The sequence below is a fragment of the Pinus tabuliformis genome, chromosome X, assembly GCF_031772625.1.
Source record: "Pinus tabuliformis cultivar Carrire ecotype Pingquan chromosome X, CPIR1, whole genome shotgun sequence".
Taxonomy (NCBI): Eukaryota; Viridiplantae; Streptophyta; class Pinopsida; order Pinales; family Pinaceae; genus Pinus; species Pinus tabuliformis.
Window position 1 is genome coordinate 1079157187 of NC_142308.1, and position 72089 is coordinate 1079229275.

General features: G+C 38.9%; 2 protein-coding genes across 4 annotated transcripts in view; both read left to right on the plus strand.

Moving 5' to 3' along the window:
* The first annotated feature begins 6747 nt into the window (after nucleotides 1-6747).
* Nucleotides 6748-38075, plus strand: LOC149143563 (uncharacterized). The gene is made up of 5 exons (XM_089451877.1): nucleotides 6748-6776; nucleotides 6924-7314; nucleotides 36114-36208; nucleotides 36479-36777; nucleotides 36843-38075. Exons 1-5 carry the CDS (start codon nucleotides 6748-6750, stop codon nucleotides 38030-38032), a joined length of 2004 nt encoding a protein of 667 aa, XP_089308003.1. The 3' UTR covers nucleotides 38033-38075.
* An 18778-nt stretch (nucleotides 38076-56853) lies between these two features.
* Nucleotides 56854-72089, plus strand: part of LOC149143564 (uncharacterized) — a 25424-nt gene continuing 10188 nt past the window's right edge. The window contains exons 1-7 of one of the 3 annotated variants that reach the window (XM_089446701.1): nucleotides 56854-57428; nucleotides 61688-61758; nucleotides 61961-62275; nucleotides 62503-62628; nucleotides 62717-62817; nucleotides 62902-62977; nucleotides 67239-68751. In XM_089446701.1, the coding sequence (XP_089302827.1) occupies nucleotides 57224-57428; nucleotides 61688-61758; nucleotides 61961-62275; nucleotides 62503-62628; nucleotides 62717-62791 (792 nt within the window). In that variant the 5' untranslated portion in view covers nucleotides 56854-57223 and the 3' untranslated portion in view covers nucleotides 62792-62817; nucleotides 62902-62977; nucleotides 67239-68751. Of the gene's footprint in view, nucleotides 57429-61572; nucleotides 61759-61960; nucleotides 62276-62502; nucleotides 62629-62716; nucleotides 62818-62901; nucleotides 62978-67238; nucleotides 68752-72089 lie in introns of those variants that run through there. The other 2 variants (XM_089446700.1, XM_089446702.1) reach the window with 2 other exon arrangements.

The window sequence follows — 72089 nt, forward strand, 5'->3', positions numbered from 1 at the left end:
AGATTATTCAAATGAACTTAATCACCCTTCAGTTGTCGATTTCCTTTCGAATTCTGTTTTCATAGATACAGTAGATTCTGAGCGAAACCTGTCAAATATCGAAGAAACTATTTCTATCAATATTTTGACCAAACCTAACATTGTAGAAAACATTCATGTTGGAAAATATTGTTCTCCATCAGAACTTGATATTTATCGTGCTCTTTTTCATGAGTTTCGAGATATATTTGCATGATCATACGAGGAGATGCCAGGAGTTGACTCTAGTATAACTGAAAATGAAATCAAAATATATCCTAACATCAAACCAGTGCGACAACACCTCCGTCCTGTTCATCCAAAGAAGGCTGCTACTATTAAAATAGAAGTTGAAAAACTTTTGCATGCTGGTTTCATTTACCCTGTTCCTCTTACTGACTGGGTTTCCAATATTGTTCTTGTCATGAAGAAATAAGGGGCAATACGGGTGTGCGTCGATTATAGGGATGTTAATCAGGACAATATTATCCTACTCCCTTTATCGACCAGATTATTGATGAATGTGTCAGATGTGAAATATTCTCATTTATGGATGGTTTTTCTGGCTATAATCATATCAATATCTGCCCGGAGGATCAATCTAAAACTAATTTTATTTGTCCATGGGGAACATTCGCTTATAGGAAACTCCCTTTTGGTTTGAAGAATGCAGGGGAAACATTTCATAGGGCAATGAACTATGCCTTCTATGACATCAAGCATATTGTTCAACCATACCTTGACGATTTACCTACTCATTCACAAAAGCAATCTGATCACCCACAGCATTTGAGAGCTATATTTTTACCGTGTCGACACTACAAAATACGATTCAATCCTGTTAGGCAGTGGATCCCCCACGTAACGGTTTTGGGGCTTAAAGCCCACAATTTTGGGTAAATTGTATTGTAAAGGCTCCGCAAAGTGCACGGAGCGCGAATTGTAAGGAGTCGAGTCAAAGGGTTGTCCACCCTAAAATAATTTAATGTAATGTAAAGTGAGTCGGCCTGCCCATGGTCTGTGGACCATGGGAATGTATAAATAGAGAAAAAGCTCTAAGATGAAAAGTAGGCTTTTAGCGATGAAGAGTCTTTATGAATGATTAAGCAATAAAGTGTCTGTAAGTCCATGTCTGAGGTAGGAGAGTAGATAGAGGCTTCGCAGCTATGTGCGCGGACCCTTGCAGCTGTGTGCATAGGGTAGGAGTTGGATTGTAAGCAAGAAGAAAGGATATAAATAAAGATAAGTTGGTTTCGAAATATCGTGTATCTGTTTCTGTATTTCTGTTTATGCATCTGTTACAGTTTATGGTTGCGTGCATATCTTTTTATGTTGAATGGTAATTGAAAGTATTGGGCCCACTTAATTAATTCAAGATCTATAATAATAAGCATATGAAAGAGGTAAACATTCACACTCTTCATTTAAGCCACACGAAGGTATTTGCACTAGACAGACAGCTGCGCGGAAGTAGCGCAGTGCGCAGAGTTGGATTGTGAGCCTTCCAAGACCCATCAAGACATTCCAAGGGTGCAAAAACTTGGTTCCAGCACCCTCCCATACTACTTCGGGTGAGACCTCAGTCTGTGCTGCACGGACTGTTGCCAAAAGGGTCGATAGTCTAGGGATTTGTTTGGCTAACTCAAGACTAAACCTGGGTCAGGCCCCATCAAGCCAACAAATGGTTCCGTTGTCGGGACCAGGATCTTCCTAAGGGATGTCTGATGTCAGAACGTTGGAATCCAACGAAGAAAGAAGTTGAAGACTGGTTGATTAACAAGATCCACGAGTTCGCGACACAGGAGAACAGGGACTCGTGAATATCTAGGGAACAGTGGTTAGATCGTTACCTATATACAGAAGTGCATGAAATTTTCTTCGCGTCTTTCCCGGTCGAGCTGTATGAGTGGATCGCGAAGTTAGTAGACAACCAAGGAAGGTGTAGATTGGATAAGCCAATAGTGTGGACTCTAGAGTTAGTGTGCAGACTAGAAGCATCAAAGGATAAGATCACGTGTGTCGTAGATCATTGGCTGGATCAAATTATAGGCAGATTCATTACTGAGTTCGCGATCGATACAACTGTCAGTTACAGCGAGGCAGAGCGAAGATTTCTTAAGGGTCCGCGAGGTAAGTATATTAGATCTCTAAGTACTTAGATTAAAATGTTGTTGTGTGAGAAACGGGTCATGCGAGTAAATTGATGTTGGGGACTACGCGAAGTGGAAAACCATTTAGAAGTGAAGAGCTACGGGATAGTCCTTTGATTTCATCGCGAAAGGAAAGCGCGGAGGAGCTCACGACAGTTTTGCCGAGGAGCGCGGTAAGTTTGATAAGAGTGGGAATCCCGCGATTGCCATCACCACCCACACCGCCACCCGCCTCACCGTTCTCCCCAACATCTCCACCCACTCCACCTCTGCGACCATCACCGTTCAGTATGGCAAGTGAAATTAAGCTACCAGTGTTCAAGGGCGTAGGAAACGAAGATCCCGATCAATTCTGGTTTGTGGTACACGCAGTATGGGAAGCGCATGGTGTAACAGATGATAACATTAAGAAGGCGACCCTGGTGAGCACGCTGCAAGACCACGCATTGACATGGTACATTAAATATTCTAATGATCACCCGAACGCTGGGATCGCAGAAGTGTATGTTGCACTGAATAGGGAGTTTAGCAAACCAAAGTCAGAAACTCAGTTGATTATCGGACTCAAGGAAAGCGCAATTCTCCTGGGAAAGACTCCCTGGGACTTGGATCAGAGATTAAAGAGCATGATTCGCGAGACGAATATGACATTGTCTGATGCACAACATCACGCTTGGTTCATAGCCTCGTTATCACCATATTTGAGAACAACGCTGACACAACAGAAGTTGACCACGCAAGGCGAAGTGTTGGAGATGGCAATGAGGCTGCATGAGACACCAATTCAAGATTCGGTGTTGGGGGTTCAATAGATTCACGCGTAGTTGCAGAATCTATGTCTGGAAATGAAGAGCCTGAAGCAAGAAATAACTGCACAACCTGAAGTACACGAAGAGGTATGGTGCATTAAGTGTAAGGGAGAAGGCCATGACAAGGATCATTGCCCTATGTTCGCGAATTACTTGGCAGCGGGAGGACCGATGCCGCTGAGGCCAGAGGCACAGTTAGGGCCCAGCGCGGTTCCTACCTTGTGGTGCGTGATATGCCAAATAGGAGGAAAGCACAATACCAACAACTGTCATTTATTGTAGAAGTACACGCAGATGTCGCAACAACTTTTTTGTAACTTTTGTAGATCGATAGGGCATGATGAGCATACTATCTAAGTTATGAATTAATGATGGATCGAACACTTGCCTATAGAATGCAGACCGAGACGCGAGGTCAGGATCCAGCTGAAGCGATAATGCATAGAGGATTCCAAGGACATGGATGAGGGCAAGGAGGAATGGGACCTGGAAGATGGCGCGAACAAGTGATCTGTTATAACTGTGGAGGACCTGGGCACTACATGCGTGACTGTACGAATCCGACAAGAATATGTTGTACGTACTGCTCTCAGTTTGATCATGAAGTGGTAGATTGTCCTATACTGATTGCACAGATGCATGATAAAGGGGTCCTTCAGACACCACCTACTCAGAATGTGAAAATGATGAGATCGGAACCACAGGAAGAAGGACCGACCGTGAATATGATGCTTAGAAGTGGCAACGCGACAGGAGAAGATAAGGGGAAACAACCTGAAGAAGATCACTGGGTGCGAAAGGCTCCTATGAAAGAGCCCGAATTCGATTTGGAGAGCGCAAAAAGAACCTTTATGGAAGCTAAGAAGAGCTTCGCGGAAGCCTCCACATCAAGTAGTCAGGATCAAACAGAGGCAGGAATGGATCCTTCTATGCTTACTACCTTTTTGGAGACCTGTATGAAGTTTCTACGCAACAGTAGAGAGGTAAAGGGGCTACAGGAACTTATTACTAGGTGCGCGGGATCTGGAGAACCACGGAGGGTCTGGAAAGTAGGGAAACATGCCTCACGCATAGGAAGAGAGATGAGGTTGATTACGCAGATAGGAGAATACAAGATGGATCAAGTCATTTTGAAGTTGGGGTCAGATGCCAATGTACTGCCGAAACAGACCTGGGAGCGAATGGGGAAGCCCACACTATAGTGTTCTCCCATTCAGTTACGGATGGCAAACCAGTAGAAAATTATACCGATGGGAAGAATGCAAGGGGTCGTTGTTGATATTGAAGGCGCAAGCGCATTAGCTAACTTTGAGGTAATAGAGATTGTGGACGATAGAAATCCCTATCCTGCATTGTTGGGCATCAATTGGGCTACAGATATGAATGGGATTATTAATTTAAAGAAGTGCGAGATGATTTTCGAAAAGAAATCATTACGTGTGGTCGTACCCCTAGATCCTGCTGAAGGTAAGTGATATACTGAGCCGATGCGCAATGACGACAGTGATGACGAGCTATATTGCATTTACCAGATCACTGCGCACGAGCAAGATTCGGTGAATCCAATGGCGGATGGACGAATTTCATGGGAGTGCGACATCTCCTGTACCTTAGATTCGGATGAAGAAATCGAAAGATGGCAGAATCGTTTGCACGAAGTAACGACACTTAATTGCAATACGTTGATAAGATCACTGCGCTGTGTGACTACAGAGGTGCGCGACTTGCCAATATATGATGGGGTATCCGCAGTAGAAGGATTCCTGGAAGAATTTGAGAATGCAGTGCCCGAGCAACAGAGGTTCGATGCATTGAATTGGGTGCTGCGCGCTATACCCATGGAATGGTGGAAGACGTATCAAGGAACTTTGGGAAGTTGGAGCGAATGTCGTAGGATGCTACGCGTACATTTTGGAAGACCCCAACTAAGGTGGATTGAGGGGAAAATACAGAACAGCTTGCAAGCACACTTGTGTCGATGGGTACATACGTATACCGAACAAATTGTTCCAGCACATAGCAGTATCAAAATAGAAGGCCAGAACAGGGCGCATTCGCGGAAAAAATGATCGCACTACCAAGGATGAGAAAGGAAGTGTTTGCCAAGGTATGTGAAGTCATGAATAGGGGACAGAGGACACAATGTACAAAATGGGACCTGTGCATCCTAGCGGTCAGATGGGTGTATACGACACTATGCAAGAACCTGGCCGCGAAGTCAAGTCCGAGGTTGCAGAATGGTATACGAACTAATGTCCCTAAAGAACCTCCACAGGAGGCCGTGGATGTAGTAATGTCGGTGAAGAGAATAGCACGTGAAGTCTGGACTGAAGAGATCACAAGACTGCGCGAAGAGGAGTATGAATGGATTGAGGAAGCCATTGGGCAAGGGAATGCACAACTTCGCGAACTTGAGGGAAACAGGGTACTGTTGAGGAACAAAAGCATGGCGCTGGACGCAGAGGTCAAGCAGTTGGAAAGGGAGCTAAAGAAATACTTTCTAAATGAAAAACCTGGAAAGTTGCAGCCGGATGCACGCCAACGTAGGGATGGATTGGAAGAGTATCATCGTGAGCTAGTTGGTCGAATGTCGTGGTTAAGGCCACACCTCACTCTCGATGGAAATCAAGGGAGTTCGCTGCATCTAGCAGCACGTGTAGCGACGACAATAGAGACCGTGTTGCAGCTTGTTCGACAAGACGTGATAGGGGTACACCAGGGGGGTGCGACCACCTGACTAGCCGAGGAAGAGGTAGTCTCACCACTCCAGACAATTGAAAGAGAGCGCGGGACTCTAAAACAGTCTGTTTGGGAGCTACGCAACGCCAGGGATGCGCGCAGAGTTAGCATGGCACAAGGGTCGCGGTCGCGCAGAGGGTGCTGCGCTGCTGCGCGAGTAGGTAACGAAGTGACCATTAGTGTCACTGTTCATGACAAGATGTACAAGTTAAGGTGAAAAGGAGCGGGCGTCGGGCATTTAAGATATGAATTAAGTGCCAGATTCGAAACAATCTACTGTAAAAATCACATTAATGAGCCGCATAAGGAGGGGATGGTTAAATTTGAATTCCACCAGGCCCATAAATCAGTGACGGGCATCCACCGAACAACCCTTGATAACTTGAGAATTCAGTTGTTGCAGTTGTGTATGGATATTGCGAATTTCCAAGCTTTAAAAGAGAGTGCAGTATTTGAAACCTTATCGAAAGAAACACAGGACCTTCTGAACCGCATAATGTCAACAGCTGAGGAAGTCGCGCAGAACCCAATGTCGCCAGTAGGAGAGGCACCAGAGATTCCGCGATCGCCCCAGATGTCGAGGCCCAAAAAGGACCCTCAGGTAGCAGGACCAGTCCAGTTGTCATTGCGAAACCCGTGTTTTGGTAAGCTATCTATGGAAGATAAGGGCACGACGGTGAATCTTGAGGTAGAAGACGAAATTCCGTTTAAAGGTTCGTCTCTGGGCCGCATGCCCACAATGGAACTTGAAGATTGGGACCTCAAGGACAGCAACAACCCTCTTGAAAAACTGCAACACAAGCTTCAACAGAAATTGAATATATTGAACCAGAGATTGCAAGCTTTCTAGTTTATGCATTTGACATCTCAGCTAGAGCTAAAATCCTATGATTTGTCACTTTTTGTTAACCTAGTAGAGCAGAATGAGCATCATAAGTTAAGCGAATTAATAGGGGCAATGGAGCAGGAGCTTGAAGAAGCGTTGCAGAGGCAATGACAGAGCAACATATTGTATTGTGTCACTCACAGGTATGGCGGACCGCGAAGCATTGGAAAAAAGGTTAGCATAATTAGAAGAACTAGAGGAAGAACGATTCTTGGATGGATTTCATCAGCAGGTATAGAAGCAACGGGAAAAAGCCTGGCACAATCGTCACATCAAGTTGCCCACTTTCAAAGTCAATGATTTGGTGTTGCTCTATGACAGTAAGGTGGAAAAATTTCCGGGGAAACTCAAAATGCATTGGCTTGGACCATATGTGGTTCGCGAAATCACAGATGGAGGGGCAATCCAGCTTGGCAAATTAAATGGAGAACCATTCCCTGGAAGAGTAAATGGCAGCTACTTAAATCTCTATACGGGTAGTTCTGCTACCTTACTCCACGACATTAGCCCCAGTCCTCGCACTCCTGGGAACCGGTCGATAGCGCGGGACTATAAATGTAGGCCGGAGCTAATGTACGAAGATGTTTTGAAAATCAGACGAAGGGGAGAAAAGGTACAACGTGATGCAGATGCGCAAGCTACACAGGGTTTGCTAGAGGGACCTCATGCAACGAACGTCATGCCACGCGGTGACTCAAGGGCGAGTCACGATGTTTGTGATGGGGGCTTGTTGGGCAGCGGATCCCCCGCGTAACGGTTTTGGGGCTTAAAGCCCACAATTTTGGGTAAATTGTATTGTAAATGCTCCGCGAAGTGCGCGGAGCGCAAATTGTAAAGAGTCGAGTCAAAGGGTTGTCTGCCCTAAAATAATGTAATGTAATGTAAAGTGAGTCGGCCTGCCCATGGTCCGCGCACCATGGGAATGTATAAATAGAGCAAAAGCTCTAAGATGAAAAGTAAGCTTTTAGAGATGAAGAGTCTTTATGAATTATTAAGCAAGAAAGCATCTGTGAGTCTGAGTCTGAGGTAAGAGAGTAGATAGAGGCTCTGCAGCTGTGTGCGCGGAGGCCTAGTAGAGTCCGCAGCTGTGTGCGCAGACCCCTGCAGCTGTGTGCGCGGAGGCCCAGTAGAGTCTGCAGCTGTGTGCGCAGACCCCTGCAGCTGTGTGCGCAGGGTAGGAGTGGGATTGTAAGCAAGAAGAAAGGATATTAATAAAGATAAGTTGGTCTCGGAATACCGCGTATCTGTTTCTATATTTCTGTTTATGCATCTGTTACAGTTTATGGTTGCATGCATATCTTTTTATGTTGAATGGTAATTGAAAGTATTGGTCCCACTTAAGTTAATTCAAGATCTATAATAATAAGCATAGGAAAGAGGTAAAGAACATTTTCGCTCTTCATTTAAGTCGCACGAAGGTAGTTTCACTTAACAAACAGCTGTGCAGAAGTAGCGCAGTGCGCAGAGTTGGATCGCAAGCCTTCCAAGACCCATCAAGACATCCCAAGGGTGCGGAACCCTGGTTCCAACACCCTCCCATACTACCTTGGGTGAGACCTCAGTCCGCGCTCCGCAGACTATTGCCGAAAGGGCTGGTAGTCTAGGGATTTGTTTGGCTAACTCACGATTAAACCTGGCTCGTGCCCCATCAAGCCAACAAATCCACACAAATGTGTGTTTTGTGTTGGTTCTGGTCATTTTCTTGGATTCGTAGTGTCTAAGGAGGGAATTCAACTCGATCCACTTAAGGTTCAGGCAATCCTTGATTTTCCTCCACCTTCCAATCTACTACAGTTACAGAGACTCCAAGGGAAGGCTAACTTTATGAGGAGGTTCATTCCCAATTACATTGAAATGGCTAAAGGATTTACTCGTTTATTGAAAAAGGGGATACCCTTCCATTGGGACTAGGTTTCGCAAGCTTCCTTTTATGCTCTTAAAGATACCTTGATTAGAGCCTCATTAATGTATTCCCCGAATTATCAAAACGACTACTTCTTGTATCTTGCTGCTGCAGATACAACCATTAGAATGGTTTTAGTCCAAGAAGAATATGGAATTGAACATTCAATATATTATTTGAGCCGCAATCTCAATGATACAGAAGTTAAGTACTCTTATGTCGAAAAGCTAGCTTTGGTTGTTGTTCAAGTTTTACAGAGATTTCGCCACTACATCCTGCTTTGAAAGACCATTGTCATTTCGGATTGCAACCATATGACATATATTTTGTCACGTCAATTGCTGGGGGGAAAATACTCAAAATGGTTCGTAATTTTGTAAGAGTTTTATTTGGAATTCATTAAATCCAAATCAAAGAAATATCTAGTCTTCGTCGAGCTTCTTTGTGACCTTCCCTCGAATACCATTGATTCAATATCAGAACCATCAAATCTTGACGAGTCTCTATTCTTGATTTCGTCATTTGACGCGTAGTATGGAGATATATTGATTTATCTCCAGACCCAAACTTTCCAACCAGATACCTCTCGCTCGCAACAACGACGTATCCGATACCAAGCCAAATATTATCTAATTGTTGGCGACACTCTTTACCGTCATGGTATCAATATGATTTTATGAAGATGCCTCACTCATGAGGAAGCCAAGAAAGTTTTGAATGATTGCCATTCAGATGCTTGTGGTGGGCACTTATCTGGTTATGCTACCGCGCAGAGAATTCTTCGTGTTGGTTACCTCTGGCCTACTATATTCAAAGATTGCATAATTACCATTAGAAGTTGTCACGCATGCCAGATCTATGACCGTAAAGCTAGATTACCACCTACACCATTGCATCCCATCATTGTTGTTGGACCATTCACCAAATGGGGCATTGACCTTGTTAGAGTCGGTCTAGTAGCCCTCCACCAGAGATCAAAGCTCTGTGCATTTCATGATTGGGTGTCCCATCAGTGTGATCATGTTGCATTCCGTTAGGCATGCCATAATCCTGGTGGAGGGAGTTTGTGTCGATATTCCCCTTTTGTTTGGCACTGCTGGTTCCGGTTTGTTCAAGTAAATAAAATCCTCAAAGGGTCATTCATCTTGCTTTAAGTTTTAAGGTCTTAGGTCTAGGGTTGAGTCCATTTTTATCTTGAGAGGTCATAAAGGACCAGCAGGCCAGAGGGATGTCCTTCATTAAACATTATTTCAAAAATTCTCATCATTGTACAGCTAAATTTTCACCTTGTTCTCAAAAACTCTGTTTTTGAAAACAAAGGTCATTATCCCATTTTTGTAAAAATTCTCAAAATTTCAAATTCTTCAAATGTCGAAGTGCAGCCTTGGTCTCCTTTGCCAAAGCATCCTAGAAGCTATCCCTGCAAAAATTTTCAGAAGAAATCATCATTTCAACCAAGTTTTCAAAGAAAAGAAATCAAAGGTCAGATCCAATTAGTTCAAAAAGTGTCAACACTCAAAACATTACAAAGTGGGTTTTGGGCAAGTAAAAATCAAAAGGAAACCTATAAAAGCACATCACTCCTCATTTGCAACTCATTTTCCTCTTACAAGCTAAGTGAATCCTTGCAAAGTCGATTTTAGGAGTTCTTGAGCAAGTTGAGCAGTTTCAGAGGCGCGCTACGCGTCAGGAGAGGCGCGCTACGCGTCAGGGAGATTTTTTCAGTGTTATTTTGCACGTGCGCTACGCGTCAGAGGGGCGCTACGCGTTGGGCAGGGCGCGCTACGCGTTGGGGTTTCAGCTCAACAAACTGCCAGCAAGTCATCAAATCGATTTTTCTCTCAGGCAAAGTGCAGGTAGGCTTCTCCTCTATGCCTAGATTTGGTTTTGCAAGATGAAAAAGAGAATTAATATGTTCAAATGCTATGTAAATGATAAATCAAAACCCTCCCTTGTTGTGAAAAATTTAAAGTTTCAATGGTACTAGGGTTTCAAATTTCTCTTGCTGTCCAAGGTTGCCCATTTATAAATCCCTTTTTCCCTCATTTTCATCACCTTTCTCCCTCAAATTTTCCCTTGAAATTTCATCATTCTCCTCTCTAAAATTCCTAAAAGCATACTTAATTCCTAAACCCTACTTCACTTTAAAATCCCACAATTTTGTAATTTCCCATGCTTGTCTTCCCTAAATTCCTTCTTTGTGTTTATTCTCCCTAATTCCCACATGTTCCCCTATCCCTAACAATTCCCTTGTATTTATGTCCCCTTGGTGACAGCATTTGAAAAAGTCAAAAAGCAGTTAATTGGGTGCCAAGTCAGCAATATATTTCAGTCATCTTGCCTTCATAACCATGTCAGAAACCGAATCAGATTATGAGCAGAGCTATGACAGTGATTCAACACCAGAGGTAGAAGTGCCAAGGAGGCATCACAAGGGTGGTAAGGGTGGTCGGCATGTCAGAGAGGAGCCCACTTCATTGGCTCATTTGCAAGCTTGTCCACTTGCAATGTCATGTTTTCAGTATCAATCATGCTTTGGATATTGTGAGAGGATCTCACAAATTCAACACCATAGAGAGCTGGTCCGCTTGTTTGTCCTACATTTGCACAATGGCCATGTGAACCTTGCAGGAGTGGATTTCACCTTATCACCTGAAATGGTTGCTCAAGCCACCGGGATACCAAATGTTGGGGAAGAGTGGACCAAGCGCAAGCTGCTAGATAAATTTCATTATCAACCATACATCAAACCCGGATGCATGAGGCACCTTACTGTTGTTTTTCCTTTCAGATTCCTAAGGGATGAGTATGCACCCTTGATGAGGCTCATTATGCGTTATTTCACTTGTGAGGGCAGATTTTCACGTTTATATTCGTACCATATCCGTTTGTTGATGCATTTCACCCGGGTACGAATGATGAACATTCCATTTTTCATGTGCCGAAATATAGAGAAGATGGTGCCCGTAGTGCAAAGGAAGAATCCCGCACAGCAGCTCAAAAGTATATATCATTATGCACTGATCGAGATCATAGTGATGCATCAGTTGGCACAGCAGGGTATTGCTTGGGAGGATTTCATTTCTCGCGACTTCTTCATGGTGCCACAGCCACCTCCCGAGGTTGTCCATGATGAGGGAGGGCCTTCACAGCAGTTTGATATTCCTGAGGCAGAGCATGTCAGTGCTCCTCCAGCATATGTTACATATCAGAGAGGCCACAGGGTCTTATTTGCATCTGCACGGCGAGTATTATCTCCACACCAGGTGGAAGGGGTCTCGCCTTCTTCATCAGCACAGCGAGTGTTATCTCCACACCAGGTGGAAGGGGCCTCGCTTTCGACAGCAGCACAGGTACAAGAGAGAGGCAAGCAGCCCAAGATTGATGAGGGGCCATCAGGTGATCCAGACATAGATGTTGTTGACCTTGATATCAGCTCTCCTAGCTTAGAGTCAAAGGAGATCATTCAACAACTTAGGGCGGAAAATGACTTGTTGCAGCAAAAGTTGGAAATGGCAAATTGGACAATCACATACTTAGAGCAGCGCAACAAGCAATTGGAGGATGAACACACTCTTGATGAGTTGCGGAGGATCCGAGAAGACCGGAACTTGGCTCGCAAGAGACCCGGTGATTTGACACCTATTGAGCAAGGGTCTATGCTCATTCGAGTGAACTCTCATTTAGAAACGTTGATAGCCAAGGCAAATAGGGACAAATACATGCTCCGCCACATGAAGAACCATTATTGGGCCCGCATGCATGTGTGCAAAGCAAAAATGAAGGTACTTAAAGCACGCTTGGCCAAGGCACTAAAACGGAGGAAAAGGTCCGATCCGCTTCAAATTTTGGCTGAAGCCACCTTGAGGGAGCATGGTGCTCAATGATACACCTCCAGCTCAAAATTCAGGAAATTTGGAGCAATTTTGGTCAATTTTGAATTTTTTGTGCCAAAAACAGGTTTTTGCCCTCAACGCGTAGCGCGCCGCGCGCTACCCTTAAGTTGGGGAGGTCCATTTCAGGAAAACTCAGCATTTTTGGATTTTTCATGACAAAATACACTTTCTCAGCCACTTCCAAGAATTTTCATGGAGATTTGAGCCCCCAAAAGGTCAAAAAACAAGCAAAAAATGACCTTCTGCCACTTTTTGGACACACAGGAAGCAGTCTTGGGAGATTGCAATTTTGGAGGGGCAAATGGCCACCAAATTGAGAAATTCCACTTGGGCTAGAGAGTAGACATCTAGACCTTTCCAACAAGCCCACTTATGCCTCATTTGGATTCCGGGAAGTGCCTCAAATGTGGGCTGAAAGGCGCGCTACGTGTTGAGAAATGGCGCGCTACGCGTTGGGAAAATTTGCCAGTTTTGCATCTTCAGCACAGGAAAACGCAACAGTGACTAGTTTTGACTTTTTGGTTGGATTTTTCATCCTCCTTGATGTATTTGATGTAATTTCATGATTGACATGACACTTTTTACCTATTCTAGAAGATTCATTCATAAAATGGCAAAAAATTAATGAATGAATTGGTTTCCTAGCTTATAGAGGCAAGTTGTTTTGATTGCCTAGATTGTAGTGCTCAGTTTAGAATTGGTTGAAACAGCTCCTAGGATGATGAGCTCGACCCCTAGAGGCAAGGAAGTGTGTTAGCTTGCCTATATTATGTACTTTCTTAGTCATTTTCATGGTTGGACTCTTGAGGGATAAGCTTAGACTGTTTTATACTTTGTATCTCTGCAATTTTGGCAAAGGAAAGACCAGGGTTTTGCAGCACTATTTGGGATTCCTGTGGTTATTTGTGTTGATGGTGTGTTTCTCTCATGTACTTGTAAGTTTGTTATGTGCATCATTTTCCTACTCTTCTCTTCTGCAAATTAAGTAAATGAAGTGTTAAGGTAGAATTCATGGTTTCTATGCTCTGCCTTTAAGTTTGCTTAATATCAATGTTTTCATCTGTTTAAGGAGAACTCTCGATGGTTTCTTGCTCTCCTTGACTCCTCACCGGTCATATCTATCCATTCACTTATTTCAAAGGCATCAAGACAATCTCCTACCTTGCCCCAAAAAGACCTCTGCAAAAACTGTGTCTCATCCCCGCACCCAAAATTGTCGTGCTCAGTTTTCCAACAAAACCCTAAAAATTTAAAATCAAACTTTCCCTATCAGTTTACTAGCCTAAAATCAGTGTTCTTTATTGGTCATCTCCGCCCTTTGAAGACCTTTTGCCAAGATAGACCCGGAGAGAGCCCTCTCCTGTCCTCGTAGGGCTAGCTACGAGGCTAAGTGGTTTGATGTTGCCTTGGATTTTGTCTTCTTCAGCCTGAGGCAGATTCAAGCGCTAACAGACTTCATGAAATGCAACCCCACCTCAGTCGGGGGGCATGGGTACATTATAGGCATTGTTGATTATTTTACCAAATGGGCCGAGGTGATGTCAACATTAAACAACAATGACGAGATGGTTGCTCTTTTCTTTTTCAACCACGTGGTTGTCCGGTTTGGTGTACCACAGGCTATAGTTACAGATCATGGGTCACATTTTCGCAATCACATGATGGCTGAGTTGACTACCAAGTTAGGACTTTCACATGATAGTTCTACTCCTTATTATCCGCAAGTGAATGGAAAAGTTGAGGCATTCAACAAAGTCCTTAAGAGAATGCTTCAAAGAATGATAGGGGTTCATAAATGAAACTAGAATTTAATCTTGTACTCTGCCTTGTGGGCATATCGGACCTCGGTGAGAAATACAACAGGATTCACACCCTTTCAATTGGTGTATGGTTTGGAGGCAATCTTGCCGATACAATGTAAAATTATCCATAAGCAAATAATTTCCCTCCCATCATTCAGATCAGTACCATTAGGGCTCATCAAACCCTAATTCAGTCGTTACATGCCCCACACAAGTCATCATTTTGAATGCCTCCTTCCCTAAGAGTTTTTTGGCCTGAAGCCCTCCGGAAATGCCTCCTTAATGGACCAGCGCAACCTTGGACAAGGGAAAGTGCGCTTTAGTGCAGGTAGGCCCATGTCAGGGTACTTTGAAAAGCCCCTAGGCCCACTTTGACATGCTCTGGGCAAGATTGAGTGAAATTCACATAGGGTTCTGGGAATATTCTTATCTTTTGGATCCATCTAGCATAATTCCCACACTTATCATCTCCTAAGAGCTCGAAATTGGATAGGGAATGGGTTAAGTAACCTCCTATCCTCTCATCCTTTCCTCCATGGAAACTAACTCTAAGTTTGGAAGGCCATTCAATACCCTCATTTATGACAAAAATTCCTCCATTTGCCTATAAATTGACCTCTCATTTAAGTGATCAGTAGCTGGACTTTCAAAATTTGTAAGGAGATAATGTTGGTGAGAGAATTGAGATTGTAAGTGAGTAGTGTTATTATGCCGAAGTTTTGTGCTATTGATGTGATGTTGGTTGGAACCCAAGCTAGAAGAGTGATAATGGATCGGACTTCATGCTTGTAATTCTTCCTTCTACTTAATAAAGTTGTTTACACCCTTTTTCCATATCCTTATCTTGATATATGATGTTTATATGTGTGAATTTATCTGATTCCATTTACTTGTATTCGATAGATATCTTGCTTTGATTGGTTCTCTGTCTTTTGTTTATGCTTGCAGGTACTTTTTGAGTGAGTTAAGTTCGAGAATGTTGGGTTGTGTTATATTCTTTCCACGTAGTTAATAGGGGATTTGAAGGGCACCCGTAACCCCACTTTATGGGGTCCGGGGCAGCGCCCCGGAAAATTTTGGTTTTGGACCATATGTTAGGTTGGGCAGACCCACCTATGGTTTTGTGCATGATTTTTCACACATGTTTTTTGGACGCGATGGTTTTCGGTCCATGGTATTGGATGCTTTGGCATGTATAAATATGTATTGTAACATTGAAAGGAACATAATGAAAAAATCAAGCTGGTAGTCCCGGTTTTGGGATCCAGGAAAAAAATCTCTGTGCATATGTGTTTTATGGGTTATGCTCTCGCATTGTTTATTTTCTTTGTTTAAGAATTCGTATGCAGGTAATTTCTATACAGGGTTAAAACCTACATTTGGTATCAGAGCTGTTTTGGCTTCAAGGGGATGCCTTTGTTGCTAAGGGGTTTCGCTCGGGCCTGTGGTAGACCCTGTTCAGTGGGAGATCTGCGAGATCGATTCTGGTAGTGAAAGAAGATGGCGAGCAGTGGAAAGATAGAGATTGAGAAGTTCAATGGTCAGAGTTTTGAGTTGTGGAAACTCAAGATGGAGGATCTGTTGGTGGATAAAGATCAGTGGATCGCGGTAGATCCGGGTACTAAACCATCGGGAGTGACCGATGAAGAATGGAAGAAGTTGGATCGGAAGGCAAAGAGCACAATACGATTGTGTGTCTCAGATTCAGTATTGTTGAATGTATCAGGGGAAGCTACGGCAAAGGCTTTGTGGGTCAAGTTAGGGACTTTGTACCAATCTAAGTCTCTGGTGAATAAATTGTTCCTGCGGAAAAAGCTATATAACCTGAGGATGAAAGATGGAGACTCGGTGACAGAGCATCTGAATGCGTTTAATACTATGGTAAGTCAGTTATTATCTGTTGATATTAAAATTTCAGATGAAGATAAGTGCATCAGTCTGTTGTGTTCTCTACCAGATTCGTGGGATAGTCTGGTTATTGCAATAGGTAGCAATGCAACTGCTTTGCAGTTTGATGAAATAGTCTCAGCCTTGCTGACGGAGGAGATGAGACGGAAAAATATGGACAACCAGAATGGTGATGCCTTGTCTGTACGAGGATGGTCCCAGAACAGAAACAAAAATAAGTCATCGAGTGGGAGATATAAATCTAGAGGGAGATCTAAATCTCCAGGAAAACCTACAAAGGTGGTGTGCTGGAAATGCGGAAAGGAAGGGCACTTCAGAAGGGATTGTAAATCTAAAGCTCCTGATAAAGGAAAGGGATCTGATGACGCTCCTTCTGCAGAGGCGAAAACCACCTCAGATGAAGGTGGGGATGTGTACTTGGCTTCTTCAAGTACACATGTAGATCATGAGGCATGGTTGATTGACTCAGGTGCATCCTTTCACTTCACTCCCCATAGAGAGTGGTTCTGCGAGTATGAGAAATACGATGGTGTTGATGTCTTCTTAGGAGATGATAGGAAGGCTAGAATCATTGGTCGGGGAAAAGTAAAGTTGAAGTTGCAAGGTGGAAGGGTTAGAACACTTCCGAGTGTTCTACATATTCCTGCATTGGCCAGAAATCTGATTTCTGTAAGCAAGTTGGATGATGCAGGTGTAAAGACAGTGTTCAAGAAAGATACCTGCAAGATGGTTCGAGGAGCACTGATATTGATGTAGGGAGTTCGAATTGGAACTCTGTACAAGCTGCAAGGTAGCACTGTTGTTGATGGGTGCAATAGTTCTATGGTTCCTGAAAATGGAGTAGAAAATCTAGTGGTCTCTGGAGAGAAGACGATGTTGTGGCATCAAAGGCTTGGACATATTGGAGAGAAGGGCCTTCGAATAATTCATGGTAAAGGTATGGTAGAAGGTATGAATGATAGCTCTCTGGATTTTGATTTCTGTGAAAATTGTGTGTATGGGAAGCAAAATTGGGTGAGTTTCCCCTCTGGTGGTAAGAGGACGAAACATATATCAGAGCTTGTGCACAGTGATGTGTTTGGACCTGTGAAGGTTCCATCACTGGGTAAGTCTGTGTACTATGTATCATTTATAGATGACTTCTCAAGGAATACATGGATATATTTCCTTAAGAATAAATCTGAAGTCTTTGACAGGTTTAAAGAATTTAAGGTTCTGGTGGAAAATCAGACAGAGAAGAAGATAAAGGTGTTGAGGACAGATAATGGTGGAGAATTTTGCAGCAAGGAATTTGAAGAATTCTGTAAGAAGTGTGGTATAGCACGGCAGAAGACTACTCCATATACACCTCAGCAAAATGGAGTCGCAGAAAGAATGAACAAGACGTTGATGGAAAGGGCAAGAAGCATGCTCAGTGGTGCTGGGTTAGGACAGGAACTCTGGGCAGAGGCGGTGGATACTGCATGTTACCTGGTCAACAGGTCACCTTCATCAGCGTTGGAGGATAAGACTCCACAAGAAGTATGGACTGGTAAGAAACCCTCTCTTTCACATCTAAGGGTATTTGGATGTGATGCATATGTACATGTTCCAAAGGAGAAACGAACCAAGTTGGATAGTAAATCTGAAAAGTGCATCTTTATTGGGTATAAGGATGGTTTAAAGGGTTATAAGCTTTGGAACCCAGTCACACGGAAGGTTGTGTACAGCCGAGATGTGTTGTTCAGAGAGGTAAAAGATGTTATTCAACATGAAGTCCAACCAAAGGAACCTGAGAAGATAGAGTTTGAGCCAAAGGAGGAAGAATCAGACTCTGCAGCAGAGGAGGAATCAGAAGATGAAGAGCCACAAAATCCGGCTGTGAGAAGATCAGTTCGAGAAAGAAGGCAGCCAGAAAGGTATAGTCCATCTGCTTTCAGTTCAAATTTTGCTTTGTCTGTTATTGATGATGATCCCAGAACTGTGAAGCAAGCAGTGGATTCAGAGGATGGAAAACTCTGGAAAGAGGCCATGGTCGATGAAATGGCATCTTTGCACAAAAATGAGGCTTGGGATCTGGTGGAGTTGCCGGCTGGAAGGAAACCCATTGGCAGCGAATGGGTGTTCAAGAAGAAGACAAATGCAGAAGGAAAGGTGGAGAAATACAAAGCTCGGTTGGTAGCAAAAGGTTATTCCCAGGTGCCGGGAATTGATTTTGGTGATATTTTTTCTCCTGTTGCCAAGGTAACTTCTATTAGATTACTTTTATCTGTTGCTGCTGCTTTTGATTTTGAGGTAGAATAGATGGATGTGAAGACAACATTTCTTCACGGGGATTTGGAAGAGGAAATCTACATGAAGCAACTTGAAGGCTTTGCGGTGAAGGGTAAGAAAGAACTGGTATGCAAGTTAAAGAAGTCTCTGTATGGGTTAAAACAGTCACCAAGGATGTGGTATCATAAATTTGATACATTTATACGGGGACTTGGCTTCACCAGAAGCAAAGCAGATCATTGTGTGTATTTTAAATTAATTGGTGACCGTGTTATTTATCTGGTCTTGTATGTGGATGATATGTTGCTGGTTGGAAATGACAAAGAAATTATCTGGGATTTGAAGACCCAATTGTCCTCCAAATTCGACATGAAATATCTTGGTGCTACAAACTATATTTTGGGCATGGAAATTAAAAGAGATCGGTCAAAGAGGAAGCTCTGGTTAAACCAGAGGAAGTATGTCGAGACAATACTACAGAGGTTTAATATGCAGGATAGTAAACTGGTGAAGGTTCCTATTCCTGTAGGTGTGAGGTTATCTGCTGAACAGTGTCCCAAGACACAAGAAGAGGAAGAGGACATGTCTCGTGTTCCATATGCAAGTGCAGTGGGTAGCCTGATGTATGCAATGGTCTGTACTAGACCAGACATTGCACATGCAGTGGGAGTATTGAGCAGGTTTATGTCAAAACCTGGGAAGGAGCACTGGACAGCAGTGAAGCAGGTTTTCAGGTATTTGCGTGGAACTAGTGATTATGGTTTGTGCTACCAAGGAAGACCAGGATTGGACAGAGTGTTGGATATTCATGGCTTTGTTGATGCAGACTGGGTTGGAGATCTGGATCAGAGAAGATCTACAAGTGGGTATGTGTTTAACCTATTTGGAGGTGCAGTCAGTTGGATGAGTAAGAAACAATCTGTAGTGGCACTATCAACTACAGAGGCAGAATACATGGCAGCCACTCATGCAAGCAAGGAAGCAGTTTGGTTGCAGAGATTGTGTTCAAGTATGGGGTTAGTACAGGGAGCTATAAGAATAGACTGTGACAGCCAAAGTGCAATTTTCTTGGCAAAGAACCCTGCTTATCATTCAAAGACAAAGCACATTGATGTGCAGTATCACTTTGTGAGGGATATGATAGAAGAAAGAAAGGTGTTGCTGGTAAAGGTGGACACTTTGAAGAATACTGCAGATGCATTGACAAAATCTGTAAGCTCTGAGAAGTTCTCTTGGTGTAGAGAAGCAATGGGAATCTCAGGGCTGAAAAATTGACTAAGCTCTCCTGTGGCCCCCTGTGGAAAGAAAACAACAAGTGGGAGATTGTTGGGTTGTGTTACATTCTTTCCACGTAGTTAATAGGGGGTTTGAAGGGCACCCGTAACCCCACTTTATGGGGTCCGGGGCAGCGCCCTGGAAAATTTTGGTTTTGGACCATATGTTAGGTTGGGCGGACCCACCTATGGTTTTGTGCATGATTTTTCACACATGTTTTTTGGACGCGATGGTTTTCGGTCCATGGTATTGGACGCGATGGTTTTCGGTCCATGGTATTGGATGCTTCGGCATGTATAAATATGTATTGTAACATTGAAAGGAACATAATGAAAAAATCAAGCTGGTAGTCCCGGTTTTGGGATCCAGGAAAAAAATCTCTGTGCATATGTGTTTTATGGGTTATGCTCTCGCATTGTTTATTTTCTTTGTTTAAGAATTCGTATGCAGGTAGTTTCTGTACAGGGTTAAAACCTACAGAGAAGGAGCGACGGGAGTCAAACAAAGGAGACAAAAGGAAAGCGAAAGAACAAGTAGGTCCTTTGATTCCTTTGTCTTATTTATCATTTATAGAAAAAAGGATAAGTGCTTTAAATATGTTGTTCTAGGTATAGCTACCTACCTAGGGAATTAGTATTTATCCATAGATACCAAATTCCTCATAACAATTGTCTAATTAAAATTTCTAATTTAGAAAGTTACTAGAATTAGTTATAAAATCTTGAGAAAAGAATAGATGTACCAACAAAGAGATAGGTTAATAAGGAAACATATCATTAGAATAAAGAAACAAGCATATGAAAAAATGGAGCATGGATCACAAGTGAGGAAATATCCAAACAAAAAGACACGACAAAGGAACTAACATCATCATGAAAGGAGAGAATGACCACAAAGGGAATTCAAACATCATCACAGAGAAACCGAATCGATTAGATGAAATAAAACTCAAATCATAAGTTGGATCGACCAACCGACCGACTTGACTAAAAGGATTATAGATAAAGTTGACAATATCGACCATAGGAAGTCACTCGACTCGAACAATGGAAAATAAGAAAGACAAAAAAATTAAAAGTAAAAAGAATCAAATGAATACATTCAACCATCATTCCTTGTTTAACAGGACAATTAAGTGACATTTAAAATCATGTGGTGTCTCATTAAAGCCTAAATATGAATTGAACGCCAAATATAAAAAAGTAATTGAGCCACATGCCTCGCACAAATTTATATATATGCAAAATTCGAGCATTTGGCACTGCCCAATAGTTTTCTTAAATTTTCACTAGATAGAGTGGTTAAGATTTCAGAAATCCCAGATCTATCAATCCTGGTTATCTCTGATCCCGAATTGCTTGAGTGTCTAAGAATCAAAGAGTTTCAAGAATATTTCAAAATGGGTAGGAAGAGAGTGCATTTTAAGGAACCAGATGTCATAGTAGAACAGATGAAAATATATCAGTTTGACCAGGTGACTACAATAGAGTTGTAGGTCCAAATTAATAATATTAGATAGACAAAAGTCGATAAACCCTCTTGGGAGAAGCACACTGAATCATTCATGAAGTGGGCTAAAGTTAATAACAAATGGATTGAGCAGACACTGATGTTACATGTAGCGGGAATCCAAGACATTCTCAACAAGACATTAGTTGCATATTTGCATGGGTTGAAGGAAGGAGTTTCCTAGTATATTATTATTCAGGACCACAATGGTGTTCCGTGGTTAGAAAAACCACTATCTATTTTGGTGAGTACAATTTATAACCTCACTAGTCTACCACATAGAGGAGATAAAATCCCAAAGACAATCAATCTGACTATGTGGATTAGAAAATTTATAGGTGGGATGACAACAAATAATTCTAAAGGTTTCATCATTGGCCAAGATCAGGATGTGGCTAGATCTCCGAACATAGATCAAATATACAAGAAATAGAGGTCAAAGGATATTGGTTGCCAGCAGAAAGAGAAGAAGAGGAATTTAAATATTAAAGCCATTAGATGTAGGTCTGGAAGCATCAATGGATTAGTTGACCACAACTACAAGGTAGATATCTCAATAAATGACAATGTTGTAGCCTTCTCCCTCAGTGGTTCCATGAGAATATACTCTCTTCTTTTCTATCTATTGTATCAAATTTTATAAAAAAAAATGTAAGTCTCCAAATATCCCCCTTCTTTGAGACAAAAAAGGCATTGAGGGCAGGAGAGATGTTGGAGGGGCTAGTTGACTCAGTCGATTAGCCCAGTCGAGTCAAGATAAGAAATATGTATTGTAAAGTTGGTGGACTTTCTAGTCAGTTCAACTCCCTAAGTCGATTATAAATAGTCAGTTCCAATAGTTAAACCGTTGTAACTATAGACACATGGTATACAAACACACACATGCACACACACAAAAATATGTATGAATTTATGCACATCAATGTAATAGTTTGAATTGCTCATTAAGAGACTATAATATAAAGTGTTGCTTCGCTAGTTCTATTCTACTTTGTGTCTCGTATGCTATTCTTATGTTCCATATGATTATGTGAGTTCTTACTATCCTTGTTATTTGTAATTAATGCACGCTATCTACTAGACTACAACACTCTGCAAGAGAAGAGAAAGGAACAAAAAAGGAATATGTTAGAAGAACTCAAAACGGACAAATAACTTGTTGATTCCAAGGAAAGAGTAAAAAAAATAAGCTAAAAAAGAAAAGACATAAACATTGAATTTAAATCTAAAGATGATGATAAAGTCAAGAGTAAGAAATAATTTGATATCAAGGACAAAGAGGAAGTAGAAGCACAATGGAATTAATAATTAGATGATAAGGATAATCACGACACATATATTAATATATAAAAGGAAAAATTTGAAGTAAGAACACAAGATAAAATTGAAGCCAAAAAATAAGAAAATGGGGGTAATCTACAAAGGAATATAAAGCCAAAGCATAAAAGTAAATAGGAATAGAGAAATCTCAAGATGAGGTTGAGGAAAATAAGAAAACACAAGGAAAAGAAGAAAAGAAATAAAATATTAAGATGAATGAAGGAAATATTGAAATACAATACCAACAACTTATGGTGGAAGTCTACACTCTCTAGACATCTTTTAGTTGCTTTGCTCCAAATGGTCATCACAAGAGAGGACCAATTTGTACACAAATTCATGAAATGGACAAAATAGAAATGCTTACATTTTGTAGGAAAATGAAGTAGGTGGTAAGACAAACTCATAAACATCGAAAATTTATCACTAATCAAGAAATGGCACCCACCTAAGATGGATTGGATCAATATCTTATTTTTCATACATATTGATGCCTTTATGAATGGAAAATTTGTAGGAATTAGCTTGTAGGATCATTTTTACCTGTGGTCCCACAGTAAAAAAAATTAGGATCCATTTTAAGGCATTAAATGGGATTTTTTTTATGGTAACAACCTTACTATGGACATAGATTCCATAATCTACACATTAATATATTTCCAACAACACAAGGATTTCCTCAATTAGATCGTGTATGAGAAAGTTACACCTCTTGAAATATTACCTATCAAAATTGAACACCATAATTCAAGAGGATGTCATGTCAACCCCTATCCTCATGGAAAAGAGGCTAGCCATATGGTAACTATGAATAATAATCTATAAGGTTCAATTTTTAACTCATATTAAGAGTTCAAGGAGTCAAAATCAACCACTAATGGGCTATCAAAATGTGTTATAACCATGCCACTAGGATGAAAGGGGGTTACATTATATTCGAGTGCATTTTGTTCCATAGATGAGTGGCATAGTTAGGAGTAAATAGAGAGGGTTTGTGTACTATGGATTCCACGGGCCATAGTTTCATTACTCTTACTTGCATTTATTTCCATTCAAAGAAAGAGAGAGTAGAGGAGCCTCACTTTCCAATTGGGTTTTCTCCTGCAATGGTTTCATATATCATATATTATGTTTTTATGGTTGTGAGTGATTATGTTTGTTTCATGTCCCTTATTTTCCAATTTTTACATATTGTATGCATGAAAATAAAAACTTAATAAATCCATAAGTCTAAGGAAAATAGCCCTAATAGTGTAGATTTCAGATTATAAACATTTTCAACATCAACCAATTGCCCACAACCATGATTCACTACCAAAATAATCTAAACACACATGCATAAGGTTACTTGTAAACAAAGGCACACTAGTCCTTCAACAACAACAAAAACAAACAAATCCTAAGTTTTACATCAATGCCAACCAAAAAATCAATGTTTCCAACAATTCACTATTTGTTCTTAAATCCTAGCTAGTTGTTTAGTTTTATATTTTATATATTTTTTTTTAGAATTAGGATTGGATTTAGGATTTATAGTTTGATTAACTTGATGCTAAATCCATATATTTGTAGTAAAACTAACATGTTGGAGGAGCTTTCTACCTTAACAAAGAGAACACAAATTAGGTCTTAGGTTTGAGAAATATCCCTTAGTTTGACAATGGATATTGGTCCGTATCAACATGCTATAATGAGGAATTACAAAAGATACACAACTAATGAATTTAAATGGAACAAAAAAAGCTTACAGAAAACAAATGTATTCGCTAGTAAACTATTCCAAAGGACCCTTACTGAAAGAGAGCTAATGAACTCCTATAATTATATCTAACCCAACTTTGCAATAGTAATTATTTTTTTAATAGAAGTATTATGAAGATTACAACAATACTCTTCAAGCAAAAATTCTTAACCTAAATCAAGAGAATACTACCAAAATTGAGATGAAAATAGTACATATATAATAGGGATTTCTTGGATTCCACAACAAAATTTCTAGGGAACTCCAAGACTACTTCCAAATTATTCATCACAATCACACCCCTACCAACACGCCCACTATTACACCCCCCTCCCCCCCACAACTCCTGCCTACCATCAATTCTTAGTTTCTTCATGGTAATTAATTATCATGCAAGTAAATTGCTAAAGGAATGAATTCTTAGGAACATCATTCTTTTTATTTGGTAGAACTAGTGTCCTACTAGAGACATAAATTCTCAATCTCATTTAATTCCTTCTTGGTTGAGCTATTGATGTGTTAAGTCATCCTTATTACCTAGGAAATGGATACCACTTAGCTTATGAAATTTAATATTTTTTTTTATCATACAAGAATCATGGATTCTAAGATTCTATGACTTATTTGTTTATTGAAATAAGAAAAATTAATAATGTTCATACATATCTTTCTTTGTACATGATTAAATAAATGACTAACCATTTTGCAGTAGATATAAATCTCATAACAAGAAAAATACAATGATTCATGGTTCATCCTCAAGAATATACTAAAACATACTCATCAACCATATATGAAACTAAAATGATTCACTACAAAATTTCATAATGCAATGCCAAACCAATTAGTTACAAGTAATTTATTAAAAAATTGTATTGGTTACAAAATTTGATAATGTAGTAGATTCATTCACTAAAGGTTGGTAGCGTGTAAGATTTTCATTAGATAAATTTCCATTGAAAGATATTAAAATAGGTTAATATCATTCATAGCCCAAGCCCCAAATATAGGCAAAATTACTCTAGAAGGTGCTATAATGGAAATATACTTATTTGGAAATGATGGATAACTAGTTGAGATATGTAGATATAAAAAATGATCTATGTATATCACAAATTTGAATTAGAAAGATGTGGATATGGATTAGATGCATTCATTAGTAGTGCATTTCAACTATATCAACAGACTATTGAAGAAAGGTGAAACTACAATTCAAAGGAATTACACTTCTCATGACTATAAGTTCTAGTGCTTGCAATAAATGGAAATGCACCAAGAAAAAATATTAACATAGTGTAATTTATTTCACAATTTGGTTCGTTAGATGATGTATATGAGTACATTGGCTCAACTGTATCCAAGTCCAATTTTACAAGCCTAATAATTTAGGCATAGGTCATTGGTTATGTTTGTAGAATTATCTCTTGGTCCATTAAATATTATAACTCAAGTCCATGCAAAAGGTTACCAAACAATTGAACATATGGAACCACAAGGGTTTCTCCTTGAGACTTCTTAAGGAAATGCCATCTCGGAAATACTAACTTGTTGACTTCTCATACTCTAGTTTTGAGAAGTGAATCCCATGAAGTACCTCATGCTTGGATTTAGAGAAAAGTAGATAGTGAAGGCCCTCTAAACCCAAAACATATAGGGATGACACCGAAGGGAACCATTATCTAATTTACAAATGTAGGCCCATATTTTGATAGTTTCTTTTGTTAATGAACATATGATCCGAATGGAAAATGGCATCCACCCATGGTATTCATCCACCAATAGTATTCATTTACCCATGGAATTTACCCATGGTATTGTAAGTGGCATCGACCCTTAGTATTCATCCTCCCATCATATTTATCCACTCATGGAATTTATCTATGGTATTGTAAGTGACATCCACACATGGAATTTACCTGTGGTATTGTGACAAAAAAAGTTATAGGTAACAAATCACATTTTGTAAAAGGACATATTGTCCACCACAATGTAGTCTTTACAGTTATTATCTATTTTAATAAAAAGTTTCTTTGTGGTTCGTTATTGTGTATTCTCCTCTTTTTCTTCTGGCATTTCAAAAAATTTAGACCTTGGGGGCCTCCCCCCAAGATCTAGACCAGTGGTATCAGATTCAGGTTACGATTCCATGGGAATGAGGGTTTGATGCATATTTCAGTTTCAAATTTTTGCATCAATATTAAAAAAACTTCATACACGTGCTACGTCCTCCACGGAGCACTTTCTTGGGCCAAGCGGGATGAATTTTTATTTTTTTCATTTTTTACAGGAATTTTCTTAGGCGGTGAGTTTGTAGATCAGATATGAAACTCTTGGTGCAAATTTTATAAAACTAAATAACATATCTAGATTCCTTGTCAAAAAATACCCAAATTTAAAAACAAAATCGGCCGAATTGGAGTCCAGATGAGGGAGATATTTCTAATTTAAAATCAGCTATGTTGCAAAACTTTTTTTCTTATGACAATTTTTGGACAGTGGCTCTCCTATAATTTTTTGCAGTTTTTGTGCACAATTTTAGAAAAATTATTGTAGATCTGAGCTCCTCTCGAAAATTATCCAATTTCAAAAAAAAAAATTGGTCAAATCGGAGTTCGGATGGAGAAGATATCGTTGATTTAAAATCAACGATTTTTTTTTTCAGATTTTTTCTACAGCAATATAGTTGCAGTGCGACTCTGAGTTTCCAGAGTATCCAGATAGGGATTTCAATCACATGGGAAGATGCAAAATGATCATTATATTTCCAAAAATAGATTATAATAAATATTCTGAGCTATATTGGCCAAGTTATACCCATTTTAAATACGGAGCAACATTCAGAGTGGGTTTCCTTTCGAGATGTGCCCTCCCACCCTGCTTTAGTAGGAACCTAGTTGAAATTATTTAGTTTCAACATAGCAACATTTGGCTCGGGTTCTTTAGAGATGTGTCCTCCCACCCCAGGCTATGTAGGCATATACTACTTCATCAACAGTCAGCATCATAGTTATCGGTCAACCACACAAAATCCTTGTCATCGAAGTCAATTTGCTAGGCCGCACACTGTTAGTATCACAATTGGTCACAAGCATTACAGGACATCTCTATCCTCGGATCTTTTTTTTTCATGGTTATGGGTCATCCCAAAACCCACACTTCATCGAAGTCCATTTGCTAGGCCGCACATTGATACTATCATAGTTGGTCACAAGCATTATAGGGTATCTCTATCCTCAGATCTTTGTTTTTCATGGTTATGGGTCATCCACAAACTCACACTTCATCGAAGTCCATTTGCTAGGACACACACTATCAGTATCATAGTTGGTCACAAACATTACAGGGTATCTCTATCCTCGAATCTTCATTCATCACGGTTATGGATTAACCACATAAAATCCTTCTCTTCGGTGGCTCTTCGTATTCAATAAAGGATTCTCAAAAAGGAACTTCACACAATGGGGACCATTGCTTCTTAAGGAGGGAGGAATGATCCGAATGGAAAATGGCATCCACCCATGGTATTCATCCACCAATAGTATTCATTCACCCATGGAATTTACCCTTTGTATTGTAAGTGGCATCGACCCTTAGTATTCATCCTCCCATCGTATTTATCCACTCATGGAATTTACCCGTGGTATTGTAAGTGAAATCCACCCATGGTATTTACCCACCCATGGAATGTACCCGTGGTATTGTGACAAAAAAAACCATAAGTAACAAGTCACATTTTGTAAAAGCACAGATTGTCCACCACAATGTAGTCTTTACAATTATTATTTGTTTTAATACAAAGCTTCTTTGTGGTTTTATTATTGTGTATTCTCCTCTTTTTCTTCTGGCATTTCAAATTTTTTAGATCTTGGGGGCCTCCCCCCAAGATCTGGATCAACATACAAGTCAATGTAATGTTAAAGAAGGTTTCTAGACTAATCATGAATATGAGACTAAGTCGTATCACTTTGAGAATCAATTAAATGAAGAAACATTCCACATAGTCATATGCTTTCTTAAAGTCACTCTTGATAAACATAGTTTCCAAATCAAATGAAAGAGCCCATTCCATGCCTTCCAATGCAACAATTTCATTATCAAGGATATATATTTGTTGAATAAATAATTCTAATTCTAAAAAAATGATTTTGCAAAGAATATGTTTGATATGAAAGGATAGAGTTGTGGATAATATTTTATAAGATGTGTTCAGTAGAGTGATGGGCATCTAGCTTTGGAATAATTCATGTTCACGAACCTTGATAATGAATTTGATCAACCCCTTGTTAATATCTAAGCCTAAGGTATTTACCATTAGTTTTGAGAGTTAAATCCTATGAAGTATCTCATGTTTGATTTTTAGAGAAAAGTAGATAGAAAAGATCCCTCTACAACATACAGGATGACGTCAAAGGCAATGTTTGTCTAATTTATTGAAATAAGCCCATTTGTTCATATTTTCTTTTGTAAATGAAAAAACAAGCCAATGAAATGGTAAACAAGGTTTCCACACCAATTATGAATTTGAGACAAGTCCTATGACTTTGAGAATCACTAGAATGAAGATCCATTCCACTTAGTCACATGATTTCTCAAATTCAATATTGATAAACAAAGTTTCCAAACCAAATGACCAAGAACATTCCATGCCTTCCCATGCAACAATGAAATTATGAAGGGTGTATCATTATTGAGTAAACAATGTTTATTCTAGACAAATGAATTTGCAAAGAAGGTGCTTGATATGCAAGGCTATAGCTTTGGATAAGTTTTTATAGGATGTGTTGAGTGAGGTGATGGGCCTCTAACTTGGGAAAAATTTAGAGTCCACAAACATGAGAATGAAATTTATCAACCCCTTGTTAATCTCTAATCCCGAGAAACTTATCCTGAGAGCTCTTTGATAAACTTAAAGTATGTTTGGTTTGAGAAAATCCCATGTTTCCTTTGAAAATTCATAGGGTAATTCATCAATAAATGTGTTGGCATGAAGTTTAGTCCCAAGCCTTGAACTCCTTGGTCAACAAATACCCAACAAGCATCAACGTTTTTAATCTCCAATGGTTGGAGAAGGTCCCACAAGGGATTCTTATAAGAATTGTAGAACCTTTAGCGAAAGATGTTATTTAGTTTTGAGTCATTTCACCGCAACAACATGTTATTCACATCTCAAACATTCATATAAATAATCCTTAAATATCCATAAGGATTATAGTAAATACTTAAAGAACACATTCATCATAAAGTAGAAGAGTTGTAGAAACCAAAAATAGATATATCTTTCATCCATTCATCATAGAAACCATATCTTTACATGGAAAATTGTCATATACACTCTCCATTATAGAATATTAGAGCTTTACAAGGACACCTCAAAGAGTTTATACTCTTCTCTATTATTATTTCTAACCTCTCTTCAATCTCTCTATTTAAATACTTTTACAAGTTTCTCCTTTTGGGGACCACACTAATCGGACCATAGGTCAATTACAAAACTATACACTCAACAATTACAAATTCTCAAGTTCTTACACAATGCTCTTGGTTCCATCACATTATTTTCTTTTCATAGTGCCTTTGTTCAACATTTCACCTACATGGAACAATGTGCTTGATTAGTAATTCATTTTCCTAACATAGTGTCCTTTGGCGCAATTATTCAAAACTTGGCCTCCCCTTAGTGTTAATAGCATGGGACCTTATCATTGTTTATTTAATGCGTTTTTTCCATAGGAAATATGAGTTTTAGAAAAATTTCTTGAAAAATATGTTATAAAAATGAAAATAGGGAAATTCCATGGCATTGGAATGAGGATTGAATGATGAATCCATTGGTAGCAATTCCTCCACCAAATATGGAAGATTTAAAGGTTTTGACCTTTTGGAGGTTCCATCTACCTAAAACTTTTGCAAAGAGCATTTACTTATAGATCCTCACTTAAGCTTAAACTCTCAACTAAGGGTTTACAAATGCTTGACCGAGTGTTTATAAATCCTTAATTGAGAATTTTTTAAAACTTGAATAATTTATTGGTTTTTTTTGTGAGTTGAAAAGCCTAATTCTAGGGTCTATTAAAGCCTCAATCAAGGTTTGTGTAACTCAATCCCCTTACCAAAATGAGTGACTTATATTTAGACATTGACCCTAAAATTTAACCAAAAAACCCCTAAATGATGTTAAAAATGGAAGTGTACTTACTTTGAAATGTTTAACAGTTTACTAAAAGTTAAATGTCCAGAAACCCGGTTGATGAATATTGTAGATTAGAAGTTGAAATTTGTGGACCTAAAGTAGAAAGTTATAGACATTGAGAATTTCTATTTGAAAAATGAAAATTCCAAGAAGGAAGTTGTAGATTTGAAGTAAAATGATGAGTATACAAATTAGGAATTGAGGATGTTGGAGAATGGTGCAGGCCTTACTTTCTAAAATTTTATAGGGAAGGCTAGGCCCTAAAATGTCCCTTTAATTTTCAAAGTCAAACTAGAACCGCTGCAGTTGAAATCCTTTGGAAATAGTCACCAAAGCCAATATACATATAGATAATCAAAAGGAGGAGGGGCTTACCATTTTATAAAACTGAAGGCTCAAACCTTTTATTCTAATAGTCACAAGTGGCCCCACTTTATAAGCTCCTAATGCTTTAAACTTCCACACAATACGACTAACAATCATGGCAAAGGCTATGCTCCTTTGGTTTGTCGGCTTGTACGCATCAGCCCGGGCTTACATATACCTGGACCTTTCACAAATCACACACAAGAAATGTCCTAGAAGACAAAATTTAGGATTTCCACATCAAGTGTTGACCATGGCTTATGTCAATTGTCATTCCCAGGAATGTTCCCAAAGCGCACTACACTAAACTCTAGGAAAATTTAGCAGTATTGGTGGTCCCTCTTGCGCTCCATGTTATCCCAACCTCCTTAGCTAGCCTTTACACATCACCCCGACTGTTCCCTTATGTGGTCCCCTCTCAACCTTCTGGTATATAACCTCTCAGACACATGAGCCCGACATTGTCAAGAGATGACTTTTTATAAATAGGAAATCCGACATTGCACGAAATTTTGTTGATAAAGAAACTAAGCCAGGAAAGTGACGACTTTTGTTGCTCCTCTGGCACTCCTGCAACCTCCCACCCACACAATATAAGAACAATTCTTAGTTTTTGGTCAACAAAATTCCCTGCAATGATTTTATATTGCATGAGTGGGAGGTTGCAGGAATGATGGAGGAGCAACAAAAACCGTCACTTTCCCATCTTAGTTTCTTTGTCAAAAAAATTCTTTGCAATTATATATGTGTATATATGTGCGACCAAAGGGTAATATATTGATTGGAGAAGGATTGGTTAAGAATTAAAATTATAGGTCACAGAAAGACTAGTTATAATATTTGGTCGGAAAAATCACTACCCCACACACTCTCTGCTTCTCATTATTAAATTAAACTATAGATAAATTTATCGCTTCAGGTAACTTTAGATCCATGGAAATAGGATCAAATGGACCAATTTTGGAATTATTAAACTAATTACAACAATTAGCTAATTTTAATGAATTACATGCAAAATCAAACCAAACTCTATCCTAACAATCCACTGATTAAGGAATTGAATCCTGTAGTAAATTATTTTTACCTTTCGGTCAATCAGGATTTTATGGATGCCCCTATATCATACTCTAAAGGAACAAATAATTCATGGGATATTGCCCATGAGGTCTTCAATAGTTTTTCCACTTTCTTGTAATAATGTGGCAATCCTCCAAGTTGAATCCTTTCCCATGGTCTTCTTAATCAATATCTTGTCTAAGATCCTTTTTGGTTGTAAAGGCTCTATTGTTGGTAACTGCTTCTTCCACTGAATTTGTTGTTTTCCACTCTCATATGTTGTCCATAACTCTTTTCCTGGTTGATACTTGTATAGATATGCATCATTGAAGATGGGAGAAATGCCAATCCCTGGTGGTAACTCTATCTCATAAGCATTGGCTGAAAATTTCCTAAGGATCTTATAAGGACAAATTTTCTTTAATTTTAGGTTATCATATTCTCCTTTAGGAAATATTTCCTTTCTCAAATGTGCCAATACCAAATCTCCCACTTCAAAGTTATATTTTCTCCTCTTGAGATCTGCTTTGGTTTTATATTTGAGGCTGCTCTCTTGCAATATTTGTTTCACTTGTTCATCGCTCTTCCGCGTAGTTGTACCAAAGTATTCTCTTACTACACTCATTCGTTTTTCTCTTCCCAAGTTTCTAATTTTATGCTCTCCTCTCAGATGCATGAACCAAGGCAAGAACCTAATCCCACTACTTGAGATGGTCTCCAACCAAGTTTCTCAATATATTCCCCAAAATCCTATTAACTACTTCAGTATGCCCATGAATCTAAGGGTGATAGGATGAACTAAAGCTTAATTTTTTCCAAGTTTCTTCCGTAATATCCTTCGTAAATTCCTTGAGAATTTTCTATCCCTATCTGAGACAATGCTCTTGGGCACTCCATGCAATATCACAACCTCTCTGGAGAATAAGTTAGCAACATGGGTAGCATCACTGGTTTTAAAAAAAGGGACGAAATGGGCCCCTTTTGAAAATATATCCACTACAACAAAGTTGCATCATGACCCTTTTGATTTTTTTGCAAACCCAATCCAAATTCCATGCTTATTGAATCACATGGCTTGTATGGAATTGGTAATGGTGTATATAATCCTATATTTTGGCTCTTTCCTTTAGCATGCTGGAAAATCCTACAACTGTTGACAAACTTCTGCACATCAGTCCTCATCTTTTTCCAATAGTAAAAATTGTTCAACTGGTCAGATGTATTATCATGTCAAAAGTGCCATGCAAGGCCTCCACTACACTTCTCTTTGATCGAGCATTTTGGTACACAAAGCTGATTATTCTTGAACAATAATCCTTCTTGAAAAATGTAATCAAGCCACAAAATCCTATCTTGGATTGCTAGGATTTTACAAGCTTTATAGGCTTCCTTAATATCTTCATCATCTGCATATAGCTCTTTCATGAAGTTGAAACCCATGATATGGACTTGACTTTCATGTATAATCAAATTCCCCTTGATTAATGCATCAAAAATTCTATTAGCATGGCCACTAATATGCTTAAAAACAAAAGTGAAATTTTGGAGATATTCAGTCCACTTGACATGCTTTTGACTCAATATATGTTGTTGCATAATGTACTCAGTTTGTAAGGCATGATTATCTGTATAAAAAAATATTCTCTAGACATTAAATAATGCCTCTGTTTCTTTAGATCTTGTACCACATCATAAAACTCCTTGTCATAAGAAGTATACTTCCTCCTTGACTCGTCCAACTTCTCACTGAAATAGGCTATGGGATTATCCTCTTGAATCAATACATCGCTAATCACTTGTCCACTAGCATCATAGTTCACTTGGAAAGGCTTGCTGAAATATGGAAATATCAACATAGGTTCTATGATCTTCTTCTTCAACAATTGAAAGCTTTTTTCTGCTTCAATAGTCCACTGAAATGGTTGTTTTTCTTTCTTTATGGTCTCTACAATTGGAGCACTCATCCTGCTGAAATTCCTGATGAACTTCCTATAAAAACTAGCCAAACCATGAAAACTTCTAGCCTTAAAAATGATTTTAGAAGAGGGACAATCAACAATAACTCTTACCTTCTCAAGATCCATATTCAAACCATCCTTGGATATAACAAATCCCAAATAGACAAGCTCATTCTTCAGGAATAAACATTTTTTCAAATTGATAATCAATTTCTCTTGTTGAAACTTCTCTAACACATATCTCAAATGTCTCAAGTGCTCTTCTTTAGAATGATTGTAAACCAAAATATCGTCTAAATATAGAAACACAAATTTCCCTGTAAATTCCTTTAGTACCTCATTCATCAATATCATAAAGGTGTTGGGTGCATCGGAAAACTGAAATAGCATGATCAACCATTCATACAACCTATCATTGTTTTTAAAAGTTGTCTTCCACCCATATCCCTCTCTAATCCTAATTTTGTGGTACCCACTATTTAGATCAATCTTAGATAAACAAGTAACACCACTCAAAAATTCAAATAAATCATCTATGCGAGGTAAAGGAAATTTGTACTTGATATTCTCTAGATTCTATACACATATTCCAACCTCCATCTTTCTTAGGAATCAACATTGTTGACATTGCACATGGACTAAGGATCTCTCTGATCAGTCCTTTATCTAACATTTCCTACACTTAATTTTTTATTTCTTCCTTCTCCTGAGGGGTCATTTTGTATGTAGCCTTATTTGGTAGACTTCCTCCTAGTATTAGGTCAATATAGTGACTTATACTCCTCACATGTGTCAACTCATTAGGCAAGTCATCCACTACGATATCGCTATACTTATTCAACATATCTTGAATTTAAAAAGGAAAATCATTTACAATAGTGGGAGTAAGAATTACCTTAGTTTTATAAACCAAGGCAAAACTCACCATATTGTCTTCCATCTGTTGTAAACATTCTTTCTTGCTCAACAAAAATACCTCAAAATCATTATTCTTTGATGTCCCCTCTTCTTGCAATGGAAACAAGGTATGGTTGATGCCATCCTTATAGAATTTGTATATATTATTCTTCCCATCATGCACAACACCTCTATCAAAATGCCACAGTCTACCCAATAAAGTATGGCACGCATCCATGGGCATGATATCTACAACTCCACTTCATTTTTTTCATTCACTAACAATTGATGACCCTTTTGAAGCCATGACACCTTATAAGGTGTTGGATGATTTTTCCTCTTCAATTTCAACTTCTTCGCCACTTTTGTAGACACCAAGTTTTTTGTGTTGCCACTATCAATCACCACCTTGCAAAGTTTCCCTTGGACTTTGCAAATAGTCCTGAACAACACCTTCCTCTGAGATGGTTCAATAACTTCCTTCTCTAGTTTCAACAACACTTTTTTAAGCAATAGATACTCTCCTGTCTTTGGTACATTCTTTGCCTCCTGTAACTTTGGTTCCCCTTCTTCTGTTTGGGAAACAACAACACTTCTCATGCCTGCATCTCTGTTTTTTGGACATTCATATGCCATTTGTCCAATCTTTCCACACTTGTAGCAACAAATATCTCTTCCTATATCTCTTCCTCTTCCTATGGAAAAGGATCTTCAGCCTCTGAATTCTCCTTCTTGTCGTTGTTGCAGACTTGAGCTAATAACTCCTTCTTTTTGTAATGTAGATCTCCCTGTACTTGACTATTGTCCTCATTCTCTAGTGATACCTTTTCCTCTACTAGATTGCTTCATTGCAAGCTTCTCCTCAACCTTCAATGTTATTTTCTATGCCTCCTCTACTATTCTAGGTGATAGCACATTGATTTCATCTAGAATGTCTAATATGATAGCATTAATATATATGGTTTCCTTCTGTTATCACTTAAGAATTCTGATTTTAAAACCGCTCACAATAGTTTGATGGTAAAAATTCGGTGCTAGTCCAAGTTTGAGTTTTGTATTGAAGCTGTGATTTTTGGGAACAACTCAGCAGTTTCGTAGTGCGCTACGAAACTGCTGAAGCTGCATAATTAACGATCAGTGAACCAAATTTTGAAGACTTTCCTATCGGCATTAAAAAAGTTTTTGTGTCAGCACACATACATATGGGAAAAGCTTACAGCACATCAAAACATGGCCTGACAAGTGCTGCGGTGATATCATCCTTGCTAGAACCGATTAAGTGACAGTGAAAGTGTTGTGAAGCGGCCTGATGAAATTTATTATAAAGACCCTTTATTAAAGCCTTATATATTTTATGATATAACTCATGAAAGAGAATCTCATAGAGGTGGCTCTGTTTCATATCAGAATATTCATGAAGCACAATTTTCCCTGCAGTTGTATGAACATCTTCAGAAATTTGTGAAGTCTGCGGGCATTAAGGTTTCTGTTGACATTATCACACCATACAAACTACAGCTGAAATGTTTGCGGTGAAAGTTCGAAAGTGTTCATAACACTGAAGAGGGAAAAGGATTATATATTAACACTGTAGTCGCTTTCAGGGTCAAGAACGAGATGTAATCACCATGTCTTGTATCCGAGCTTCTAGCCATGGTGTAGGTTTTGTTGCTGATATTCGTCGGATGAACGTGGTTTTGACAAGAGCTCACAGAGGACTTTGGGTTATAAGTAATGCCGCAGCACTGAAACAGTCAAATAACTGGTCAGCGTTAACCGATGATGCAAAAGTAATTTTATAGGGCATTGCTTCAAAAAGACTTGGAGGTTGTGAATGCTGGAGGAGAGCGTAAGCGCCTTTTGAATATAGCCATGCAATTGATCACCAATGCGGACAGGAGCTTGCAACAAGAAGACTGGACCCCGGTGGCAAACAAGGAGAAATATGCACCCTCAGCAGCTGAAGTTTTAAGGATTGTTGAAGAGACACTGGATGCTTTCTTTGAATTGCCATTATCTCAACATTCAGATCTATTCCCAGATCTTGTGGCTGGACTTGACAGAGCTCTACAGCGCTATATTTCCCAAACTAAATCTGGATGTGGGTCCAAGAACAGTTATGTTCCTCTTTTGCTAGCACTTACTAGATGCTCAATTGGGTCAAAGTTTTGGAAAAAAAAGGAAAAATCATCAAGCCATTAGAAAAGGAAAATTTTGTATCTGATAGAGGTTTAATTGCTCTATCATTCGGTTGTGTGCATCTGAAAGAGATTATTGTATCCGATTGCCCTTTTATCAGCGATAGAGGACTTCAAATCGCCGCCTCACAGTGTCTAGAACTTGCTTCTTTAGCAGTAAATGAAACCAGAGTTTCTTCTTTCGGAATCAAAATTTTTCTCATTGCTGCAAACAATTTGCAATACCTTGACCTTTCTCTTCTAACGATATCCGGTGAATTATTTCTTTCCATGGGAGAGCTTCAACTTCGTTTGAAAAGTTTGATTTTAGCTGGGTGTAAAGGTATCACTGCAGCAGGAATCTTAGGTCTTGCTCGAGCTTGCCCTCTTCTTGCCCATCTCAATCTTGAAGGAGCACATTGTCTTACTGATGAAATTATGGAGGTTCTTGCACAGAGCCTCCCGAATATTACATACTTATGCCTGAACTATTGCTCTTTGCTAACAGATTCAAGCTTCTTTTGCCTGCTAAAGGATTACCACCATTTAGAGGAACTTGAAATGGAGAGTACTGGTTTGGGATGGGGTACTTCACGAATGGTTTCAGACCAGGAGTGCTGTAAACTAAAGTCTCTCAAGATTCCATGGAATAAGCCTGTTGGAGATGTTACTTTAAGGTGCATCGGCACACTGTGCCCTCGTCTAGTTTCTCTCGATGTGAGCAACTGTTTGCTAGTGACAGAAAACGGGCTGAAAGCTATTAGTAAAGGTTGTCCTGATCTGAGAAAACTATGCTTGAAAGGATGCAGAAAGGTTATGAGTCTCGGAATTGACGAGGGTTTTAGGAATTTGGAGCATTTACAAGTAGAGGGATCGGGTTTTACAGATTCAGGATTGATCGCCGTTGGTAAATGTTGCAGGCACCTTTTAGGTATTGATTTGGAAGGGTGCTCGAGAATAACAGAGTCCGGGCTTAAGAAGATCATGGAAGATTGCAGGGAACTGAGTCAGATAAATTTAAAAAACTGTAAATGTGTCGATGTCGAAGCTTTAGCTTGGATGGTTTTCTATAGGCCCTCCCTGAGAAAGCTCGTGCCTCCTTCATCATGTGTGTCCGAGGGACAGAAGGCACTGCTGTTGCGACATGGATGCAAACTCTTCAGTTGCAGTAACAGTTAAGTGACATTCATAAACAGTTATATCTGACCTAGATTTGGGCGTATCTCTGGAAATGATATTGCAACTGATAAAGGACAAACAGGGGCCTATGTTTCAGGGTAACAGAAAAGATGTGTCATTGAAGACAAACATGGAGCATTAAAGGTCCATCACAGCTATCTCAGCCAAACTCCAGATGTCAAAGAACGAAGAGAAGCCATCATGAATATAATATAGAGTTAGAGTCATAGTAGATTTAGAACTCCTAAAAACTACAGTCAGCACTTTGTTGCATTTATTAGTTAGTTAAATGTTGATAGGTGTCATTAGAGGTAGTGATCGAATTCCCCTCATGCTGGAGGAGGAATCTCGATCAACTAGAATAAGGATTCTATATATAGCTGAAACAACAATGTACAACAGGTTGGATATTTTATAAAACAGAGTACTGTTTTGGCTTATGTAAAAAGACAGAGTTCAGTAATATAAGTTATCTGCTTTTCTTCTCAGGATTCATAAAGGTTTTCCATGTTCAGAATGGTGATTTTATTCTTTCCTTCATGTCTTTTACAGTTGTATAAATGCATAATCACTCAGAATTCACTGATGGTGCTCTGATTTCCTGTATGCATTTGTAAACTTTGGTTTTATATGAGTTATGTTCTGAGCATCTAAAGGCTAAATGCCCTGACTTCTATGTAAAGGCAGTGTCATTGTTTACTGAAGTATGATTGACTCCATAGGCCCAATGGAAACTTATGTAATGTTTGTCCAGCCTTCATATTTATCATTGTTGTTCCACAAGAGTTAGCCATCTTATTAATAATCAAAATCAATAACCCTTTTTGAGAGAGCCCTCTCAGGCTAAGGAGGCTAAGCCTTAGTCAAAAGATTGGTTTGAAACAGTTACTTGAAGTCTTCCTGGTCAGCAGCCTTCCAGGGTCTGATTTTGAGATAACACCTTCTATGTAGACTCCTCTACATATACAACCATGATACTCACCTTATAGAACTCTTCTACATACTCCCTCATAGTCATCAATCTTTGTCTGAATAGAATGAGTTAATAATCCTTTGGTAAGAACTTACCTCTGAGCTTCACTACCATTTTGTCCTAGCTCTTAATCTTCTATTTATTCTTCCTTCTCCTTTCAACCCATACACCATCCCACCTGTTGTAGCGGCTATAACTACCCTCCAAAATTTTGGCCTGCACCAATTTCGGAGCCTCCCTTGGAGAGTTTCACTTGATGATTGCACACACTACGGTTCACTCCATGAGCTCGTGTGAGTCTTTACATTCGCCTTGCTTTTTTATTGCACTCAAGTTTATGCATGTTGATGTCTAAGTCATGCTTGCAACCGTTTTCTGGTTATGCTCAAAGTCTTTGCTTCATATGTGTTTGATGTGTTCGCCATGAAAGCATCTGTCTCACTCACACACGGAGTCACATTCACTATCGTGCAAGCGTCGTCTCGATCATGAACGATCAATCATGAGTGTCTCGCTTGTCGCTTGCACCATCGGTTAGTCATGTTTAACATATGTATCCGAATGGTTTGGTCGTTTCGTCATCAATTCGTGAGTGTGTGTCTATATGATAACCTATGCATATTTCAATTGTTCACACACTTAGACATTTTTGCTGAAGTTCTGACGAACAGACTCTTCACTAATAGCCAGACCATCAGCCTGCTTTCGACTCGATCGACTGTCAACCAGAACAGTGCAGAAGCACCAAGATAGTTCTTTCAAGCTATGCTTCCCACAAGCATTTTAACCAGCACTAATGCTGGCCACCCAGACAGTCGACCGATTATTCATTTAGAAATTGCACAGTGCTCATGAGCAGGGCTCCCACTGCCCATCAGTCAACTCAGCTCAGAAATTACGCAAAGATGATCAGCAGGCCGACCTCCCAGCCTTAATGCAGTTTTCCCAGCCAACAACTCCCAGCAGCAGACTGCCTGTTCCCTCCAGGAATTGCACAGTTTCTATTGCCAGTGACTTAGCAGCCAATTGGCAGTTCCCTCTGGGAATTGTGCAAGTCTGGCTACCAGTGACCCCAACAACCAACTGGTAGTTCCCTCTGGGAATTGCACAGATCTGGCTACCAGTGACCCTAGCAGCCAACTGGCAGTTCACTTTGGGAATTGCATAGATCTAGCTGCTAGTGACCCTAGTAGCCAACTGGCAGTTCCCTCTGGGAATTGCACAGATCTGGCTGCTAGTCTCCCGGGCAGTTCCCCAGAAAAATTGCGTAATCCCTGCCTGCTGACCCCTCATGCAGCCCGGCCCGTTCCTCTAGAAAATTGCGCAAATTTGGTTGTCTAGCCCCTACTGACTGTTCATTCCAGAAAATGTGCAGAGCATGCCTGCCTTGCCTTCCAACAGCCTGGACTGTTCCTCCCAAAATTTGCGCAATTTTGCCTCCCAGCTGAGCTAGACCTTGTAGTCAGTCACTGTCAACTCAGATCGCCTATCTCCATCTCTCAGTGACTCTTGCATAGTTTTCATCAGCAGTTTCCCAGAGCCATCATCCCACATCACAACCCTGTTGCCTCTCCCGGTCACTTGCATTCAAATGATCATGTGTCATGGTAGACTAGGAGGTTTTGGATTTGATGTCATCTCGTCATGAGTGACTGCAGGTATAGGTACACCAATGGATGAACGAATGAGATGAACAAAGGGAGCACATGCAGATGGACAGGTTCACCAATGGATGAATGAATGAAGCATGTGAAGCGGACGAATGCGAAAAACATGCACCTTCGCAAACAAGTGATCCTGCCAAGCCTTCCAGCATGAAAGCAAGGAACAACATGCTAAAGATTCATCAAGTGAACCAAGGATTGTCAAGGACACCACGCACTTCACCATGCGGTGGTGAAGCTATGATATACCATGAAGAAATCCATCACTTAGCAGCACTGTAGCTCGACATGCACTCCAGCAGCAGCATGAATGTACCACCATTGTCATGTCAAGTCATGAGTCATTTTGCCCACATCTCCACTATGGTCTTGTTATCAATCAATGTGATGTAACATGGAAGTCCAAGAGATCCACTTGTTGAACATAGAGTCATGAAGTCAGAAAGTCATGGAAGTCGAATGGTCATGAGGGTAGTCAGACAGGCACAAGGGTTAGTTTCACCCTTGGCTATAATTACCCCTCTCATTTGTACCTGAAATGACTTTTAACATAAGCTCCTCCCACATAGCCAAGAGAGTCTGTAATATTTTCTTTGAGGAGTAAGTAGTGGCTCCAACGCCCCGCTGACGGGGTTAGTGATGTATGGTGTAACGATGTGTCTTGGAACTTTTGCTTAATTTAGAAGCCTGTCAACAGGCCAGCACGTTTTCTCACATGTATTGTATTTGTTGTAAGCCTTATCTTCAACACTTGTAATGCATGTTTCTTTAACCATGTGTTCTACATGTGAACTGATTCATGTGTTATAATGCATAATCTATTAATGGAAATGTGTTGTATATGTTGTTAACGTTGTCCCGTTCGTGTCGACTGCTCTGCTGAACATCAGACAGATATTTCACATGAACCTTACTGTAACAACCATTCACTACAAGAAAAAATGTCATTGGTGAGGGTCATGCCTATGACGGACCTTTAAGGTCCATCACCAATGTCGCATATGGTGATGGTCTTTAAAAAAACGTTGTTGTAAGTGTATATAGTGATGGTCCTTTAAGGTTTGTCACCAAAGCCATTTTCAATGACACTTTTGGTGAGGGTCGTTAAAGACCCGTCACTAATTCTCTCTTTGGTGACACTTTTGGTGAGGGTCATTAAAGGCCCATCACTAATTCTCTCTTTGGTGACACTTCTAGTGATGATCTTTTATTGACCATCACCAATGATATTTTTGGTTACTTTTGGTGACAGTCAATAAATGTTTGTCATGACTGATCATTACAATGAGTTTTTGATGACGATTCATGCCTGTGACGGACCTTTAAGGTCCGTCACCAATGTCGCATATGGTGACGATCTTTAAAAAATCGTTGTTGTAAGTATATATAGTGATGGTCCTTTAAGGTTTGTCACCAAAGCCATTTCTAATGACAATTTTGGTGAGGGTCATCAAAGGCCCATCACTAATTCTCTCTTTGGTGACACTTCTAGTGACAATCTTTTATTGACCCTCACAAATGCTATTTTTGGTTACTTTTGGTGACGGTCAAAAAATGTTTGTCGTCATTGATCATTCCAATGAGTTTTTGATGACGCTATGTACCTGTTACTATATTTTTTGTCAAAAGATAACGATTTAAGACCATTGTTGTGGAGTCTTTTTCATTATGTGTCCAAGGTCATAGTGGTTATAATAATCAGTTAATTTGTTAAGAAGTAATTAGTGTGTATCATTTCCCTCAAGTCATAAGAATATAGTTTTCTTATGAGTCAACACATGATTCATCTCTATTAGGTTTATTATCTAGCAAATTTCCTTTAAATAAAGTTCCACTAGTGTGTGTAGGAACTATATTATTTAATACGTAATCAAGCTCTATTAATTCTATTAATGAGAGAGACCTAGCACTCCTCAACACTCATGGCACACCTTAACATGCTTTGGAACAATACACTAACATTCCTTGGCACCTCGCATGTCTTGGAACATCTTTGTACCTAGAACATCTTGCCATGAGTAGGACACCCAAGCACATGTTGGCATGCCCTAGCATAGCATAGCACTCCCCTATCATGTGTTGGCATGCCCTGTAGTCCCTAGCATGCCCTGGAACACCTTGGCATAATATTGCATTGACAAACATTAGCACTTGGCATGTATTGGAACATATTATTAGTGTGCCTAGCATGCCCCTTTTGAAAAAGATAAAGTCTCGACTTATTAACCCTCTTATGTGTTCATTTCCTTGCATTTTAGCTTGGTTATTCATTTTGTTGCCTTCAAACTCCTTGACGCATATTGGCATACTCTCGCACCATGCACATCCTAGCATGTCTTAGCACCTGGCATGCCTTGGCACTATTTGGCACATTTTAACACACCCCGGAACTACCTAGAGCACTCTAGAACTTCTTGACATTCCCTGATATTCCCTGGCATGCCTTACACATGCTTAGCATACCTTGTCACTCCCTCCTTGGCATGACAACTAGCACTCATTGACACTCCTCGACACACCCTCATATTCATTCACTTCAATGCATTTTGACCTAGTGCTCCCTTGTGTTGTCCTAGTACTCCCTAGCACTCCTCATTATGAATTAGCACTCTCTAGAACACCTTAGCACTCTTAGATATGCTCTGCCACTTCATAACATGCATCACACTCCCTGATGCACATTGGCACTTCGCACGTGTTGGCACTTGGCAAGTCTTAGCATGTTTGGCATGCGTTGAGATGACTTGGTATGCTTTGGCATGGTTTAATATTAAAGTTATTTGAGATCAATTATTGGAAACTAGATGAGAAGAAACAAAGGAATATTTGGCACTTAGAATGCATTGAAACTTGGCACTTGGCACCTATTGGCACCTAGTGTTGGTGTGCCTAGCATGCCCCTTGTGGAAAAGGTAAATTTATGACTTATTAACCCTATTATGTGGTCATTTCCTTGTAGTTTAACTTGTTCCTTTTGTTGCCTTGATAGTCCCTGGCATGCATTGTCACACCCTTGTACATCTTGGCATGCCTTAGCACTTGGCACATCTTAGCTTGTTTGACATGTCTTCGTACTATCTGGCACATGTTAGCATGCCCTAGCATTCCCTAACACACCTTGGAAGTCATGACCTCACAACTAGAATTACATTTTTCCATGACTTTGTAACCTTACATTCACTAGAACACCTTGGCACTCCCTAGTTGTCATGCCTTATGTTATCCTCCAAATTGTGCGCAGCTAAATGGAAAAAGAGGGGCAAAAAGGTGATTTTGGCCTCTTTTTTGCAAATTTCTCAAAAACTGAGCCCTAGAATAGGAAAGTGGGAAAATGTGTTTTGAGAGGGGGTCATAATATTTCCAAAAATGCTGATTTTCCATCATTTGGAGCCCTGAGGAAGAAGCGCAGCATGAGCTCGCTGCACTCCTAGACAAAAAATTGCCAAAAAAATTGCAAGTCTGCACCAGTTTGCACCAAAACACAAAATTTTCTCCAAATCCTCCCAAAATTTGTCCAAAGATGCCTGATGAGGTATGTTATGCAATCATGGATGCATCAACAAGAAAATATAACTTACCCTTCTCCTCTTGGCTGATTAGGGTTTCCTTGAGTTTTTCCTTCAACTGCTTGATTTTGACCTTGGCAACCTGATTCCTTGTGTAATAATGGATGTCCATTTTCTTTTTCAACTTGTTATCCATGTTGGCCTTGTCAAGGAACTTATCAAGGTGGAAATTGTTTTTTTTTCAAGCCAAAACTCCCTGTCCTCATTTATTTCCATGGCAATCCTCTCTTCAAAGGTCAATTCTTCCATTGGTGGCTTTTGTTCTCTTTCCCTCTGAAGTGCCTTCCTAAGACCCATTGTCCTTGGTCTCTTCCTTGCCACATGTCCTTCATGTTGCTCAGTGTCCTCATGGTCCACCACTTCCTTGCCTTTCATCTCTTGTTTCTTGGCTTTGAATTGCTCTTTCTCCATGACTAGCTATTTTGCCTTAAGTTGACTATTTTCTTGCTCAAGGAATGAAATGATGAATTTGGCCCTTTCCAAATTGTCCTTGAGCTCCATGATCTAAGAATCCTTCTCTTTGATGACTTGTTGCAGGGTTCGATGCTCATCATGTGCCTCCAAGTCAACTAGGTCAAAGTCATGCTCAATGGGCTCCTCGTCATGCAAAGAAGCCTCATGATGTGATGGTGATCCTTGTTCTGCTGATGTAGTACACTTGGCCCCTTCCTCAATTTGAGGAGAAAACACAAGGCTTCTGTCTCTCTGATATTTCTTGGTCACCTCAGGCCTAGGTGCTTTGGAAACCTCATCATGTTTGCTTGATGACCCCACCTCCATGGGTTGTACTAACATGGTTTGGTGTTGGCTTGGTGAAGTGGTTATATGCATTTTCAAGGCTGCCTCAATGAAGGTGTCCCATGTCATGTTCTTATCTTTCAACTAATGGATTAATATAACCTTTATCAGGATATGGTGAAAGAGGCTGGTATAATGCACTTTTCCTTTCAATTTCATCCTTTCAGACATTTTGGTTAGGCTCTTATACAAGTAGTTGGACAAGTTTAGAGACTTGGCAGCTCTAAAGTGCATGAGCAATCTTATGTGGTATTGATATAGCCTAGAAAATCTGCCCTCACATGTGAAGAACTTCATGACAACCTTCATCAATGGTGCTCATCTCTCCAAAAAGTATCTGAATGGGAAAACATGTGAGTAAGCTCCTTTGTATTGTGATTTCAATTAGGGTTTGTACTCTTCTAGGTCTAGGTTCATGCCTTTGAACCAATTTTCACCATGGTTTGGTATGTCTGTAGCTTGAGAGATGGCATCCACTGAAAACATGAAATCAGTCCCTGCAATGGTGATATTGTCTTCCTTCAAGGTGAGGGAAAATATACCTATGAGATGCTCATGGTAACCTACTTCTTGCACTCTTTGACAAAACCCTAAACAATTGACATCTTCAAAGCATTTCATGAAAAATGGGGAGGAGGTGATTTCATTGCAATTATAGGGCTCAAACCTTAGTATATTTCCCCCCTTTTTGTACTTCCTCTTCTCTGATGGTGATGAGTCAGGCTCCATACTTCAAACCCTAGGTGAAAGGCAAGCAAAAACAGTGAAATTTGTTGTTGTGAGGGAATGAGGTGGTATGATGGACTTAGGAGTTGCCTAAATTTGTAAGGAAATTTAGGAGGGTAGGGGATGATGTCAGTGAGTAGGGGAAAAATGAATTTTGGGAAATGAGTGAGGGGAGGGGGTAGAAAAGGCCAAAACACAGGCCTATCCTAGAAAGAGATAGGGTAGATTAGGGTTTAGAGGAAAATGATAGAAAATGAGGAGATAAGGCTTTCTGATGGATGGAAATGACGTATTAGCTGCAAACATATGCGTAGGGATAAGGAATATAGGTTTTAGGGCAACAACTCATCATTTGAGGATCAAAACCATGAAAATCATGTAAACCCTAGAAGAAGAAGTATTTGATCATTTTCTTGACATATGAGGCAAAGGAGGGCATGAAAATGATTAAACTTACTTGTTATAGAGCCTAAGGATGAAATGAATGAAGAGGCACTTTGAAAAATGAATTTTGGTCGTCAAACAACAATTTTGGACAACTCTGCCCCGTGCTCAGTGAAGGCTTCCTATGCGTAGTGTGTTGTCCAGGTGCGCAACGAGAGTCAATTTTTGCCGGTGAGGGCTATGGAATCACAATTTTTTGTAAAGGAGAGGGAGGAGCTTGATGCTAGGATGGTAGACAAGTGCAAATGAGTGTGAATGAGCTCCTCCATGTGATTTTATAATTTGATTTTGGTGTCTAAGTGATTAATGAGGTAGGATGGCCAACCTTACCAATTCACTTTCTTTTTTAGTTTTGTAGCCTTAGGACCTCTTCTTGTAACTTTAGAACCTTAGGAACATCATTACATCTAAAAACAAAAATTACATTTGAATTCAAGTTTTATTGAACAAATTTACCTATTGCTACTCGTCATTTGCCGGATTTATACACGAAATGACTGATTTTGTGACCTTAACCCTAATGACCTAATGGTGACACTGAACTAAATGGATACCATGATGATGTGGCTGAAGTGATATTAATGATGTTTTCATTATGGTAGACTCAACTAAGTGATGAAAGTGACCGACATATGAAATTCTTGAGAGTGTAAATAGCCTTAGACACACTAGCCAATGACCAAATTTTTATTTGAAGACTCACTGAAATGACAAAAATTTGACTTGAAACCCTAACAACACCTTGTAAGAGCATATTTTATCACAGGTGATAGACTGAACTAACTGACAATAACACCCTCATAGATAACCTTACTTTTTTGCGACTTGGGAAACCAACCAATTCATTAGCAAAACAATATTGTGCCCAACCTAAAGTCTCCCTTTCTTTGAAATTTCTTTGTCCACGCCTTATCACAACCATAAGCTTGCCTCCCACAAGGCCTATTATGAAATTCTCCTAAAACACTTCATCCTTGGGATACCTGGAATTCGCTAACACTCCTTAGCACACACTCTTATTTGTTCATTTCCAGGCATTTTGACCTAGTTCTCCCTTGTGTTCCCTTGACTCTCCCTAACACTCCTCACCATCCATTGAAACTATTTGCCATGTGTTAGCACACCTTTTCATTCCTTGGCATTCCCTGGCACTCCTTAGCTATCATGCCCTCACAACTACCCTTACTTTTTTTAGACTTGGTCGGAACCCAACCAAGTCCTGCCCCGACTACAACAACTTAACCAAGTTATAGTTACTACAACTAGACTATGCCTTGTTCACCTAAGAACTGCCTATAACACATCTTAGGCTACTCATGTCTAATCTCAACTCATCCCACTTAACAAGTTACCAATTCAAGGCTCACATCCAACCATGGCCATAAAACAACCAAGAAACACAATTTACATCTTGACATGCCATAGCACATGGCACGTCTAACAATCCCTTAGCCCTATGTCACATGTGTTAGCATCCCCTACATTTCTAGGCATGCTTGCACTCCATAATACACCCTAGCACACTCTGACATGCCCTGGCACTCTAGCATGCCTTAGCACTGCCTAACATATAACCTTGTCACTCCCTCCTTAGAAAACTTGGAACTCGTTGACGCTCCCTATCACACACTCCTATCTCTTCATTTCCATGCATTTTGAACTAGTTCTCCCTTATGTTTTTGTGGCACTCCCTAACATTCGCTGGCACACATTGAAACATCCTGGCACATGGCACATATTGGTATGTTTCCTTGGCACTCTAGCATTCCTTGGCACTACCTAACATATCTTGTCACTCCCTCCTTACCACACCTATAACTCACTAACACTCCCTATCACACACTCTTATTCATTCATTTCCATGTATTTGAAACTAGCGATCCCTTTTGTTACCTTGCCACTCCATAACACTCCCTGGAATGCATTGGCACACCGTAGCACCTGACACATCTTGGGATGTTGCACTAACCTCTAACATGCCTTAACACTGCCTACCATACCTTGTTACTCCCTCAGCACACATGTATCTCACTGACACTTCCTGTCACAAACTCTTATTTGTTCATTTGCATGCACTGATTTTACCTAGTGCTCCCTTGTGTTTCCCTGGCACTCCCTAACATGTCCTAACACATGTTGACACACCCTAGCACATGGCACATCTTGGTTGCATGTTTCCCTAGCAACCTAGCATGAATTAGCAACCTAGAATACCATGTCACTCTCTCCATATCACACTTGGAACTCACTGACACTCCCTGTCACACACTCTTATTCATTCATTTCCATGCATTTTGACCTAGTTCTCCCTTATGTTTCTCTAGCACTCCCTAGCACTCCTTAGCATGCATTGGCACACCTTGGTGCTTGGCACATCTTAGTATGCTTCCCTAGCACTCTAGCATGCCTTAGAAACAATGCATATCATACCTTGTCACTCCCTCCTTAGCACACCTGGAACTCGCTGATTGTAATGTTCCAAACTAGGAAAAATAGTGCTATGAAAAGCGGACAATAAAAATAACACCATAAAATTAAATCAAACCATCAGACCACAAAATTGTCTAGCATGTGTTAGCACGCCTTTTCATTCCTTAGCACGCCCTGGCACTCCTTAGCTATCATGCCCTCACAACTACCCTTACATTTTTTGCAACATGGGAACCCAACAAAATCCTACCTCAACTATAACAACAACTTAACTATAACAACAGCTTGACCAAGTTACAATTACTACAACTAGACTATGCCTTGTTCACCTAAGAACTTCCTATAACTCATCTTAGGCTACTCATGTATAATTTCAACTTATCCAACTTAACAAGTTACGAAGACAAGGCTCACATCCAACCGTGGTCATAAAATTAAACAACTAAGCAACAAATTTTACATCTTGACATGCCATAACATCTGGCACACCTAATAATCCCTTGGCACTATGTAGCACGTGTTAGCATCCCCTACATTTCTTGGCATGATTTGGCACTCCCTAGCACTCCCTGACACTTAACACACCTCGTACTCGCTAGCTAACACTCTTTGTCACACTCTTATTCATTCATTTCCATGCATTTGAAACTATTTCTCCCTTGTGTTTCCCTGGAACTTGGCCCTAACACTCCCTAGCATGTGTTGGCGCCACACCCTGGCACTTGGAACTTCTTGGCATGCCTAAAATGCCTTGGAACTGTCTAGCATGTGTTAGTACTTCCTGGCATTCCCTGGAACACCTTGGCACTCCCTAGTTGTCATGCCCTCATAGATAGCCTTACTTTTTTTGCGACTTGGGAACCCAACCAAGTCATTGACAAAACAATGTTGTGCCCAACCTAAATTATCCCTTTGTCTGAAACTACTTTGTACACCCCTTATCACAACCATATGCTTGCCTCTTGCAAGTCTTATTCTGAACTTATCCTAACACACTTTGTCCTTGGGGCACCTGGAATTCGCTAACATGCCTTGGCACATTGCACTCTTATTTGTTCATTTCCAAGCATTTTGACCTAGTTCTCCCTTGTGATGCCTTGGCACTGGCTAGTATACCTTTTCACTGCCTCCTTAGAACACCTGGAACTTGCTGAAAATTCATTTCCATGCATTTGAAATGAGTGCTCCCTTGTGTTTCCCTGGCACTTGGCCCTCACACTCCCTAGAATGCATGGATAAAATATTTACAAAATTTGCACATATCCTACTATCTAGGGTTTGGTTTTTGACTAACTAAAAATGTGACAAATGAAGATCTAATCATAGTATATGATAGAAAAATCCTCAAACTTCATTATCCAAATAGATTTTAGGTCAACCATGCCAAGTTGGAGGTCCACCAAGTCGAATTTCATTAAGTTCTAGAACCCCGTCAGCAATTATGGCTTAGCGAAATTGTGAAAAATGGGTCTCAAAGTTCCACCTGTAACTCCAAGATAGTAACTTCTATGTAAAAAATTATAGAGAACTTTTTTTTGGCCATGTTATGAACAAAAACCTCCTCCCATTTTCAAAAATACTTTCCCATCTGTTCAGAATCCAAGCTTGAAGTTGGTCACACAGAAACACAACAAATCCTGGGAGAAGCGCAACAAATAGTTGACTTGAAATTTTGATGACTTGAATGAGGTTTTGAGTGTTGCTGAAGACCTATGAAGAAACTTGGAGATGTCCACTACACCCTGGAGCCTTTCAACATGCAAAAACATCATTTTAGCCTCTTCAAACTTGATTCCAAAATTGATTGTCCAGAAGTGTAGCAAGGAAGACAAACTCATATCTCTTTAACAATAACACCTGTGCAAAACCTGAAGGAGGTTATTGTGCTTGGTTCCATGGTTAACCAAAACCTCCTTTGGTTTTCCAAAATTCATCTCCATTTGGTCATAAAGATCTTTTGAAAATGATGATAAAAACATAGTCAAAAGCGCAACAACTCTCCTATAACAATTGTATTTTTGGCATATCTCCCAAATGGTAAATCCAAATGGTCTGAAATGTTTACAGAAAGTTAATATCATCATAATTCATCTCCAAAAAAAATTTCAGCCCAATTAGAATCACAAATCTTGAGGAAATCCCAAAATGGTTGTAGATGATGATGACTCATTTCTCGAAAACCGTGCATCCTTTTGCGCTGAAATTGAGAGGGTGTTTTCATTTCACCCCTAGTCATCTCCTATAACAATTTCGTGGCAAACAAGTGTGAGGTTTAAGAGATATGATGCGAACATGGTGACTAGGTAAAACCGCAGCGCAAAAGAGCAACAACTTAGGGGAAGGGAATGAGAGGGAAGCGAGGTAGGAAAAACTATGGGAAAAATATGGGGGATAGGTATGGGTGTTAGGAAAATAATAGATGTGTAATTTCTCAAAAATAGTGAGTAAAAGGGGGGGAAAGGTCAAAACACAAAGCTAGCGTAAAAGCGCAATAAATTTCTACGGTTTTTGGTAAAATAAGGAAATGAAAGGATTTTGATGAGGGGAATGATGGAGAATGGTCAGTGAAGGATGATGAAGGAGGTATAAGCTTAAAACTAAGGCCTTTGGCTCCTAAATGAAGCTATGAACCATGGAAAAGGGAAAGCTCAACAAAAACCCTAGTAGCAGAATTTTGACTCAATCTCTGAGGAAAGAAGGTGCAAGTATGTTTGATAGGGTTTGACTGACCATGATTAATCAAAAGACTCATGAAATATGGAGATGACCTACCATGATGAAATGATATCTTCATTTTTGGAGTGGGAGTAGAAATGACACCTATACAATGACTCATACTCTTTGCTTTATAACTTGGAAAATTTTTCTAGTATAGACCAAAATTTGTCTTTTGACATTGATTGACTTGAAAGATTAACAAACCCTGATTACTATGGAACATAGGACCATAACAAAGACCATATCAGATGTTGACCAATATCACCAAGTTTTATGAACAATCGTCATGCTTCTATACATCGAGTACCCATATGGAAGAGTCCTTATTTCATCTAGTATTTAACCAAGACATACCATGCACATGATTTCAAATATATTTCTGCTTCTAACTCTTCCTACCATATCTCTGAATACATGAATTCTACTTTCTAAAGAACAACTCTCATCTAAAGATGTGCATACCTCTTTCCTTCATTTTGTCATCTAGTCAACTTCTTTCGTGAACTGCCTGTTTCTTTGAAGAAAATGTCTATGATGAGGCTCCTTTCTCCAAGATGATAAAATACTTCAATTATACCTTCATGCTGCAACTAAACTAGTAAACTTATTTGATGCTTGCTTCCATAATATTCCAGACTGCATCCACAAACTTCTAGTGGAATATACTCTTTCCAAGATTCTTCCATATATTGAAGAACCTTCTCATCAAGGATCCTTGTGATCCTTTCCTGCTAGAAGACTATTTCTATAACATGCCATGCCTGCAAGAGGACATCTTTGAGGTAAAAAATCTTTGTCAATGTATCATCAGTGAGAAATTCAGCTTGTTGCAAACAAGGCAACGTCCTTGTCACTGCTACAGTGATATGAAACATAAATAAGGATCCTTTAAAAGGGAAAAATGGTGGTTGTTACCATCTCCCATGGATATGCACGAATTTGCTTGTCAAGGAACTTGGATCATTGCTTTATAACTTGGCATCAATGGCATTGTTTACTCCTGTCTCCTTAAGCTTCGAAAAGAAGAAACATGCCCGGTTAGGACGTCGGAGTCAAGACCTCAAAATGTTGACCATTCATCACATGTTCTGGGCATATCTCTTTTCTAGTTGTTGGTGTAAAAGGCAGTAGCATGGCAACACCATACCAACATGTCTTCAGTGAATAGGTTTGCAGTATTTTCCAGACTAGCCACAATCCAAGTATGAATTAATTTGCAGCAAGCCTTTAGGCTTAAATTGAGGTTGTTAAAGTAGCTAAAAAACCTCTTTCCAAATCTGTAATTTTATTACCATTCTGAAAAATCCTTTACTCAAAAGCAAGGGAACGAGTCCTTGCAACTTTCCTTGTCATAATACTAACAACCTTCAATCACATTGGAATGACTTGGAGGTCAATGATCCATGTGTGGGGTGCCTTCTAAGACTAATATAGTCTCTTTTCCATTATCAAAACTTTCATTAATTATTTTAAACACCATATTAGCTACTTATGGATCCATAATTAATTTTCTTTTATTTACCTTAGTGTGGGTTGTAACAGACATATACAATATAACTACTGCTTCTAAAAAGAATTTTCTTGATTTCGGTTTTGGATATAATTTATGTTAATTTAGTTGTAGGATGAATCCCATGATTCAAATTCTGATAAACATGCAACACTGGCTGCCTTAGAATACATAAAGTTAAGCCATTGTACTAGTCTATAATCAGCTATAAGAAAAGATAAGATAATAGTTATTGAGAGATTATCCAAAATGTGAAACATGCCTATTGTAGATAATTCTATAAGAAGGTTTGTTTACTAGCTTCAGTAAGATTTTTTCTTCCTACATCTTGTATTGGCATAGAGAATATTTATTTCATTTTCCATGTAAAAGCTACAAGGTATAATGAACAATTCTGGAGGTCAAGCTATTGTTTAGCTATTGTTTGTATATCCAACATACAAACAATAGCCAAACAGTAGCTTGACTTCCAGAATTGTTCATTGTTCATATATCATCGCATTCCTATGTCGCTTGAGGGCTTCCTCCAACAATATTTTGAAAGGATCTCTTGCTCCCTCATCTTTCTTTTCTTCTGCCATGGGAGCTTGTCGGGGTTTGTGAGGTTGGTATTACAAAGGTTCAACCAGTTCAAGCGCTAACTCCTTATACCTTGACTTCATTGGGGACATGCAAAGAGAAAAAATAGAGAAAGAGAAAACTGCTCTGATGCCACTAATCTAGACTTATGCACGAATGCGATAAAATATAGATAAAAACATAAACACAAAGATGCAGTAGAAATAAAGCTTCACTTCATTAATATCAAAGAATTGAAATATGCTTATAGATATAATAGAAATAAAATAGCTCAGGCAATGGTATCTTATATCTGAGAAGAGATGTGGTGGATACATGCCTCTGAACTGTGTTACAATGAGGCTCAAGGGCCTTTTTATTATTGAACAACAAGAGAAAGCCCTAAACAACCAAAACCCTAACCCCAGGAGATGGAACACCAAGAGTTTGTGGGCCCTGTTGGGGTTAGTTGGGCAGCCAACTTCCTTGGGTCATTATAATTTGGTCATATTATCTTCGTTTGGTGCATGCGATACCTCGTTAGAAATATCTCTCTAAGTACTAAAGGATTTATGGCCTATGAAGACGAGCTTGCTGTAGACCTAAAAAAAACTCTGTTTAGGGGGTCAAAATTGCTCAAGAAGTTCAGGACCCAAAAAACTGCTAAAAATAGTAAATGCTACTAGAAACAATGAAACTGGTTGGACGTCTAGGTGGAATAGGCAGGTGACCACCAATATCCACCTAGATCAGGCCACCATTAGCAAGTAGGTCAAGTGTTGTCATGTTCAGATAGATTGGTTGTTAAAGGACTAACTCCGAGCCCGAGTTGTATTCCTTATATCAATGTGATTGTAAAGGGTCACAATCCCTGGTATGGGATCTCTAGCCTGTTGTATTATAGTTTGTAATATAATGAAGAATGGTTTGAAAAAGTTAAAAATTTTCATGTGCATTAGTTGATTCCTTAATGTGTGTATATTTCATCGTGCATTAAAGTAGATGCGTTCTGGTACTCGAGCGTGTTTGCATCAAAGATTCTAAGACCAAACCCAAATTATCATTTGTCGTGGAAATTCAACACATGCCTTGTTCACCTAAGAACTACATGTAACTCATCTAAGGCTACTCATGTCCAATATCAACTCATCCCATTTAACAAGTTACCAAGACAAGGCTCACATCCAACCGTGGTAGTAAAACAACTAAGCAACACAATTTACATCTTGACATGCCATATCACTTGACACGTCGTAGAATGTCTTGGCACCATGTGGCACATGTTAGAATCCCCTACATTCCTTGGCATGATTTGGCACTCCCTAGCACACACTACCACTCCTTGATATGCCCTGGCACTCTATCATGCCTTAGCACTGCGTAGCATATAACCTTGTCACTCCCTCCTTAGCACACGTGAAACTCACTGACACTCCCTATCACACACTCTTTTTCACTAATTTCCATGCATTTTGAACTAGTTCTCCGTTGTGTTTCCATGACACTCCCTAACACTCCTTGGTACACATTGAAACACCCTAGCACTTGGCACATCTTGGCATGCCGCCCTGACACTCTAGCATTCCTTGTCACTCCCTCATTAGCACACCTTGAACTCGATGACACTCCCTGTTACACACTCTTATTCATTCATTTCCATGCATTTGAAACTAGTGATCCCTCGTGTTTCCCTGACACTCCCTAGCATGCTTTGTCACACCTTGGCACCTGGCACATCTTGGCATGTTGCCTTGGCCTCTAGCAATCCTTAGAACCGCCTAGCATACCTTGTCACTCCCTCCTTAGCACACTTGGAACTCAGTGACACTTCCTGTCACAAACTGTTATTCATTCATTTCCATGCATTAATTTGACCTAGTTCTCCCTTTTGTTTCCCTGACACTACCTAACACTTCATAGCACGCGTTGGAACACCCTGGCACCTAACTATTGGATGTATGTCTTACACTAACATGGAAACTCAATTTTGTGCCTTACCCCTTCGATTAGACTCCAATAATAACCAAAGGATCATGTCTTATGAGTCTTCAATGCCTAAAAAAGTGCTCGACACAATACTCAAGAATTTGTTTTTATTCACTAAAGAATGAGGCTAGTTGTGTTTGTGTCTCTTCCTTTAACAAATATGTCCACTAACCATGTGACACGACCTATTATCACCACATTAAGAATAGTTTGACTAGGTGGCGAAAGGGCCAAGGGGCTCCTTACTCATGTTGCAAGGGGCAACACCCTATAATTCTAGTAGTTGCTAAAAAGACACCCCTTTTATCTAAATCCTTTGCACTTGCATTATAATCTACAAGCGTAGTTTCATACAAATTAGTGTGCTATCATACCACGAGAAAGTTTATGAAGGCTCTTTATCATAAAATAAGATTTCGTTGCATTTCTTTCACAAAAAGAAAAACACTACAACATGAACAACAATCCAAGAAGAATGAAACTTTGTGGCCTCAGGAAGATGTTTTGCTAACAAGATTGCATTCCATCTAATATTAGCAAGGGTCACTAGCAACCCAAAGACATTGCCAAAGCCCATGTAGATTTGACCAAGGGACAAAACTAGAACACATGTTTTAGGATTTTAATTCATCTACAATGAGAGCACCATGAGTTCTAAACTCTCAAGTATATTAATATTCTATTTACAAGTATGTCCCCCATCATTAGTGATTATACAAAAAAACTCCCTATGGCCTTACCATTGATTTTCATAGGGTTCACCACAAGGAGACCTAGGTTTTTCTTTTGACAAAATAATTTTTCAAATAACGATCAAAGATAAGGTTAAAATAAAGCCACATGCAATACATATTAGGCTCATGTTTCACGAACATTAAAAAACAACCCCATTTTCAATCTCACTACCAATATTTAGGTGATTGAATTATTAACATAAAAATGAGACCAATTGAATCAATTTATAAATTTGTTCCAAAATAATATTATCAAGGTTAGTTAACATGTATGTAAGCTTGAACCACCACTATCAAAACTAAACCCTTAGATGCTAGTTTAGGTACATAATAACAATAATTGGTTTCTAGAAAATTTTATTAAAAATAAAATAATATTGATTTAATCATAGTATGATCAAAGTTCCAATAAAATTTAGAAATAAATCGAAAGTATCGAAGCGTAAATCGAAAGTATCTCATGCTTCGAGAGGATGCACTTTTTCAATTTTTATGGGATAATATTTATTTCAGACTATTATGTTAACCCATTTATAAAAAGCTCTTGAAATGTATCTTTCTCGATAAGTTTTAATCAAAATTTAATTCAGTCTTACATTATTGGAGTGATGAATTTTGTTTGTGTGTTATAGTAGCGGCGGATTCATTATTCTTGCAACATTGTTTCGGGCTAACTAAAGGTTGGGTAACTAATACCTTAGGGTCACACCAAAAACCCAAGTGACGGAGGGAAAACAAAAGCTTAAATATTCATCCTCAATTTGGTCATTAATTTCATCTCTGAGCAAAATGCCGTCGCTGGAAAAATGTCGACAGAGGTTCCTGTTCATCACCAGAGGTCGACATCATCAAGCATGGACTTATCTTCGCCATATTCAATGGATCCCTTGCTTCTCATCCCAAAGCTTCCTTATAGTGCTCTCAGAGTACCCCGCATGCGCCTGAAGGTGCCATCCTTTTCGCTGCCCTCAACGATGATTGTCTTCTCCCTCATCTTGGCTACCTATTTCTGGGTGGTCTTCAGCTTCATTTACGATGTCATCGTCGAGTCACCGGGCATTGGGAGCATGAAGGGTCCTGTCACATGAACATAAAACCGGTTGTCTTCCTATCTGGAAGAGTGAAAGGGCAATATATTATTGAAGGGCTCTCATCGAGGTTTATGTTCTTACTTGGTGGGGTGGGGATAATTTTGCTGGACTTGGCCCTGGACAAACACAGAGTGAGGAGCGTCAAGGTCTCCTTTGCGGTGGCCAGGGTTTCTTCTTTGGCGATCACTTATATCATGAGTAAGTTATTCGTTCGCATCAAAATTCCATCTTATTTATGTTAATCGGGGTTATGAAGAGCGAATCTAGACGTTTTAGGTCCATTGCTTGTTTAGTAGAACATCTATATTGTTTTTTTGATTTTATGTTTAGTGTAACAGTTTTGGCCTTTTTGAGTAATTAGTTGGCGTAATGGAAAGGCTTTGAAGTCTTTAAATGTTTTATTGCTAGGTTTTGAAATTCATTAATGATATGGTTTGAAATTTGTTAAATGCCAGGATTGACTTAGCAAAAGACTTGTTATCCTCGTTTATGTGGATGTTTATGTGGATGCTAGGGCTGTATAGTTCAATTTATTAGAATAGTTATATTAAGAGTTATGTGCCTAAATTGCAGAGCAAGGAAAACAATCTTTTTTATTTTTTTCCAAAGAAAAAATCGCAACAAAAAGTTACAATACATGCACTATGTGCATTTAGCAAAAAAACCATCTGTCAATGGCCAAAGCCGTGAGTAGTATGACCTCCAAATAATTTGTGTGTGATAAAAACCACCCTAAGATCAAACATCAAAATTGTTATGTCCACACAACGTGGGAGCAGAACTGATATATACTGATCTTTTCATAATAAGTCCTATCTAGCAGTAAATAAAAATCAACAGCTGACCTTTGTAACCGAAATATTTACATCAAAAAATCAAATATCTTACAAACTGTTAAAAAAAGGGTAGAGAAATATAATCTGTAGTTTGACACAGAGGAGAAACACAAAGCATCACATATCTATAAAAGAGTGGTGCTGGAAAATTTGGACTGTCCCATTCATATGTTCCCTGACCTGCTAATCGCTCATAGCCTTTCTAGCACCTTCCTTGGATAGAAAATTTGCTTCATGGTTCCTTTCCCTGTAGACATGACAGTAGGATATATTATTAAAAGCTTCTTTAATCTGAAGAATTTCTTCTAGAATGGGAAGGTGTGTGGTTATGATATCTTTGATTTCATTAAACCAATTAATAACATCTAAAGAATCCCCGAAGACTGGAAGAGAGAAACAATCATATTCTAGAGCCTAGCAGAGTAGAATCTTTAAAGATAGAAGTTCAGAAAAATTATTAGATCCTCTACCTAGACCAATTTTTGACTTCATGAAATGATGTTCATTTATGAAAAGAACGAGGCCACCACCACAACTACTGTCCTCACTTTGAAGCACCGTCAAAATAAGACCAAGGAATGTGTCGATTGATCTCTTCTTCAATGATATTGCGAGGCACGTGAATAAAGTCTTTTGATGGAAGGAGAGCATAAATTGCACCCACTTCAGCTCAATAAGATTGGGTGCGGATGAGGAGTCCCTAAAAGTGGCTTTGTTCCTGGCAAGCTAGACCCCCCAACAAATGAGGGGAGGGATGTTTCTGAGGGTCTCGTTGTTTGACGAATCCCACTGCGACTTCCAAGCCTCAATCAAGCTATTGTTTCCTCTCCACTGCAAGTTGCAATTCAATATCTTCCTAGCATTAACTCAAATATGCAGTGAGAAAGGGCAAAAAAGAAACGAGTGTGAGAGAGACTCTTCAACATTTTTACATAAAACTATCTGGTGACTGTATCCTAATTTTGGGGTATATACCCTAGAAGGAGAGTGAACCCAACACAAAGAATCCACCCTATCTCTTTTTCTGACATTTGACCTTCTGAGAGAGATAATATAATCCTACCACATATCAGCATGCTCTCCTTAAAGGCCCAAATGAGCCACATTCTGCCAACCTTGCCACCAGAAAGTAGTCCAATCCTCATCCACAACCTGATTGTGGAAAACTTTGTCGTGCTCATTCAGGAAAGCCACAAGATCCAAAGGAAGTCTAAAATTAGCTTGGCAGCCAACCCATGGTTCCAAACTGATATTAACTTTCTGCCCATTGCCCACCTTCCAAGTGAGGCCACCTCCAATAATATTAAATGAAGCTATAACAACTTTCCAGATAATTGAAGAGTTTGGCACCATTTTATTCAGTTTTCTGATCCATTCATCAAGCGAGAGGGGGAAATGTATTTCCTGAAAACTACCGATGTCCACAGGCTCTCTGTGGAGAGAAGTCTCCAACTGACTTTTGACGAAAGGGTTTTTGAAAAGATAGAAAGATGTTTAAGGCCCCATACACCCCATGATTTGGGCAAAGCATGAAGTATCCCTGAGAGGCACACATGCTATATTTTGTTGCGTTTAAATTCCCTAAGAGATGCACGACCATTTCTGTTTCTGATACACCTCCCATGAAATTAAGTGGAACTAGCAAGGTGATCTCTATAGGATTGTAGACTCAAGCATTGAAAAACAGATCAATGAGATCACGTTTCCTCAGCAGCTCGTAATCTGAATGACAAATGAAAAAGAAATAGATATTTCCCTTTACAACAAGCCACTATTCCATTCTGTCTCCTCTTACTTCAGACTTTATCTCACAGTAATCTGATTTGGAAGGCCAAGTCAGAGATGGACATATGCAAGCATTCTGAGCAAGACAGGTACAAATACATTAAACTCAACAGATTGGCAGTTGCCTGGAAAGTACAGAGAACATTTTTTTCGATTCTGCATGGACAGGCAGTGATTTCAACGATATTTAACCATACAATAACTTCTATTTTAAATTCGATAGAACCAAATTGAGATAAATGAGAGCTTGATACGTATTTATGTAAAATAGAGAAACCAAACAGCTAATCAGGATAGAAGCTTGGGGTTTTGTTGTATGCTGTTTGAGTTGACTATGTATTACATGCCCAAGAAATGATGAATGGCAAGCAACAATTTAAAATAGGGCCCATTGAGAATAGTTATATTAAGAGTAACCCTTTCATAGGAATCATTGTCTCCAGCAACACATAATGAAGCCTGGTCAATCACCTCACCTGGCCAATAACACGCACAACAAATTCGCTCCAATGCGCATAGTGGTTTGGCCCTCCACAACCCTCAATTTCTTACAACGATTCAACCTCAATTTTCTCCAAAGATTCGGCCTTCAAAAACCCATGAATTTTCACAATGATTCGGCCTCTAAAACCCATGAATTTGTACAACGATTCAGACTCCAAAGACCCACGAATTTGCCCAGTGATTCAGCCTCCAAAAACCCAAGAATTTGGACAGTGATTCAGCCTCCAAAGACCTACGTATTTGTACAGCGATTCGGCCTCCAAAGACCCACGTATTTGTACAGTGATTCAGCCTCCAAAAACCCACGAATTTGCACATTGATTCAGCCCCTTAAAACTCACGAATTTGTACAGCGATTCGGCCTCCAAAAACCCATGAATTTGCACAGTGGCTCGGCCTCCAAAAACCCGTGAATTTGCACAGCTATTCGGCCTCCAAAAACCCACGAATTCGGCCACTGCGAGTATCACGAATTCGGCTCCAGTGAATGGCAGACTTGGCCTCAACAATTAATGGATGCGGCCCTCACAAATTTGGCCCTTCTGAACCCTCGAACTTGGCTTGTGCAAATACAACAAATTTGGCAGATAGATAATGAACTCAGCCTCTGGAAATACACAATAAATTGGGAGCTAGTGTTTCAATCCTGTTGAAATTTCACATTCCGGGAACAAAAGATAAATCTTCCACTGCTAATCAATCACCTCAGGCTGGTAGGAAAGCAGCTCTGACACCACTGTAGTATCCCTTTTTCAATATTCAATACTATTTCTGACAAATTCCTTCAAGATTTTTTCTCGTAAACATTCTGCAAATTAAATTGAAAATAAAACAAGGAATTTGCTGGAAATATATCTTTTTAAAATTATGAAAGGGCAGACCATTTGACTATCATATGTTTGATATTGATGGGTATTCTAGAAGGCATTATGTCTTCCTGTTGGGTGGCAGAGTGCCCCCATTTATCTTTCTAGTGGCAGATAGTGTGAAGCCCATGTAAGCAGTGTGTTTCTCCCTATCATTGTGTATTTACTATTTTCATATAATTTTTGTGGACACGATGAATATTTCCTTATTTTCCATTATCTTTGGGTTTATTCTGGAATCTGCTATATTCTCTGTTTTTGTGCAATATAGATCATTTATTTTCTTTACAGTGAATTTGCTTGGAAATTTTTTGCTATTGCTTGTAATGTTGGCCTGAAAACTTATTTCAGGTAAAGAGCCATCTATTAGAGAGTTGCCGCTGATACCTTGTTCAACACAATTTTTCTGTGCAAATGTCATGTGACATGCGTCATGTTCATTCTTTTCCTCTACTTTCTTGTATAGAATGCAATGACGGAGAATCCCAGCTACCCATCTTAGAGTTCCCAGTGACAGATCACAGTGATTCCTTTGAGGTAAATTAGACAGAATTCAAAATAATTCATCATTAATTTTTCAGATATTAATAGTAAAAACAAATATAGTATGTTGTTCTCCATAACGTTTTCTCAAAAAGTTGAAGACTTTTTTTCATGCATCAAGATGCAAATGCTGAATTTTCAAATACTGAATATTGCAATTTGTAACTTAAGAGAATGATCTTTTGTTGCCATTTAGTCTGGTCACAATGCTGAGAGCTCAGTGACACTGCTGAAGAGTTCCCTTTCAAGAAATTCAGAGAAGTATGAAGATGGAAAGCTGGATGTAAATGTCAGAACAATTAATGTTTCTACAAATGCATCTTCAACTGGATCAGGGACTGGAACTCCTTCTGCCAGTAGTACAGCAGGTTTTGGTTTTTCCAGTCCTCGAAAGAAAACATCAGAATTTAATGTGGGTAAATCCATCTTTGATAAAATTCTTAATCCAAGCATTACACAGCGCCCAGATTTTGCTCCTTATAGAATTGTCCTTGGAGATGTAAGGGAAAAGGTTTGTTACTCCATTGATTCTGTTTCTTGTTTGCAAAGAATATGTTCATTTTGTCAAATATCTTGGGGCATCTATGTTTGGATGTATTTTATGTTTGTTTAGATCAGCTAATGTTTTGAATTGAATTTATCGTAGTTAGGATTAACGTTAAAATTTGAATCGTACCTTGTTCTCCTTTCAAATGTTTCATATCTAATGTGCGTCTGTTTATACACTTGTGCTTATAGCTTATCATTACACGTAGGCGGATTGAAGAGATCTTGGAGAGCATTCCCTGTGATTATGACCCTAATCAGTACTATGAAAATTCAGCACAACTTTTAGAACCTCTGATGCTTTGCTATGAATCAATGGTATTTCTAAAATTCTCTGTTTGGAGTGAGCATCTGCTTTTCCTGCCGCGGTGAAATGTGCATCATTAATTTAGTTCGTTTTCTGCAGCAATCATGTGGGTTAGATATCCTCGCTGATGGACGGTGGTTGACCTTATTCGGCGGGTTTCAACATTCGGAATGATATCGATGAAACTTGATCTGCGCCAGGTATTTATCATAAGTATGGTTCAAATGTTAAACTTCATAATTTGAACAATCGACTGTCAGATTTATCAAATTTTGGTGGATCAGGAATCTGGCAAAAGAAGCTAGAATTTCTTGTAATTGTGCTCAAAGGCAAGCGGCCCCTTGTTCCCCAACTATTGAGGTAATTTACTCCATGCTAGCATATAAATAGTTTGACATGTATGTTTATTATTATTATAGTATGTGCAAAATGTGTTGGTTGTATGATACTTTATAATTGCATTCTGTTTTATGTTAACCCGATTGAAAATTAAATGCTTATAGATGGTTGGGGATCAACAGTTTGCACAACTTCAGTTGGAATCATTGCAATGGCAAAAATGTGGGGAAGATGGAAGACATATTTTGACCATGAAAATTGTGACATCACAAGAGAAAGCAAGGATTGAGAGGAACCACTAACAAACCCTAAAACTTGCAATAAGAAAGGAGAAAACAACACTTGATAAAGAGTGAGCAAGTGCACTAGTTGTGAACCATAGATGCACTAGAGTAAAATACCATAAGAGTGCTATATAGAGATAACTGATCACAAATGTCACACCAAGATAGCGAGAGGGTGCAATAGTATATGGTGCCTGCAGGATACACTTTTAGAGAGAAAAACGGCTCACATTGATTATTTACAAATGACACTTAAGTGTGTATTTATAAACATCTCAAGAAATAGCATGCCCTCCCCATGGGGGCTTATGGAGCCACATTAGATTGACTAGGTCAGCCTTAACATATGTTGCAGTAAACTTGGGACCCCCTGTTAATTTTCCACTCTTCTATGCTAGTACAAGTTATCAAAAAAAGATTTACAGTATAATCCTTGTAGTATATGCGTAGATTAAAAATTACAATGCACTTCATTTAGGACCTGAGATTGGAGAAAACCGTTGAGCTGTATTGTCATCCTGGAATTCCCTTTTAGCAGGAGTGTTTTAAGCTAGGGAGGAACGAAGTTGCAGAGGTTGAAGAAGTTGTTTTGGAGTGAGCTAGAGGAGAATGTTTCTGAATTTTTGCTAGTCACACAACCTAGAGGCCTTTGAGTTGAGAGCCTAAAATTTGTCATGAACGTGGTGGATAAGATGTAGGTGTTGAATGGGAATATCTAATAGCATCTCGATCTAGGACTCCAAGCTTGAAATCCAGATTTGAAGAAGTTAATGGGAGGACTTGAGGTCCTTGAAGTCACCAGCCTAATGTTGTTGGGCTGACTCAGACTATCTTAACTTGGTGAGCCATGAGACCTAAGGTGGCAGAGAGGAGGCCTTCAGAAAATGTAGGGAGATCAATGACAAGGGAGAAGCTTTGATTTCCTGGAGGGGGCAAGAGCCAAAATAGAGGATGTCATAGGGAAACAACAAGACACTAACTTTTGAAGGGTGCCATAATTCTCTTTCCCATTAGGTTAGAAGCTCTCGTTCTAAAATGACGGCACATCTAAACTAGGGGGGCCTCATTCTAAAATGATGGCACATTCAAACTATGGGATCCTCCATTATTGAGAAAATCCAATGAAGAGCCAAGGGAATGCATGAGAAAGGTACAGGGGGGAGACTATGATGGGACAAGGTAATCACACTTGATAGGAGATAATAGAAGCACATGGAGCAAGGGTTATGAAGGGTATCCATGTGTGAGCCACGGGAAGAGGCAAAGAATGAGGAGAGAGCCATGAAGGGTTCAAGAGGGTGGAGCAACATCCATTGACAGTTAAATCACCTTCTTTTGCTTGTAGAGCCAAATTGGCTTGGAAATCAACTTGATTATTGTTTATCTAAAGGTCATGAAAAAATGAGAATCGAGGAAATGATGGAAGAGCTGCATGAATTCGCTGGAACACTGAATTCAAATTGGCATTTGAGGGAGAAGAGCGCATCTGGACGTGTTGAATTGTGTTGTTGGAGTCTCCAACAATGGTGAGCTTTTGGATGGTGTGGGCTGCCTAGACTTTAGGGCACGCAGAGAATCAATTTTTTTCCTTTCACTCCCCTCCTTTTTAGTAATTTTGTGGAATTATTTTGGGTAGTGCCAAACATGGTCCATTAGACTAGACTCATGGATAATCCTAAAAATTAACTATAGCACTTAATAATTCGCAGAAAACCATAGTGTCAAATTGCACCCAATAACCAAAATAAAAATGAAAAGGAGATAAAGGATCCAGTTCCATTTTGAAAAAGCAAAACACCTTGTATGAAGTTAGGTTCTATTGTAATTTCTAAAACTTATGAGGCAAATTTCATCAAAGTTCAAAGAACAATAATCCTGTAATTAAATTTAAAAATGAAGAAACCTCTTCATATTTTGGTTGCGAATACGATGGCCTGAAACCTTGGCTCTCATCTATCATTACTGAAGAGTCTAGCTCTGATGTTTGCTATACCTCCTCAACTCTCTTAGATAGTTGAATTGCCAATACCTTGGTCAAGATTGAAATGGTTCAGTCTATTACTAATATTCAGGTTGTCATCTGTTATGTTGTCCTCCAGGTCTATGATTTTTCCATTTGTGAATTTTGCATCATTATCCTTTATGAGCTTCAGTAGAATTTTCCATTTAAACTCAATGTTCTTAAAAACCTTAGCTTCATTATGCCAATCCTCTTTGTTCAAATCCATTCATTGTCAAGCCCCTACATTATCTTGTTGTTTTCTCCACCTTTTATAACCTTAGGCTACCTCACATGATACAGTCTCTTCCTGGCAGCTATATCATGGATGTGATGCCACCATGGCTTGGTGAGCTAACAAGTTTGAAGGAATTGTATATTTAACATGACTAGAGCTGCCAGTATTCCCATACATCCACATGTGTCGTACATTCCCTTATTTTCTTTCAACATGGAGTGGTATGAATTCTCACCTAAATTTGCTTTAGTCCCAAATGATCTCAGTAGTTACAAATCTGGTTCCTCATTTTATTGTACCATGTTGTTACATAGGAAAAAATTATTAAAATAGTCTTTGCAACAAGACACCTAATTTCCTTTGAGAGATATTGAATACTCCAATCTTTGATACCCCATTTATCTAAAACCCAACTACTCGAGGGTTAAGTCTCTTTCAATATTGAGTGTATCATTTCCTTATTCAGTACTTGAGTTAGTCCCTGAATTGGAGCCTCAAATTTAGTGTTTGTTTGATATGCCAATGGAGAAAGCAAAAATGATACTATCATTGTGATGCATTATTACCTCATTATTCCCAGATCTTCCTGCTTGGACCCTAACTGCCCCATCAAGATTTAGTATGAACCAACTCTCAGGAGGTACCTCTCTAGGTAAGGGGTTTAGTTTGGTGGCAAATTGTATCAAGTTGTGGATGCATGTCTATATGTGCTCTTGTTTTGACTATTTTTAATTTTCTTTTCTTTCTTGACAAACTTTGTTGTTTTTTTGTGTACTTTGTTTTTAGTTTATTTCTACTATGTCTGATTTTCACATGTGGATTATTACTTATCTTTTTGGATGCCTATTCTAACATTTGGTGAGAATTTTTTGCTTGTCCCTTTGAAGAGGCAATGTTCTGATCTGCATATGCTAAGTCTTTAAACTTATGGAATTGATAATCTTTGTAATTGAAGAGGAAAATAAAAAGTGTAGAATGTGAATAAAAATTGTAGCCATTGTGTGTACTTATATATCATTGTTTCATAGTTCCATGCATTATGCAAAATCTACAAATAGATGGTTGCTCTTCAGACAAGCAATATCGTGATTTTGCCTTCTTGAGTAGCCCATCATGAACAACTTTGTAAAATAATTCTACATTGCGTGACAGGCTTCATTTGAAGTTTAACTCTTAGTTGCATTATGAGTAGACATTGTTGGGCCCCTAACCAAGTGTTATAGTTATTGTGTTTGATAGTATCTTCTCAAAATGTATAAAAATTGTTTAGAGACTACATCAGAATCTAGAGCATATTAGATTGGTTGCCTATAGAATATTCATAATTGTGCTTCTATTTGTATCAAACAGAGTGCTATGTTCTTCACTCATTTTAGATATTCGGCAGATAGTTGAAGCATAGTAAAATTTATTAACATTGAATGGTTTTTGGAGCAAATTTCATTTGGATATATTTTTGTGCATCAACAGTTTGCATGCAAATTTATTGATAAAATTGTGATTATTGAAGCACTGAATTTTCAGGATACGTAGATCCCTTGTAATTCTAGCACCTATTTCAAGATATAGTTGTTGCATGAGTTTGATAACGTTTCAACTATATTAACTTGGACTGGATTGTGTCCTACATGAGTTACACTACTTTTTGCTTACTATTTCTTCTCTTAAATAAATGAATCTCCTTCTATATAAGTTTGGTGATTATTGGTTCCGCTCTAGTCTGTTGTTGAGAAAATATATTTTATTTTCATTTTGGCGCAGTTGATGAATGTTTGTAATCGCGACTGCTGGAAGCTGAGACCATTTTGTGGATCTATCTCAGCTTTTAGTGGAAATTAGACAAGGAGTGTTTGGATTGGATTGAAGGAGATTAATATAAAGTAAGGAGTTACGAGCAAAGATGATATGAAAACAAATAAATTTTATTTTTATATTGTAAGGATTTCTTCTAGCAATGATTCTAAAAAGTTTGGAATGACTCAGAATCCATCTTTAAAATGCTAACGTTTGCAGTCTTACCCATTGCAAAGGTATTTGTGATGTGTTTCCTTTGGTTCGTCATGGCTACAAAGTATGTCAACATTTTAAATCCGCTTCTCAATGGGTACTCTTCCTCTTTATCATTTTCTACTCATTGCATGTTGTAGCATGTTCATTTTTAGTGGGGGAAATAAAAAATTTGTATCACAATTACACATAATTACATTGGTGCCCAACGGAGGGTTCTACCAAGACCTTTATTCCATATTATCACTGGTTTACCTATCAAATATCACTGCTTAAAAGATTCTAACCATTTGAACACAAACCATTAGTTCCTTGAGGGTGTAGATGGATAGGCAAAGTCTAGTTAGACACATGAGATATGCCACGAGGTCAAAGCCCAAGGGATTAGGGTGGGTGCATCCCCATAAGGTGGCTCTGGCTTGCTGGAAAGGGCCATGATAAAAAAATTGCATTTATCCTTGACTATCCATGCCAAGATCTGATTCCTAGGTGCCTTTGCTTCAAGAATTCCTAGATGAAATGTATAGTTTCCTTTCAAATGGCCCTTTCTTCAACTACCATCACCTTGACCAATGTGTTAGCACCAAATTTCTATTCAAAGCTTCATCTTGTTTAATTTCTTGGGGTATCATTGACAGACATGTAGAACTACAAGCCCCTTTGTGTCTAGAAACAGTATAAAAAACCACTGAAAGTGGTTTCCTCTACGCACTATGTTTCAAACTAGATCAATGACTGCACTATACATATTTTAGATTTCTTTTGCTGTTCTTTTCAAGATAGGCTAGGAAAATAGAGGTAGGCAACAATATTTTTCCTCCGCCCAAAACAATGATAACTGTGCTTCCTATGCAATTTATTATGGTTGGTGGAGGAAAGTAGGCCTCTTGCCTTAAATAAGAGAGCCCTAATTTAACATGACTAGAGGTGCCAGTATTCCCATACATCCACATGTGTCGCACATTCCCTTATTTTCTTTCAACATGGAGTAGTATGAATTCTCACTTAAATTTGCTTTAGTCCCAAATGATCTCAGTAGTTACATATCTGGTTCCTCATTTTATTGTACCATCTTGTTACATAGCAAAACCTTATTAAAATAATCTTTGCAACAATACACCTAATTTCCTTTGAGAGATCTTGAATACTCCAATCTCTGATACCCCATTTTTCTAAAACCTAACTACTGGAGGGTAAAGTCTCTTTCAATATTGAGTGTATCATTTCCTTATTCAGTACTTAAGTTAGTCCTTGAATTGGAGCCTCAAATTCAGCTTTTGTTTGATATGCCAATGGAGAAAGAAAAAATGATACTATCATTGTGATGCATTATTACCTCATTATTCCCAGATCTTCCTGCTTGGACCTTAACTGCCCCATCAAGATTTAGTATGAACCAACTCTCAGGAGGTACCTCTCTAAGAAAAGGGTTTAGTTTGGTGGCAAATTGTATCAAGTTGTGGATGCATGTCTATATGTGCTCTTGTTTTGACTATTTTTATTTTTCTTTTCTTTCTTGACAAACTTTGTTGTTTTTTTGTGTACTTTGTTTTTAGTTTATTTCTACTATGTCTGATTTTCACAAAATTGGGAAGATCTGTGACACTACAAAATATGATTGAATGGTAAGATAATCTGCTTCACATGTGGATTATTACTTATCTTTTTGTATGCCTATTCTAACATTTGGTAAGAATTTTTTGCTTGTCCCTTTGAAGAGGCAAAGTTCTAATCTGCATATGCTAAGTCTCTAAACTTATGGAATTGATAATCTATGTAATTGAAGAGGAAAATAGAAAGTGTAGAAAGTGAATAAAAATTGTAGCCATTATGTGTGTACTTATATCATCGTTTCATAGTTCCATGCATTATGCAAAATCTACAAATAGATGGTTGCTCTTCAGACAAGCAATCTCGTGATTTTGCCTTCTTGAGTAGCCCATCATGAACAACTTTGTAAAATAATGCTACATTGCGTGACAGGTTTCATTTGCAGTTTAACTCTTAGTTGCATTATGAGTAGACATTGTTGGGCCCCTGACCAAGTTTTCTAGTCACTGTCTTTGACAATATCTTCTCAAAATGTATAAAAATTATTTAGAGACTACATCAGAATCTAGAGCATATTAGATTGGTTGCCTATAGAATATTCATAATTGTGCTTCTATTTGTATCAAACAGAGTGCTATGTTCTTCATTCATTTCAGATATTCGGCAGATAGTTGAAGCATAGTAAAATTTATTAACACTGAATGGTTTTTGGAGCAAATTTCATTTGGATATATTTTTGTGCATCAATAGTTTGCATGCAAATTTATTGATAAAATTGTGATTATTGAAGCATTGAATTTTCAAGATACGTAGATCCCTTGTAATTCTAGCACCTATTTCAAGATATAGTTGTTGCATGAGTTTGATAACTTTTCAACTATATTAACTTGGACTGGATTGTGTCCTACATGAGTTACACTACTTTTTGCTTACTATTTTTTCTCTTAAATAAATGAATATCCTTCTATATAAGTTTGGTGATTACAGGCTCCGCTTTGGTCTGTTGTTGAGAAAATATATTTTATTTTCATTTTGGCATGGTTGATGATTGTTTGTAATCACGACTGCTGGAAGCTGAGACCATTCTGTGGATCTGTCTCAGCTTCTAGTGGAAATTAGACAAGGAGTGTTTGGATTGGACTGAAGGAGATTAACATGAAGTAAGGAGTTACGAGCAAAGCTGATATGAAAACAAATAAATTTTATTTTTATATTGTAAGGATTTCTTCCAACAATGATTCTAAAAAATTTGGAACGACTCGGAATCCATCTTTAAAATGCTAACATTTGCAGTCTTACCCATTGCAAAGGTATTTGTGATGTGTTTCCTTTGGTTCGTCATGGCTACAAAGTATGTCAACATTTTAACTCCCAGCAATTGCAAGTTTCTCAATGGGTAATCTTCCTCTTTATCTTTTTCTACTCATTGCATGTTGTAGCATGTTCATTTTTAGTGGGCGAAAAAAATTGTATCGCAATTACACATAATTACATTGGTGCCTAGCGGAGGGTTCTACCAAGACCTTTATTCCGTATTATCATTGGTTTACCTATCAAAGACCACTACCTAAAAGATTCTAACCATTTGAACACAAACCATTAGTTCCTTGAGGGTGTAGATGGATTGGCAAAGTCTAGTTAGACACATGAGCTATGCCACGAGGTCAAAACCCAAGGGAGTAGGGTGGGTGCATCCCCATAAGGTGGCTCTGGCTTGCTGGCAAGGGCCATGATAAAAAAAATGCATTTATCTATTACTATCCATGCCAAGATCCGATCCCTAGGTGCCTTTGCTTCAAGAATTCCTAGATGAAATGCATATATTCCTTTCATATGGCCCTTTCTTCAACTACCATCACCTTGACCAACGTGTTAGCACCAAATTTCTATTCAAAGCTTCATCTTGTTTAATTTCTTGGGGTATCGTTGGTGGACATGTTGAACTACAAGCCCCTTTGTGTCTAGTGTTAGTTCCAGTTTTCGCAGCCTGTCACCAGGGATCAAAATGGGCTCTTACTATGTCTAGTTTTCAGAGATGTTTTGCACATGAGTTTTAGTGCAAATCATATCATAAGCATGTTCATCAGAAGCAGCGCGGGAAAAGCTTTCCAACAGTATATCACACTCCCAAGACCGGCTCCCGAATCAGAAGATATGATCGAAATGAATGATTGATTCTTGGTTATGCATGTTTTGAGGTCAGTTGCTGCACATAGGGACAAGTTTACTACAAAATCAGTTTGGACAGGAATTTTACAAAAGTGAAAGAGGTTTTTGTCCATCACATACCAAATAACAAAAACCTCTTTCATTTTATGCACAAGTGTTACTATGTGGGAGATATACAATGATATTTGAAGCCTACATTAAAACAAAACAAATTTTGCAGTTATTTTATTGTTTTAGTCATTTTAGTGCGGTGCCATTTTACAACAGATGGAAAGTAATTTTGAGAAACCCAAAGAGGTTTTTGCTAACCACGAGCCATATAACAAAAACCTCTTTCAGTTTATTCACAGGTGTCGTGAATTGGAATATTTGACTAGATCTTTACAGCTCATTTTTACAGATTTAAATTTTTAATGATTTTCTGTTTTAGAGATGATTTTGTGGCACAGATTTCGAGAAACTGGAAACGAATTTCCAAAATTTGAGAGGTTTTTCTCCAACATGACCATATATACAAAAATCTTGTTCAGTTTTGTAACAAGTGATATGGTTCAGGGGATACGAGTTCATCTTTGACACCTAATTTCAGAAATTTGGTCCAAATTTAATGTAACTGATTATATTTTGAAGAAGATGGTTGAGCTCAATTCCCTTAGTACAGGGATGAGCAAATTGTATATATTTTATGAATTTCAGAGTGTAAGGTTTGGATTTTGGCAGCAGAGAGGGGCTGCTTGGGATTGTGTAAAGTTTTTCTTGAATATTATTTTAATGAAGCAGTTTCTGCCCTTTAGATTTGGGATCCATTATGGTGTTTAATGTGCAGCATGTTTTTCTTGTAAATTCATTTCCATGCTTTGTTTTTTCTGCTAATTTTGTTACAGC

Bases quoted from the DNA above. Each gene is read 5' to 3' on its own strand.
- LOC149143563 (XM_089451877.1), top strand. From the start codon at position 6,748: ATGGCGGACCGCGAAGCATTGGAAAAAAG. The intron at 7,315-36,113 runs GTTTGTGATGGG...TTTTCCCTGCAG, and splicing joins ACTCAAGGGCGAGTCACGAT to TTGTATGAACATCTTCAGAA. The intron at 36,209-36,478 runs GTGAAAGTTCGA...GTAATTTTATAG, and splicing joins CTACAGCTGAAATGTTTGCG to GGCATTGCTTCAAAAAGACT.